General features: G+C 33.7%; 1 long non-coding RNA gene across 1 annotated transcript; it reads left to right on the top strand.

The window, feature by feature from the left end:
- Nucleotides 1–12,404: 12,404 nt before the first annotated feature.
- LOC128551412 (uncharacterized) lies at nt 12,405–30,000 on the top strand. The gene is made up of 3 exons (XR_008368779.1): nt 12,405–12,542; nt 27,700–27,801; nt 28,562–30,000. It is a non-coding gene; the product is annotated as an uncharacterized LOC128551412 (long non-coding RNA).
- Nucleotides 30,001–72,089: the final 42,089 nt, after the last annotated feature.

Here is a 72,089-nt window from a genome sequence, read left to right as displayed (position 1 = left end):
TAGAAAATATGAAAAATCCAGTGGCGCAATATCTGGAGTATATGCCGGGTGTTCAACTCGTTGATATCCCATTTGCTAATTCAAGTTCTGTATCCGATGCGTAATGGGGAGGAGCATTGTCATGATGATAAATCACATTTTCTAAATCGTCTGCCATCGCTGGACGCTATTTCCGTATTGCATGCATCAGGTTACGCCTTATCACCTACATTGAAAATAACCAATATATAATTAGTAACTCATACATTACATGTACATTCAATATATGTTCTGACTGTGATGGGTTATTTTATACTAACTGGTGAAATACTGAAAAATGTTAGTGAGATATTTCTCTATATTACTCACAGTACCGAACTTTTTTTTCAGATAAAATTATCTCCCTTGAAATATATTCTATTTTTTATTATAATGTTTATTATTATTATTATTATCATTATCATCACCATTAATTGTTACTATTACTTTTATTATAAAAATAATTATTACTAATAAATTACCTTCGAATAATACTCGGAATTGACTGTTTTCCCCTTCGGCACAGCATGGCTCAAAATAACACGCCTTCTATCTATGAACACCATGTACATCACTTTACCAATGGACTTCGACGCTTTAGCTTTCTTGGGTGGTGGGGTCCCGGGAGTTTTCCACACGCTCGATTCTCGCTTTGATTCCGGCTCATATAATTCCTCGTCAATCAAATTTGGTACAAATAACAAAATGGAGTACATATCACTGACGTTCACACAAACCACCCAATGATCATTTCTGTTTGCTTTAAGTCTGCCCAGTGAAGAAGAAGAAGATTTTCGAGGTTTACAATATAGCCATCTAACTAAAATACGCCCTGCCACCTTGCGGTCATAAAACGGCTGGAGCAATTTTGGTAGATGGTCATCTAGAGATCATTTCTGTAAACTATTTTTAAGATCCGGCTAATAATTTCTGAGGTGAACTTTTTTAAGATTTTCCTTTCGGATGTCATGGCAACCAAAGTTCTGCATGGATTTCAATTCTTTGTAAAATTTTGAAAGGGGGAACCCCATGATCATTCTTGTGAAGTCTGGTGTAAATCTACCCAATGGTTTTGAAGAAGATTTTCTTAATTGTTTACACACGACCGACGATTGACATCGAGCGGTCACAAAAGATACCCTTGAGCCTTTGGCTCAGGTGAATTAAATACAAAAACGTAGGTCAGCAGGTCAAGGTCACAGTCAAGTGAGGTAACCAGTTAATTATAATTAAACAATGTAGAAAATATGATCTGATATTTTTTTAAGTACTTTTCCTATATAACTCGTATAAGACTTAAGGACTATTAATCATGATTTGAACAATCTTAGTAAAGGACCACTACATAATGTCACGTGTAAAACATCTAAGCTGTCTGCCTCTCAGTTCTTTTATGTTTTTCCTGCAGAACTCTATGAAAATTCAAGGGACCATGGGTTAGGTCCTATATCGGCCCTTGGTCAATCACGATTGAAGTCCACTAGACATTGCCACATACCAAATAACTAAGCCATAGGTCTTGAGGTTTCAGAGAAGAAAATTTTTGAAATGTACAATATAACCATATATGAAAAATAAGCCCCGCCCCCTGGCAGCCAAGGTTTTTACCGAAATAGAACGGCTTAAGCAATCCAGCTGATAGTTTCTGACAAGAAAATAGTTATAATTTTCCTCTCGGGTGACATGCCTCCACAGTTCTACATGGATTTTAATGTTCTAATGTTGTAATCTGCCCAGTGGTTTTGAAGAAGATTTTTTTTAGAAATAGTTACACACGGCGCACGACGCATGATGCCCGACGCACGACGGACGACCGCCTTTGGCTCAGGTGAGCTAAAAATAGATTAGAAGTGTTTCTGGCGGCCGGATGGTGATCTGCCAAACTATAGGAATTTAGCATAGGATGCCAGATCACTGTCCGGGTGCCAGATACTCTCCAGAAATCTATTTTAGTTATCTTCTTACAGATGTAATCAAACTATCGTTTCTATTTTTGGAATGAATAGGGTAGATGCTTCCATCTTGCTGTTTAAGTTTTGAAGAAGGAATGCTGACTACACTGAACAGTCCACAGATATTTTCTCAATCACTTGCCATACGTAATTTTACATGTGTTTATATCTCCTTTTAAATAAGGCCCAATGCCCTACCTTGAGTATTGCTATGGTAGATCATTCAGTCTTCTACTAACGTCTTCTTGGAGATCGTCGGTCGTAGCTCTTTTGAAGATCCCGCAGACCCTCTTTTAGGGAATGTGACACCACTTAGCAAATATCAGTTTAGAGGTATTTACATTGTCTTTCGGTCAAATTTAGGCTCATTTTTATACGCCCGAAGGGACGTATTATGGTACACCCCCGGTGTCCGTCCGTCTGTCCGTTAGCAATTTCGTGCCCGCTCTGTTACTCTTGAACCCCTTAAAGGATTTCAAATAAAACTTCACACAAATGTTCACCACACCAATACGAAATGCAGATCGCATGTTCTGGATGACTCCCTTCAAGGTCAAGGTCACACTTAGGTCATATCAGATTGTTTCGTGTCCGCTCTGTTACTCTTGAACTACGTGAAGGATTTCAAAGAAACTTGGCAAAAATTTTCAACACACCAAGACAACATGCAGAGCGTATGTTTTGGATGACTCGCTTCAAGGTCAAGGTCACACTTAGGAGTCAAAGGTTATATATGACTTTGCTTTGTGTATATTGCTCTGAATTGCAGTGTCTTGTTTTTATTTAGCAGATCCCTTTTTTGTTCACTTAAAATAAAAATGTTTGAATTACAACCATTTTTTTGTTACTATAAATACCGGTAGCTTATTTTGAAACTTTTTTATCATTGGCCGTAGGGAAAAACCGAGATTATTTTTCTGTGATACAACATGGATAGTACCTCCACTTTTAAATGTATTTTGATATACCTGTACCTGGTAAGGATGTTTTGGAAATATTTCCCCTTTTGTTCCTGTCCTTTGGGCTTCAACAGTCAAGTTCTTTAAATTTTGTTCACAACCTCTAACGTTACCCTTCGGGCGGAGCTCTTTTTTATCTTGGGGATAAAATTGGTTTTTCATTTAATCTTTTGCCTTAAGTCTTCTTAGAATACGCCGTTTGGAGCGCTATTGAACATCCTACAGACGAGCTTTCAGAGCATATGACGACGCATGTTATACATCATTTTAAAGGTATCAATACTGTCTTTCAAATGTACTAAGTACAGCCGTGTACGTATATATTTACGCGCATACTGGTAAATATAAATGTGCACGTGTATAGAAACGAACATCCAGAAATATACGTTCACGCGTAGAATTATACCTCTACGTATAAATTTACGCGTAAACTTGTAAATATATATGTGCACACGTTTATTTAAGTCCGCATATGGAATCTGCTTTGAGTGAAAATTGTTTTTACTAATTTTAAGTATATTAAGTGCTTTTTATACCATTTTAATCTTATCAATATATAAAACTGACATGTTTTGCTGTCCCAAGGTAATTTTGTAGGTGTTTGAAGTAAAATTAAAAAAAGAGTTCAATAGCTAAAAAGTACCATCAATATTTATTTGACACTTGGTCTGAGTGCTACATATAGTCGAAAATAAGGGAAAAGTTCATCACTTGATTTAAGAAATAATTTATAGCAAAACAGTGCTTTATCACTATTTATACACGATGGGCGGTTATACGTCGAGCGTAATAATTTCACGAGGGCGCATTAAATTATTATTTCGATTCTAATATGTTCATTATTGTAAATTTTATATTAAATATGATGGAACTGTTTCTTCGCGCAAGCATGGCGCCAATAGTAGGTATTTGTTAAAACACTCCATGACCGGAAACGGTAATACGTCTTGCGGCAGAATTCAGTTCGGGCAAAAATTATTGCGAATCATTCAGCAAAGCGAATAACCAATTTAGTAGGTGTATAAATTAATCAAAACATTTGTGCACTGTGAATTTTCGTTTAAAACATGTTATAAAGTAAAATATTTCATGAAATTTGAAAGCGCTATTTCTTGATGCGTACATGGCGCTAAATATCATGTTGACGTGACGTCAGCATAACATCGTTGTGATGATTAAAGCATTGTTAGTCATATTAGAATTAATATTATAAAGTTTGTACCCAACTTTTATGTCCCTCGTGTAACAAGCTCTTCAATAAAAGTAGCAGCTGATCCTTCAGTTATATCATCAATGCATCGCCGCTATTTGAAGAGTATCATTTTTCAAGATAACGTTTGAGGTGACACGGAGGACATTCGTTTTTCTTTATCGAGGAAATACCATTTGAAAGTTGGTAAGTGAAATGGCATAGTTTCCTGTTTCTATTTGTAATGCAATTATGCTCATAGATATAAAAGAAACAAGAAAACTACAAAAATCTTTACAACGATGACATTGAACAGTATGGGAGGAGAATGATGTTAAGCATTTCCAACATACCGGGTGACACAGGAGACGTGCATGAAGACATAGAAAATAAGATCTTGAATTTTGCTAATAAAAAACTTAACATTGTACTCAGTTCTAGTGACATCGACAAAACACATAGAATTGGCAGATTCGATAACGAGATCTCCAGGAATAGGCGTGTCATTGTTAAATTTACAAACTCCAAAGCACGCCAGCGTGTGTACAACGCAAGAAAATCCAGTGCGGATGGCATTTTCATTCAAGAGTCACTCACCAGGAAACGGGAGCAACTTGCCTATGAACCAAGAAAGCTAAAACGTGACAATAAACTATTGAAAACATGGATTGCCGGAGGTAATGTGTACGGATTGATGTGTATTGACACTATGGAAACTAAAATCACCACAAAGAGTATGGAAGCAATCCAGGAAATTAGAGACGGGATTAAACCCAAATATCTCCCGCCAGCATATCCTTAAAATAGTGTATGACTGAAATGCAAATATGTGTTTGAACTGACTGATCATAACGCAATGTCACTTTTCTCTGTTTATTTACATTATGGACACAATTTATTTATAGCTATGTATTTTTAGATACCTGATTTCAATCTAAGAATAGTAACATTCAGCTATATATAGTTATATATATTTAAAAGTCTGGTTTCCCAAACTATTATTAGTAACAAGTTTGTAAATTCATGTTCTAAATATAGAGATAATAAATTTAAATACCTGAATTCGATACAGTAAATCCAATAGAATACTAGGCTCACATTTTAGTTTAGTAATCCGATTATTTTTTATCCCAACCCTAAATGTTACAATAATGTTTGAACAAATGTTCATTTTGCATGACTTCAGCCTGACAAATTTAAGATTACAGTTCGAATAAAAAAATAACAGTTCGGTTTTTTTGACATTTCATGTATATATTAAAAAAAAGTGTAACAGGCTAGAAAACATGATGCTTTTTTTAAAAAAACAAATTATCACAAGGCTACCTGAATGTTATCTTTTTCATCATAAAGATGATTAGATATAACAGACTTTTATGCAAACGCAATGTTTGCTAGATGGTAAAGGTAATAAACTAACGTAAAACTTACATGGCCTAATATCAATTATCTATTTTCATCGCTTGAATGACTGAATGCGGTAAGTGCATATAACCAGGTAGCAATACATTTTTTTTTCGCCTATACGATAGTTGTTTATGAAAATGACGGTATTTTCATTATCTTATAAGGAGATGGTACATTATTAGATTTAGTTGCATTATTTTATATAAAGAAAATGTCAGTAACTGTACATTATTATAAAAATTTTATAGGCCTAATTTGTGGTCTTAAATATATTGATTAAGAGATTTATATAATACGACAAGAATGTTCTCACAGGACGGAGTGTGAGTGTAGTTTGAGTCCTTTTCTATATCTAAATGAATTGGTCTAACTTTTTTTCTGTCAATCCGCTTTTGTTTTTTACGTTTTCTTTCTTTTTTGTATGCAGTTTTATGTTTTGTGATCTGTTAAAATGTGATAAGAGAAATGTATAATACTTTCCCTACATCATTGGTATCTTTCCCTTAAGAAATCATTTTATCATGTTTCAAAACATTAGTACTTTAGTTTTTGTTTTGTTTTTGATACACATTGCCGCTTTTATTTTGTTTTGTCGCCGCTGTCTCCTGTCCTTTGTGTTGTTTTCCTTGTCAACCCCGTGCTTGCTCGCCATGTATATGTCTCCTATTAATTTATTACCTCATGGGTAATGATCTAGTATCATGGCGGGCATCAGTGGGGTCATTTTATAACGGTCAGCAGTTGGTCCGTGGCCATGAGAGATATACTATAAATCTGATTTTTTTCCTGACGGAAATTGTATCATTTTTCTATTCTTTTGAATGTAAACTGTTGTTTCAACTTACAAACTTGGTAAGAAGAGCAACTTTGAATATGACATTTATAACTGGAATGATACTGTCTGTCAGCCTTTTTCACGGTTCACCAAACAAGCATAATCAGCCGAAATGTATGAATAATCAGCTGTACGAATCGATCGATTACCTAAATACCGGTTTTAACTCTTTATTATACATAACGTATTTACTACTTTGGTAGGTGACGTCGAACTAAACCCAGGTCTTATGATTAGTCACGAAAACTGTTTATCGATACTGCACCAAAATATTCGTAGTAAAAGAAATAAATTGGACTATATAAAAGATCAATATTTAGATATGGATATTTTGTGTTTTACAGAAACCAAGTTAGATGCAGATATTCAAGATAGTACATTACAACTACCGGGCTTTGATTACATGTTCAGAAAGGATATTACATGTCATTCTGGGGTTTTCTAGTTTACATTTCCGCCTTTTTAAGACCTACAAGACTAATTAATCTAGAAAATATACTTCCCGAATCACTTTGGGTAGAGATTAAAGATAAAAAACATTCATATCTTTTATGTACAATTTATAGACCACCTCATTATACGGTTGAATTTTGGGACAAACTGAATACATGTTTAGAAATAGCTTTAGAGTCAAAACAGAACTTAATAATGGTAGGCGATATAAATGAAGATCAACTTAACATATCAAACCACAAGTTTCGTGACGTAATGCTATTAAACAATTTGATCAATTTTATAAACTCACCCACTCGAATTACATCTAACTCCAGAACATTACTTGATCCTATTGCTGTTACAAAGAAGTTAGTGACCATTTTGGAACATACATATTCCTTAAAATAGATTTTGACTCTAACAAACCGTTTAAAAGAAGAGTTTGGAACTATAAGAAAGCTGATTTTATTAAATTAAATGACTTAATTCAAAACACAGATTGGTCCGATATAAATAACGGAAGTATAGATAATGCTTGTGATTTCTTTACTACTAAATTTTTAGAACCCGCAAAACAATGTATCCCTACATATATGGCGTTGATTCGACCAAAAGATAAACCCTTGTTCAATTCTGAAATTCGAAGAAATTTGCGACAAAGAGATAGGCAGTTTCATAAAGCACTGAATTCTAACACAACTTCAGACTGGCGTTTATATAAACAACTAAGAAGTCGCGTAAATAACATGAAAAAACACGCAAAAGAAGTTTTCTATAATAATCTGGAATTTTCATTAAATGATTTAAGTACTTCGAATCCGCGTAAATACTGGCATACAGTTTAAATGATTGTTAAGGATAACTCTTCGAATAATGAGAGTATACCACCTCTGAAAATCCAAAATAATAGCTATTCATTGTCAGATGTTTATAAAGCAAATACTCTTAACGATTATTTCGTGTCTATTTCAAATGTGGATGATTCAAATACTGAACTTCCTATCTTCTCACTAAGAACACCAACAAGTCTTGAAAATTTTGTAATACAGGAACAAGAAATTACAGACATTTTTATAAATTTAGTTGTTAACAAAGCTTCCGGTCCTGACGAAATTAGTCATAAAATGTTAAAAGAAACTTCTTAAACATTATGCAAACCTCTTTGTCTACTTTATAATCGTTCATTGTCCGAAAAAATATATCCGTCTAGTTGGAAATTAGCGCACGTTATGCCTCTTTTTAAAAAGGGCAACAAAGATGAACCGTCGAATTACAGACCAATCTCTCTTATTAGTTGTGTTGGAAAAGTTATGGAACGTATTATATTTAAACATATGTTTAACTATCTACATGACAATTCACTAATATTTCAAAATCAATCAGGCTTTTTACCAGGGCATTCTACAATTTATCAACGGATTGACATCTATAATCAAACATGCAAAGCTTTAGACAATAACGAATCCACGTGTATTGTTTTTTGTGATATATCCAAAGCGTTTGATAGAGTTTGGCATAAAGGACTAATTTTCAAAATACGACAATATGGAATCACTGGAAATTTGTTAGACTGGTTAGAAAATTATATGATGAATAGAACTCAAAAAGTTTTCGTCGGAACTTCTTTTTCAGGCTCACAATGTCTACATGGTGGGGTTCCTCAAGGCTCAGTCCTTGGACCTCTTTTATTTCTTATCTATGTAAATGATATAGCTGATTCACTTTTAAGTATTACTAGACTTTTTGAAGATGATAGTCCTCTAGCCGTATCAACAAGTAACATAGATACGATGGAAGAAACTCTTAATCATGACCTCCACAAAAATTAAGTTATGGTCCAATCAATGGTTAGTGAATTTTAACCCTTCTAAAACAGAAGTTATGTTTTTTTCCTATTGTAATAGAAACCGCCCAAACTTATATTTTGATAATGTACGTCATCTAACATTTGTTGAACATCATAAACATCTCGGTGTTACATTTAGTCAGGACGGGTCATGGCATGAACATATCGCCACTATAGTCTCATCTGCCTCGAAAATTTTAGGGTCAATGAAAATGTTGAAATTTCAAATTCAACGAAAAACCCTCAATCAAATATATATATCTTATTTACGTCCACGTCTGGAATATGCCTCTTTGTTATGGGATAATTGTACTAATTATGAGAAAGAAATATTAGAAAAAATACGATACGAAGCTGCAAGAGTTGTAACAGGTTTAACAAGATCAGTATCTATTCAAAAACTATTAAAAGAAATCGGATGGGTATCTCTTGCGGACAGAAGAAAGATTCAGAAATTAATATTAGTACACAAAGAAAAACATCATTTATTGCCATTGTACTTATCTCAGTTATTCCCCCCTTTAGTCGAAAATGCATATGAAAATCAATACTGGTTGAGAAATAATGTTAATTATGTATCAATGGCGAGGAGAACAGAAATTTATTCTAAGTCCGTCATCCCTTCAGCAATACAACTTTGGAATGAATTATCTTTAGATATTAGAGAATCAGACTCATTAGCAAGTTTCGAAAGAAAACTCAAGGATTTATACAAACCACCAATTGTTCCATTATATTTTACAAATGGCGATCGCTCACCATCCGTTCATCAAGCACGCATTAGAAACAATTGTAGCAACCTTAATTCAGATTTGTATAACAATCACCCTATCGCAAATCCTGCATGTAACTGTGGTGTTTTAGTAGAAGATGCCGAACACTTTCTATTTAAATGTCCAAAATACAACAATCAAAGGATAAATCTTTTTATAAATACACGTCAGTTCCACCCTCTTAGCGAGAATAAATTACTATTTGGTATTGATATCCTGAGCGATGCTCAAAATAGGCTCTTATTTCATCAAGTACATCATTTCTTAAAGGAAACTAAGAGATTTTGATAACTATTGTACTATTTTACTGTTTAGTTTTCTGTATTTTAATGATGTACATCAAGTTAGAATGGACCACTGCTAAAATATTACATACATGAAATGCATTGGACTGGGAAGGTGGCGTCTATATTGGATCTGCGGTAATTGTATTGTTTTTTTTTTCTCGCTTTTTTTGTAATATATAAATGCTGTTTTTTTTGTTGCTGTTTTTTTTTTTTTTTTTTTTGCAGTACCATTCTATATTTTCTTTTTTTTGTTTTTCAATTCCTGATTTGATTGTTCACATATATCACAGTATTTCTAAATAACATATAGTCTGCTTTGTCTGGGAAGGGCCCCCGATAATGTTGTTATAACTTCTGGCCCAACCCTTTTGTATATTTACATTGATGTATTTATGTATGCTTGTTGTATGTGTTTGTATTAAATATGTATATATATACAATAAAATATGATTAAACTAAAAATCTTTAATGTTTTCCTTCAAAGTACCCCACCAACTTTAATACAAGTTTCCAGGCGTTTAATCCAGTTCTGAAATGACTTTTGATAGTAACGTTCGGGTACACTTTTTAGGAACTAATGCACTGCAGACCCGACGGCATTCCTGGAATTATAGTGACGACTAATAACAAACTTTTTCAGACGTGGAAACAGGAAAATGTCACACAGTGCCAGATCGGAGGAAGCACTTTGACCTTTTTCGTTTCCAAAACTGCGTAGCAACGTGGGCCTGGCGTGCTGGAGGCAAACATTACGATAACCTGTTACTGGGCGACTTTTATTATAAAACTTCTCAACTTTGCGCAATATCCTTGCCTTATAGTAGTGTCCAGTGACCGTTCGACCTTTCCGTAACGGAATAGCTGCTACAACACCCTGCGAGCTATAGAAAATAGCATACATAATCTTCTTTGCACTCTGAGTTCTCTTTACAATACATGGCATACGATCATGTTTTGTTGCCCATGATTTTATTGTTTACTTTGCGGTGAGGCTCCAAGTAATTTACCCACGTTTCGGCACCAGCACAGATGTCAGCAAATTTCCTCGAGTTGCATTTGGGGTACATTTTCAGAGGTTGTCTAGCACTTTATACACGCTGGCGTTTTCTTTGTCGGTCAGCGAATGGGGGGCAGCGAGCTGAAATCCGTCGTACTTAAAGATGCCTACTCAGAATTACATTAACTGACCCAGTTAATCCCTGTCATTCTAGCTATGTCCTCAGCCGTATACCGGTCATCAAGTTTCACAATTTCATTGACTTTAGATATGTTCCTTTCTGTCACTACTGAACATGGCCGTCCACATTTCTTGGCATCTTCAATTGACTCTAGTCCGTTTTTAATTCTTTAATCCACCTAGTTGTTGTGGAATAGGAAACATCATTATGTCCATAAGCAGCGCACAATTCATTGAAAATATCCTTCGGACATAAACCCTGTTTATAGCGCAGTTGAATGTAGCTTCGAATTTGAACACTTTTCAGTGAACGCTTTCTTACCAATTTGTACAAAGTTTATACGAGTGGGACTTTTTAAATATAAAAAAATGCGTATTAAAATGAATCCTAATGGAGTAGACGAGTGTAATTGATTGTAAACCCATAAAGTTAAAAGATGAACCAGTTAAAACTAATGATAAAGCAGTACATGAAAATAAATAAAGTAAATAAAGGACCTAGAAAGAGATCGTGTATATATGTGGTGGAGACACATAAACAAGATTTTCCCAAAGGGTTGACAGATGAATGAGAAGTATCACACGAGTCAGTAGAGCTTCAAGAGCAAACCCCATAGATATTACAGGTCAAACAATAGTTGCAGAAGTATAAGAAGATACAGTACCCGTGGTTATGGACAAAACTAAAGCGATGCATAAACAAATAATGATTTACGATCAAAATTAGAGAATATCAACAGACAAGTCAGTCAGAGCACACAAAGTAGTTCCTGAAATTCAAGAATCCTCAGAGGTTACAGATAAACAGGTAAAAATCCCTGCAGATCACCATGTGATAGGATGGTCGAACCGGGCACACAAAAACTATACGAACAATTTTCAGTAATAAATATTTACAATGAAAAGAAAAGAAAAATGAAGAAAGAAACAGTTGAGTTCAATGCCTTCAATGGTTTATGTAAAAACGATTTTGGAATCCGAGATTTGTAATAGATTTTCATAGTGACGTTTCACAGATGTTTCAGTTCCTCGTTAAAGATTTATACTAGATGACCCATCCTGGCTCTCCATATCCGATGGTATCTCTGAGCTGTCTCCTATCTCAGTCGTTTACGAAGATCAACAGCTTGGCGGTTAAGGCACAACCATAGTATTTATTTGTCAGGATTTGACACGGATGACAACTTATTCTATTATCTTACGATTTGATTTGATTTTGTAATAAGCCTGAACATGTGAAATTTTACAGTCATAGACCGTCTATGCTTACAGTTTAAAAAGGCAAACATTCTATTAGTTATAATACAATGTCAAAATACTTCTGAATACTTAAGGACACTTTACCGAGGTGTATAACACTGCAGTGTATAACACTGTAATTTGTCTCGCATAATACTGAAATCTTTCTTAGATCTACCAGATCAATAATTGCAAGCTGTTTGCAGATACACTCAACAATAATGGAATACAATCATTATATAAATAGAACAAACGCAAATCAATCGGTAAGATTGACCCTGGTTTGCATTCTTGTCCTTGTAACCGATAAGACAAACATAAATTGATTATGATTCACCCTGAAATCTTTTTAGAAAAAAAACTTTAACTGGGATTATAAAAACAAGCCTGTGAAAAATGGCACAGAAAGGAAAAACTAGTTTAAGGTATATTTTATAAAATCACTTATTTATTTAACGCTTATTATTACGAATTTATCTGACTTGCACTTTGTATTCCTTATCACCGATAAACATGTTCGCTCAAATATAAATAAGGAAGGGTCAGGCAACTTTGTTTCTAGAAATGCTTCTCATTTTTCTTACTTCAACTAGTACGTCTGTAATAAAGTATTTCTAGATCCATGTATGCTACCATAGATATTTTACGTTATTGTTTCTGTCATTCAAATCAAATAGAATTAGTTTTTAAAGATATTTGCACACAATGAAATTAACGGAATAGACACATAGAGGATATTTGTTTGTTTTGAGTTTATATGGAATATATCTCACTTAGAAGTGAGAAAATGTAAACACTTTCTCACTTCGAGGTGAGATATATTCCATATTCACGAAAAACAAACAAATTTTCTTTTTATTTTACTCAATTACGTTGAGATGTGAATTTTGCAACAATTTTTAATCTCATTGCGGGAAAAAGACACGCGTAAACAGACATGACGTCAGACGTGTTGTGACGTTATAAAGACGCACACAACATAAAGTTCCATTTCATTTTATTTTTTGCTGCATAACGTTATGAAATTCTTACTAAGTAAAATGATTAGAATCGAGAAATACACTATAAAGAACAAAGTGCGACTACAATTTTCATCCTGTTTTAAGCAAATAATTTACAATTCATACACAATGTATGACGGGGCGGAGCCATATCTCTCACAGTGTGAAAATATAGATTTCATATTTTCACAGTGTGAGTGATGACATATGAAACTATTTAACTGATAGAATACAGCTGTGTATAAAACATCTGAATGACCTGATGTAGACAAACAAAATCCCTCGGCCAAATTAGACCATATGAGATAAGAGCTTGTACTGTAAACCTAGAATTGTTTTCGCGCTTTTTAAATTAGCGCCTTTCGCGGGTAGTATATTTCCGTGAAATTAAATAGCCGCGAAAAACTCTGTTCTAACAAAAACGCGAAAGATTCAAGATTCAGCTTATATAAATCGCTATAAAATGGTTCTGTGCTTACACATACCTGGATATTAATATTCATATTCTAGTACCGTAATTGTATAACATGAGTGCACAAATCCACATTATTTCAATTGATTTACAATTTACTTATTTATGAAGCAACAGCATTTTCAATACCGATCCGTAAGGCAAACAGGGGATAAAAACAAAAACGATATGCATCTATCGAACGACATATACATGCAATTTGTAGTCGGCAGCCAATACGATATATTATTTGAAAGTAAAATATTGTGTCTATTTCTGCTAAGTATGGATTAAACGCCTATCTAAATGGCAAACAAATGACAGTGTAAAAACAGCAATTTACTGACTGTCAATAATTGGAGGTGTGAATAATCGTTGATATGGATAAAAAAGATTAGGGTGCATTTATAATTGAAGGGTACAATAAAACTGAATGTTTTCGAGAATATTATTAATGCAATTATGCAGTGATACTTACCTTATTGTACTAAATATGTCATTTGCGACTTCATATTCGCGGGATTCGCAATGGATATGTTTCCGCGAAGATTTGTATCCGCGAAAATGTTCATGTTTTGAAAAACGCGAAATATAGTATCCGCGAACATTTCTAGGTTTACAGTATATGGTGTACAATTTAGGTCGACGGTTTGCTTTGCGTTTGCGCACATTTCAAAATATACGTGCACGTAAAAAATATGCGTGCACGCGTAAATATATATACGTCTACCTGTACATTTTATAGGCGTGCGCGTAAAAATGTAAATTCATGCTTACATGTACGTACGCATGTATATATACGTGCACTTGTAATTACACGTGCACCTATAAACTAACGGTGTACCTCAATATATGTGTTCACGCGTATATATATTTAGCGTGCATGCGTAAAATGATACGTCCACGTCTATATTTACGCGCACACTGGTAAATATAAAGGTGCACGCGTATATTTACAAACATCCAGAACTATGCGTCCAAGCGAAGAATTATACGCCCACTTACATTATGAAGCGTGTGCGAATAAAAATATACACGTACGTATATATTTAAGCGTGTACGCATATTGTAATACGTGCACTTTCCGCCAAAATGAAATGTATACGAACTACTTCAATATAAGGCCTAAACATTCTTTGTTTCCGGTAACATGCTCAAAACAAGAGGGCCATGAAGGCCTTGTATCGCTCACCTGACCTATTGACCTAAAGATCACCAAGATTAACAGTCTGACCAAGTTTCATTAAGATATGATCATAAATGAGGTCTCTAAAGTGTTGAATAACTATTCCCTTAATTTGACCCTGTGACCTAGTTTTTGACCCCACATGACTCAGATTCGAACTTGACGTAGAGATCATCATGATTAATATTCTGACTAAGACTCATGAAGATACAGTCGTCAATGTGGCCTCTAGAGTGTTAACAACCTTTTCCTTTGATTTTATCCGGTGACCTAGTTTTTGACCCCACATGACCAAGATTCGAACTTGACCTAAAGATCATCAAGATTAACATTCTAAGTTCATAAAGATACAGTAATAAATGTGGCCTCTAGAGTGTTTACAAGCTTTTCCTTTGATTTGACCCGGTGACCTAGTTCTTAATCCCACATAACCTTGAATCGAACTTGACCTTAAGATCATCAAGACTACCATTCTGACTAAGTTTCATAAAGATACAGTCATAAATGTGACCTCTAGAGAGTTAACAAGCTTTCCTTTTGATTTGACCCGGTGACCTAGTTTTTAACCCCACCTAAACATGACCTATAAATTATCAAGATTAACATTCTGACAAAGTTTCATTAAGTTAAGGTCATAAATTTAACCTCTAGAGTATTAACTAGCTTTTCTTTTGATTTGACCTGGTAACCTAGTTTTTGTACCTGCAAGACCCAGATTGGACTTTGAGATTATTATGAGTAACATTCTGACTAAGTTTCATGAAGATTCTGTCATAAATGTGGCCTCTACAGGGTTAACAAGCTTTTCCTTTGATTTGGCCCGGTGACCTAGTTTTTGACCCCACACAACCCAGATTCACACTTAATCTAAAGATCATTAAGATTAACATTTTGGCTAAGTTTCATAAAGATAAAGACATAATTGTGGCCTCTAGAATGTTAACAAGCTTTTTCTTTGATTTCACCCGGTGACCTAGTTTTTGACCCTACATAGCCCAGATTCAAACTGAATTTGAGATCATCATGAGTAATATTCTGACCGAGTTTCATGAAGAAACAGATTTGTTAATGACCTATAGATCATGAAGACTAACATTCTGACCAAGTTTCATTAAGATATGGTCATAAATGTGGCCTCTAGAGTGTTAACTAGCTTTTCCTTTCATTTGACCTGGTAATCTAGTTTTTGGCCCTACATGACCAAGATTCAAACTGAACTTTGAGATAATCATGAGTAACATTCTTACCAAGAATCATGATGAAACATTATAAATGTGGCATCTACAGTGTTAACTAGCTTTTCCTATGATTTGACCTGTTGGCCTAGTTTTTGACCCCAGATGACCCAGTATCAAACTCTTCCACGATTTTATTAAGAGTAACATTCTGACCAAGTTTCATTAAGATTGGGCTAAAATTGTGACCTCTAAAGTGTTAACAGGTTTTCCCTTTGATTTGACCTGGTGACCTAGTTCTAAAACCCAGATAACCCAATATAAAACTTTTCCAAGATTTTATTAAGGATGACATGCTGACAAAGTTTCATTAAGATTAGGCCAAAACCTCTAGAATGTTAACAAGCTTTTCCTTTGATTTGACCTGGTGACCTAGTTTTTGACCCCAGATGACCCACTATCAACTCGTCCAAGACTTTTTTAGGGTAACATTCTGACCAAGTTTCATTAAGATTCGGCCAAAATTGTGACCTCTCGAGTGTTAACAGTCAAATTGTTGACGACGACGGACGACGACGGACGACGGACGCAAGGCGATCACAAAAGCTCACTTCGTGCTCACGTGAGCTAAAAATTAGCGTAGATAGGTCGGATTTTTTTTAATAATATTAAGGGAGTCTTTTCGGAAATTATTTTTTGTGTCAAAAAAATGAATACAAGTAGGGGGTTATGCCTTTAAAGCATCAGTAAGTTGATTTCTAACTTCACTGACCATGTTTAAAGCATGAAAAGTTCAGTTTTGCAACTTTTTGTCAAAATTATTCTCTAAGGCCATGAAAACATTTAGGGTCGGGCCAAAAATTTAGGTTAGGTCGGAATACCGGAAACAAACAATTTTTTTACGCCTAATACATACATAAAACTGACTTAAAAGGAAAAAAACGCCGATAGCTGATTGATTGCACTACTATAATATTTTTTTTCTGCACTGCGTTAAACAAATGAATGTATATGAAATTATCCTTCGAGCTAGAAAGACTTTGAACGACAGTTCATGTTGTGTAACAAAAATATCTCTAAAAAGATATTCGTTAGTGGGGATGTTATGCATTGCAAATGTAAATACATATCTGCCTTTTTAGTTCCAAACAGGAACACATAAGTTACCACAAGTGATCTTAATTTATGAGTTGATAGTTTAGAGATAGATTCTAACATTTTCATTGATAGAAATACATTAAATAAAGTCTAGAAATTGATTTCCAAGTCCTTGAAATTAACAAAAATGATTTCACAAATGTGCAATATATGATAGTTTTGCTAATATCAATAACAGAAATTTTAATATATAATTCAAAGTTGTGATCCGCAAAGAATGTCAACTCTTGCCTTGGGCTAGTACTTTAAAGCAGAGATATCTATTAGTTTACTTCCCTTGCAATTACACAATAGAGTAGAAAACGAAAACGGTTTAAGACACAATATTATACATTTTTACACAAAAAAATCGTTTAGGATTTATTAATATGTGTTTGATTTACCCCTGAATCACTGGTTCCTATGATTTTGTCAACTTACTTATGGTAAAAATTAACTTTTAACAAGCCGATAATAAAATGAAATACCAGTAAGTATTTTATAGTGCAGATAATACAGTTTTGCTTGTATCAAAATGTCACAATAGAAGCACTTTTGTAATACAGAACACCTGGTAGGATTAGTAAAGGTGCAATTATATTGATCTCTTTTTCCTATGCCTATATAGTTCACAGCAGAAACAAATATATTTCAAGTAACACTTAGTTCCTGTATTTAGTAAGTACTGTTAGTTCCCGGTGTTCCTATCTGGAACTAACAAGGACAGTTATATGTATGATGTAACTTTTGTGCTTGTTTGAAACAGTCTGTTTGTTCCCATTTGAAACTTGCAGTGTCTGTTCCTTCCATGAACTTATAGTGGCTTACTGAGTGTAACTGGTATATGTTCCTACCTGGAACTAACAATACCTAAACTGCTGTATGTTCCTGCCTTGCAGCAAGTGTAGATAATGTGTTTGTTTCTTCCTGTAACTTACTTGATGGATTCCTTCTTGGCACTAACAGTGTCAAAGTACAAAATGTAATGCAATTACATTTATAAGTATTTGTTCCTTTGTAAAACAATATTACTTGAAGCTTGGCGCAGTTTTATGTTTCTGCCTTGGAATTAATGACGAATATGTACATGCAGGTAAATGACCACTGACAACAGTGCCTGTACTATATAATTTATGCAGCTATTGATAAACCAGGTAGAAAATTAAAACTACCTGCACTAAGGCTACCTGAAAGAGACTGTCTAAGCTACCAGTTAGAAGACCTATATGCATGTATATTCTAAAACACACTGAAATTGCAAATGCAGAAAATTTATCTAATTTAAACAACTTCCCTCAAAATATACTGCCCCAGACAATTTTTTGTTTAAAATGCTTTGAGCTTTCCATGTCATGTTCAAGGTCCATGTTTTTCATGACACACATGTATATAGTAGACAAATACTTGTTAAAGTTTATCACCCAAGGCTGTTTTTAATAAAATTTAGAGAGTAGTAGACAAGCTGAGGTTATTTCTTAACAACTCTACAAATTATATTCCTGTAATAGTGTCGCTTCGAATGTTTATTTACCCAACCCACCTTTTCCCAGTTTGAGAGTGTACCACTCTTCGAATATTAATCAGAGTGTACTGATATGCCGTCATTGTAATGCTTATTTAGTTCACAAAATCTGCTGAAAATAACACTTGCATATCTCAACTAATATAAAATACTTTAGCTTTTTGGTGAAGTTCGTCCATTGAATATCAGTAAACTGAATCAGGCCACATTGTGGCTCTGATGAAAAAAGTATTCAAGACAATTTAAAATGCAACGTGTTGTGTAAATGTCCATTGCATAGTTTTTTTATCATGAAAGTTTCAGGTAAACAGTTTGAACCATTTTTATGGTCAGATACCTATATTCATTAAGTTTCCTTAACTAGTGTTACTGTTGCCAGTTTTCACATACTGTTATAGATATTCACATTTAAAATAGGTGGTGTAATTTGACGTGTAATCAGCCAGGAAGGAACACAATTTCCGTTGTTTTTATTGGTTCCTGGAGACAGATATGCCGTAAAAACACGTACTATACTAAGGTTTTTACTTTGTTGCATTATCGTGTTAACCTTGACAATTTTGCGTTATTGCATTTACCTTTTACATACATTCAACAAATATTGACAGCTTGTTGAATGTTATTCATAACAGACCACGGATTCTACTTTTTCATAACAATCAATAGTATATTACAGGTGTATTCGCATTTCAACGGATTTAACTGGACATTTGTTTGAGTGGCAAATGAATATCGGAAAAATGGTTAAAATGTAAATTTTGGGTTTCTTATTCCTGGGAAGAGGCAAAATAGCTGCATATTTCTCTCATCAGATATTGAAATTTTATTGGGGTTGTAATTCGTTAAAACACGCTTTATTCGAAAACAACACACATATTACTTTAATGTTTATATACGTACTTCAGGTACACGAAAGTCAAGTCTTACGGGGTAACGGCGCGTTAAAATCTTAGTATTTCGTCTTTTCGCCTTTAGATTTTTCGCTCGTGTTCTCAACCTTGACTTTTCACCCTGTCCCCGCGACAAAGCGAAAAGCGGACAATGCCCAAACATCGCCTTTTCGCCTTGTCGCGGGCAGAAGTTGGCAAAAATCAGCCGCCATCTCATCCATTTAAATACAATAAAAAACATATAAACAGTAAAAATCACAAATGTAAATGGCCACTCTCTAAGAGTTTATGAGACTATAGATAATCGTTCATATGAAAGTATTACATATATATACAACTATAGCAGTAGGAATGTTCTATTAGGTCATAAGAAGCTCTTCAAGTTACTGATTGTGACTAAGTATATGGATGAGTGGGCAAATGACCCTGGACAGAGTGAGTGAGAGAGTGAAACGCTAGATTGATGGGTGCGTGAGCGGATGAATGAATGCATGCATGTGTGTCTAATTGTGTGGGCGGATGAATGAGCATGTTAGCAGAGTTGCTTTTATAGAAATGCCTTTTATGACTCTGATACCTAAATTTACATTTATGCAGGTAAAAGTAAAATGTATTTACTAATAACTGCCATAAGAAAATGAAATTAGACACTGATTTTGTATAATGGTACTAATGCACGACAGTTAAAAAATGGTCTTAAGATAAAGAATCTACATGTGATTAGATCATCTATAGTTTGATTAGCAAACATATTTTACGGGTGTTATAAAAAAATCAGTGTTTGTATTAGTGGTTTGAATAACTTAAGCCACTTTAATTTTTTTATTATATCTTTAATATATTAATGTTTATTTTTTCTTTTTTTAAATGATTGTATAAAACACCTCTACCTACCACGATATTTTTTTTTTGTGGGGGGGGGGGGGGGGGGGGGGGTTGTTTGTTAAACAGACAAACTGAACTTGAATAATTCTTCTTTTTTTTTTGCGTTTTGATTGTTAAAAGCACATAAACTGTCTGCACAAAGAATAAAAAATTTCTAGTTTTTGCACACAATGAAATAAGTTTCATCATTTATTCCTAATACTGTTGGTTTAAAAGACGTTATCAAAGTGTTCTCACTCTGATTAAAAACTATGAAAAGCAATACATGTATTTTGTATTTATATGTGGACAGATTTATACGTTGATTCCACTATTAAAATTGGCACTGGCCTCACTGAGCAAATGAGAATTATGTATTGAGAAGTAGAAAGAAAGGAAAGATAATTAGTTGTTGTTTTTGTTTTTTTATTAAAATTGGCACTGGCCTCACTCACTGCAAACCACTCACAGTAGGCCTAAAGTATAGATTTGCCGATCTGCCTGTCCACTGTGTATAAATTTCAAATTATTAGCTTAAAACAGGATGAAAATTGTAGCCGCACTTTGTTCTTTATATTTCTAGATTCAAATTATTTTAATTATTATTATACCAGATTTATACAGCGCCATTTTCATGATAAACACGTTCAAAGACGCTTTACATATAGAAACGCAGCTACACAAATTCATCCTCTACTAGTACAGACTCAGAGCAACAATGTAAATAACCTTTTTATGACTTCTTCTAATGAAATCTTGCATATAATTTCACTTAATGTGCAAGGCCTAAGAGACAGGTTAAAGCGTGCTAGACTTCACCAATGGTTAATGCAACAAAGAGCTAATATTGTATTATTGCAGGAAACGCATTTTACGAAAGACTTAAAATAAAGAATTCAGTGACTGGGAAATGCTTCATTCTTTTGGAGAAACTAATAGTAAAGGGTGCTCTATCTTAATAAGTAAACAGATAAATTCTAATGTAATTGATACTTCAAGTGATGAAAATGGAAAATATGTTCTTATTGATATAGAAGCAAATAATATTTTTTTTTCTTTATTAAACATTTACGCACCAAACGATAAAAAGACAAGAAATCTATTTGTTTTGAGACTATCTTAACAGTCTTAAAAGATCATTCTTCTGGTATAAAGGTAATTGGCGGAGAGTTTAATGAAGTTCTTGAGCTTCAAGATAGAATTACAAAGTCTGCGAATACAAATAACCAGAGCATAGTTTCTAGTAGTAACCTTAACAAACTAATTAAGAGTAATAACCTTTCTGATATTTGGAGGGAGTTTAATAAAGACAAAAAGCAATACACTTGGCGGAGAAAAAACAGTATTGAAAAGAGTCGTATTGATTTTTGGCTAATTGATAAAAATATAACCCTTTTGGTTTACTCTACAGACATTAGACCTGCAATAATTCAAAGTACTGACCATTTAGCAATATCCATCAAATTAAAAACTCCATTAAAACGAGGCCCAGGCTATTGGAAACTTAACAATACTTATCTTGAAGATGAAGAATATTGTAAACTTGTTCATGACATTATTGACAGATGTAATAACTTAACACTAGATAACAAAGTTAAATGGGAAATTTGTAAGTATGAAATAAAGGAATGCTCCATTAAATATGCAAGAAAGAAATCAAGAGAAAGGCACAATAGACTGTATCATTTAGAAAAGGAATTAAATTTATTGTATACAGAACAAGTGGATAATAAGCGAATTGCTGAGGTTGAAAGCGAAATAAAAAAGTCTATGATTATAAATTATTTGGAGCCCAAATTAGATCTAGAGTACAAATTTTAAATGAAGGAGAAAAAAAAACAAAATATTTCCTAAACCTTGAAAAATCTAGACAAAATAGAAAAACTATTACTTCATTGATAACAAATAATAAACGTGTTTCAAGTATTAAAGACATTCTGTCCGAAGAAGTTGATTTTTACGAAAACTTATATAAATCGTCTATACCTGCTAGTGACCATGACGTATATCTCAATCAATTAAATCTAGAAAATAAACTAACCCTTGCTGAAGCTGATATTTGTGAAGGCGCAATATCCCTGGAGGAATGCACCCAGGCTATTAACAGTATGAAACAAAATTAAAGCCCAGGACTTGATGGCCTAACAGTGGAATTTCATCAAAAGTTTTGGACTAAATTGTCACCTCTGATACTAAAATCTTATGAAACTTCTTTCAAGGAAAAAGAGCTTTCAAGAAGTCAGAAACAATGTATATTCTCTTTATTGTATAAAAAGGGTGACCCTGAAAACTTAGAAAATTGGAGACCGATTTCTCTTCTTAATATAGATTATAAAATTATTGCCAGAGTATTAGCGCAGAGGTTACAAAAGATACTACCAAAAATTATATGTCTGGACCAACAAGGTTTTATTAAAAACAGATTCATTAGTTACAACATAAGACAAATACAAGACATCATCGATTACGCAGAACTGATCGGTATTGATGGGGTAATCTTATTTCTTGATTTAAAAAAAAAAAAAATTTTGATAGAATCGAATGGAACTTCATGATAGATACTTTGGTAAAATTTGGATTCAAACAAGAGTTTATGAATTGGGTAAAAGTGCTTTACAATAATATATGTTCTTCGGTCATAAATAATGGTTGGAAATCACGTTTATTCCCAGTACATCGTGGAATTAGACAGGGATGTCCCCTTTCTGCTCTTATATTTATCATTGTTGCTGAAATGTTATCTACCAAAATAAGACCATCTGACAATATTAATGGAATATCCATAAAAGTAGACTCAGAAAACGTAAAAAATATCAAAATAACACAGTTAGCTGACGACACTACTCTGTTCTTGAAAAATACAGATGAAATATTAGGAGCGTTAAAAATAATTGAAGAAGTTGGATGTCATTCAGGACTTAAATTAAATAAATTTAAAACAGAAGGCCTTCTAATTGGGAAATCAAAAAAATGCTCACCAATTGCCATTGCACAGCATTAAGTTCAATAAAAATGTTAAAGCTCTAGGAACGTACTTTGGAACAAATACTATTGAATGTGAACAGTTAAACTGGAACGATAAAATGGAAACTTGTCAAAGTTTGTTTAATAGATGGAGTAATCGATATCTAACTTTCTTTGGAAAACTGACGGTTATAAAGTCTTTAATCCTACCAAAACTTGCCTACTTAATCCAATCAATACCAACACCCAAGTTTGTTATAGATAAAATTAATTCTATGATATTCAAATTTTTGTGGAGTAACAAAAAAGAAAAAATTAAAAGATCAATTTTGATTGGAAATAAAAGTGATGGTGGAATAGAAGTACCTGACTTAATCTCATATATAAAAACGTTAAAGATGAAATGGGTTAGATCTTTATGTATAAAAGATGGTGCAAATTGGAAAATTATCCTGACTTTGTTTTTAAACCAGTATGGCAGAGATCTTTTAATTTTTAAGATGAATATTGATTCCTTTAAATCCCTCCCTGCGAAAAGAACTATAACACGGTTTTATCGAGAGGTAGTTATGGATTACATAGAATTATGCAATGTAAATAAAAGTTGTAATCCAAAATCATTTAATGACATAAGAACGCAGGTAAAATGGGGCAATCAGTTTATAAAATATAAAGGAAAATGTTTAATATATAATAATTGGATAGAATCCAATATACTCTTTATTGATCAAATAATTAAAGATGGTGAAATTAAAGAAGAAGTTATCTTAAGTCAACTAAAAAACAAATCTAACTGGATTTCAGAATATTTTAGGATTGTTAAAGCTTTTCCTTCAATTTGGAAAAATACTTTCAAACAGTCAGCGTCGAAGCAAACTAAAGTTAAAACTTGTTTAAAGACACGTATTGATTTACACAATTTAGATAATAAACAAGTAAAAAGCATGTTTTTTTTATTTCAAAAAAGAGTGAAAAACCATATATTCATAGATATTGGGAACAGTCATTTAAAAGGTATATACACTGGAATTCCGTATATTTTATGTTGAATAGGATTATCATAGACAATAGGGTGAAACAATTTAAATTAAAACTTTTACATAGAATAATTGCAACAAAAGAAAATCTTTTTACTTGGAAAATATCTAACTCCCCTTGTTGTAATCACTGTCAGAACGTTGAAACAATTGAACACTTTCTTTTTAGATTTCCATACGTCACCCCACTTTGGGATGTAATTCATTCCATTTTCCAAAAGCTTAAAATATGTAGACGTTTTGATGATCTAGAATACTTTGTCGTTGGATATAAAACAGAGCTCACAGCTTATCAAGATGTTAATATTATTCTAAGTCATATTGGCTTTAGTATTTATAAATCTTAAAAAATAAGTGATAGCAGGGCAAGAATTTTTAATATGATGAAAGTACTGTATAATGAACTTTTAGTATTGGAAAATTATTATTAGAATAAGAAGTACAATCATCCTATTCTGAATAAATTTTTCAAGTATTTGAAAGAAGCACATACTCATTAGAAATAAAGTATATTTTAAGTACTGACACACAGTAATTGTGCACATCTTGTTACTCTATTATTTCGATTTCGACAATAGATAACTTAATCTGATGTCCTTACTGTCTGTAAGAAGGAACATAACTTTGCGTCGTGAATGTCTTTAAAGTAAAGACTTTCTGTAACAGTCGCATTAATGTGTTGTTGTTTTTTCAGTACCTCCACTTGTATTTTAAATTCTAATAGAATCTGTAATAATGTTTTAGTCTAACGTCTGATTACTTTTACTTGAAATTTCTGTTCCTTATACTTGTTAGTCAATTATAGACTACATCAAGTTATAATAATGTAGTAAATAAACACTTCTTGTACACCAATTTATTGACGACACATGTACATCAATTAATTGACGTCACACATGTCGTCATGTATATTTGTCACATACGCAGTCAGCTATAAACCTAAATATCTTGGAAGCATGGATTGTAATCTCTACCGCTTTCATTTCATGATTGTTTGGGGTCAGGAGAATTCCCGGTGCCCTTGCGGTTGATTAAGTTCCCAATAGGGAGGTGCTCCTGGTTGATTTCAGGGATATCTATGGTAGATATTATCAATTCATGTTTTCAAGAAATAAAATATGTACTATATATATTTTTGTTGCTTTTTATTTATTGTTTATAATATATTCTGTACAATTAGGTTACAAATATGTTCCATATCTGACAAAAGTTTAATTTTCTATGTATATTTTTATCCAAATATCGGAAATTGTAGTGCCTTAGTACAGCCTGTATATTCTAATCACTATATTTCATTTAAAACAAAATATTAATATCGTACACACATTTGAAAACTGTAAGATTAATTGCTACCTTCGAAGATGAATATTAATTGATTATTAGTTTTAAAGACTTTAATTTTCTACATTCTGTTCTGTCTGGAAATGTTATAACACTCTACAAGACATCAAATTTTTTTATTCAGAATGAAATATCTCGTTAATCCAAGTACTGTACATTATATATAAAAACAAGTTCGAATTGAAAATTGAAAATAGAACTATATATTTTAGTTGGATTTTTTCAGTTAATAAGTGAGATCATGTAGTACAAACATTATACTTTATGTTTGTTTCTGTATGTATATATGTATGTGTGTGTTTTAAAAAAATAAACGGGCCATATCTTATGGTTCCAAAGAGAAAAAAAAGGTACAGACTCAGAGCAATCTGACCAGAGGGACAGAGAGAGATAAAGCCCCTAGAACAGATAGAGAGAACAGATTTATATACAGGTCTGTATTAAATACATTTAAAATGAGAATTTCATAACGTTAGTTTAAAAGAAAACAGAAAAAAATCTTAAGTCATTTATGCAGCTAGTCAACAAGAATAAAGGAGAGTAGTATTTTAAACTAAACAATGTTCACATTTCATAGAAAGTCTTTTATATTTTATGATGGCCTTTGTAGTGGCACGTCTTCTTTCTTCCTCCAATACTTTTTCTTTAACAAAGATTTTATTCAGCATTTTAATCTTACTTTTGAATATTTTGATATTTGACTACAGATCTTGAATAAATAGTAAAATCGACATGTAATGACCAAAATATATGAATTATGTATTGAGAAGTAGAAAGAAAGGAAAGATAATTAGTTGTTGTTTTTGTTTTTGTTTTAGTGTTCTACAATTCTCCAGCTTGACCATCTTCGTATTGTTTTTATTACCTCCCTTTATGGCTCTAACTATAACAATTCATCTACAATATTAAAAGTAATGCTTTTCTAACCATGTAAGTACGCATAACACCTATTTGGAGACTTGTTTCATTTGTTTAAATTTAAAGGTTTAACAACAATAGATCTTCGATTCCATGATTATTCGGTCAGATCCAATCATAAGTTCTAGAGTTACGGCCCAAAAGGTGTTAATATTTACCTTGTGAACAAAATAGAAGTAATATTTTACAAACAAACTTCTTATCACACAACGTTAAGATATACTGGTGGAGGCTGACCTAACCGCCACATGTCGAGAATTTGGAACAACGTGGAAAATTCTTGACAACCGCCACCAGTGCCTCCACCAGTATATCTTAACGTTGTGTAATAAGAAGTTTGTTTGTTTCAAGTATACTGTATTAGGCCTCTGTTCACAGGGCCTCCACATCTGCATTTTAAACATATACTTTATATCATATGTATTTGTATATTGACATTTATGTGAAGCTGTGACCAATTTCTGCCAACCATTAATTTAAACGAAATTAGATTCTAATTGCTTGCTATAGTAAAATTGTTAATAGTAAAAGTAATGTATTCATACAACTGTCTTGGGTTGTTCTTCTATAGTATTATTATTTCTGTGCCAAGCTATCTTCAGTAATGGATTACTAAGACTGTTTATTTTGTGTATATGTATTAATAATTATTTTGACAAACTAATTCCCCTTGTATAATTTTTTAATAGAACAACACAAATCAGAATTTTACTGAGACATCGTCTAAACACCAACACTTACAATATATACATATATATATATTCACGTTCATACAAATTTAAAGAAAGTAACAAATATGTTATGAACAATATAGAAAAGAGAACACATAACGTAGCCATTATAAAACTAATTATAATAGGACAAAGTTGCAACTTTTTGCCTACGTGCATTTTTACAAAGGTGTTATGCAATCATTGCCTTACTCTTGTGTCAGATAAGAAGGGTGTGTAATTCTTTTGCAAACAAAACTGTATATAACTTGTCTAATGACAGAAATGTTATTATTACCTTACGGCAAAAAATATCTAAGAACTATCTATGCAACTAGTATTATTTTTCGTATATTAAAACTCTTGATTGTTTTGTTATTCTGCAGATACTATAAAACTGCAGTCGTGTTTGGTTAAGTGGTGATTATGAAATCCTAAAAGATACAATAACATATAGACTGGAAAAAGGTTGTCCAAAACATTTTTAGGTAAGTATTTTTATAATTCAGAGTTGATTGAATTGTGTGTAGTGAGAAATTATAGCAAACAATAGAACATAATTTTGCCGATCTATTTTGACATTGAAAATAAACATTTCATGTCTTAGTGATTGAAAGGCCGGTTTTTGCACAAACATACTGAAAATATATGGTAATATAGACATATGAAATAGTATGCATGCTGAATTGCATTCGACGAATAAGGAGTTCCTTTAACCATGTCATAAAGAATATCAATAAACTTGTTCCAGAATTCAATAATTGATCCTTGTAAAAACTTGTATTTATGGACAATTTCAGCATTCACCATGACCTAAATGACCAAATTTACATTGCATTGCGCATTTTACATTGAAGGCGGTGAAAACAGACCGAGTCAGTTACAGAAAAAAAGTATTATCTGGGCAATATAAACTGTTTTGATAAAACGAGGGCTAAAAGGACTGCGTCAAAGACGTTTTCAGACTTGAAACAGACATTGAAAATCTCCGATGATATGTCTGTACCTCTCTTAAACGACTGTTGGAATTGCACATTAGTGCAGTTTGAATCAGTGTTAAAGTACCTTTATTCCATATGCTATACTAAACGATTAAGGATATAGTAGAAACATATTTTGCATGCTCTTATATACGGCAACTATTTTCATACACATACTCGTATATCAGGTCACCGTTATTACTAGTAATCGAATGACAAATGTTCAACATGCTATATTTTAACTTTAGTTTTGCTCTTTTACTTTTAGAGACATAACGTCTTTTGTGAAAATCCTTCGTATACCTCACATTTATTTCTGTTTCTACGTGGAAATATTGAAATTACACAAGTATTCTTACATCATAGCTCAGAGAAAACAGTAACTTAAAAATGCCTCCCTTACGGCAACCGAAGTACTGTCATTTGATATCTGTCGTTCGTCATTGTGGCTTAAAAATAACAAAGGCATTGTTTCTGAAAAAAGTACAGGAAATTACACCCGTGGGCCACGACCCTTTTCCGTGGACTGTTGACGACTTTTTGATTGAAAATAGAGGAAAGATTAAGCATAGGAGATTTCTGAATGAACTTTTTGCCAAACCGACAAACTTAAATGAATGGGATATAAGCACGTTTTGCTTTCTTCTTATCAACTGCTGCAACCTTGAGGGAAAAGTCAAGCAAGACATATATGATTTTCAAACCGTTTGGAACGATCTGTTTCAATTTGGAGAAGGCGACATCAGCGACCAGATGTATCAAAAGTACCTAGAACTAATCAAGGATATAGTAGACAGATGTTCAGAAGAGATAGGTAATCCTGCGCTTAAGAAAGAACTAAAAGCTGTTGTAAAAGAAATGGAGGCTGTAGAAACGACCGACATTGGAGAAAGACAGAAGTTGAGAGTATGGTACACTGATGAAATAACAAGGCAAGGTAAAACAAATTAGACAGAAGTAAGGTTTTATGTATGGTTTAAAAGTTCTCGTTACGCATGATGCTAATTATTGATGTGACGATATTAACTTATTATGGGTATTTTAACAGTAGCTTGATATGTGATGTTGTATTCATTTTGAAGGCGTCTGGCAAAACCTTCGTGAGCAGAACACAACATGGGAGACTTCGGTCAGTTATCTCCCTTTCATACTATATTAAAGCAAGTAGGTACAGTAACTTCTATTTGGATTACTCTGTAATTGTTGCTATATTATTTGTAACAATATGATGTAAATGAAGCTTAGTTATTGATCATCATGACTGTTGATTTAAAAAATGCCTTCAACTACATATTCTATAAACACTCAAGTTTCTAATTTTGACATTCCAGACATTTAATTTAACAAAAATGCAAGATATCTTAGAACTGATATATCTCGCAAACCAACGATATAGTCACAGATTTCCAAATGATGGTACCTACTTCCAATTTTATTATTTTGGACATTATCCAATAAGGGAGACAATTTGAAACTCACCAAAGTCCATCATTGGAACACTACCATTTAGTACGAAATTGAAATAGCATGGCGCCATTCATATTCACACACATTGTGTTACCACGCTTCGTTACCAGCCTAATAAAATGTCGCACGAAGAATTTTCATTTTTTTTATGTTTAAGCTTTTTTTTCAACTTTATTAGTGAGAAAGTATCATTTGAATGCACAATTATTTAAGTAAAATGTTTAATCTTCCTTTTCTCAAATGGCTTTATCTATGAAATGCACACTGTTCTATAACAGTATATTTTCCACTAAAATATATTTTAAACGTGGCGATTGATCTCGTAAGGACAGTTTTCATAGGCAAACTTCCTTCGACTGCAATTGATGCGGTTACATTACATTCAGTAATACGAATTAAGGCTCTGGCTAAATTGGGAACTGATCTGCCTTCAACCCATCCAAATTGAAATTGAAAATGCATGTTTTATGAACAATGTCTTCCTTAGAGCGTGTAACATATTTCTGAAAGATACTTTTTGTATTACGACGCAAAATTCCCCTACTTGGTCGTTACTGCCTGATATTTCCCCTCCTAATGGGCCCTAAAACCATTCCCCAAGAAGTAAATAAATAAGTAATAAGTAATCATAAGAACTCATTATTCTGATCTTTCTGAGACATTGAAGTAAACCACTGCACCACGAGAAATATGTTTTTCAAACGCCGGATGGGATTAATCAGCATTTGAACTTTATATCTTAATTATCTCACTCACGAAACGTCAGCATAGTCATCATGCATTTAATCTGACATAGGTTATATGCCATAATCAGTCTACATCTTCGGAATTTCTCAGTTGGAAAATTGTCCATTTATAATTGTCCATTTATAATAAGTGTAACTGCTTGGTCGCTAAATATCTTAAGTTCGTTATGTACTTGACCCTCTCTAGATGGAAAATAACTTGTGTTTACCCTTCGCTCGTTTGTTCTTATTCAGTTGCCGTGGATCACTTTCCAATATCATCCAGCTACTCGTAACAGATGCAAACTGATTTTAAGCTACTTTATATGCTTTTTATTTAAAGCAGAATGAAATGAACAGTAGGTATTTCCTGATGTCTACTTACGCAATATTAGAGTCTTTATCCAGGGTTTCAGAAATCTGCAAATTTATTGGTAGCCCATTGGGCTACCAAAATTTTAATCTGGTAGCCCGAACATTTAAGTTTATTTGGCAAAAGTTTATCACATGTTTCAGTCAGGTTATCATGGTTTCATTGTATTATGGTCCCCAATTATTGGTTACATTTTAGATAGGAATGACAGAAATTGATGATGTCTGAGTGTTGATAGATGTTTCTTGTAAATAAATAGTAAAATTAAGAAAACTATGGCCGTATAACACTATATTTAATGACAAAAGCACCACACTGCGGCTTAATACACGCTCGAATGTATGACTGTTGCCCCTAAGTGTGACCTTGACCTTGTAGCTAGCAATCCGGAACATGCGCTCTGCACATCGTCTTTTCATGATGATATTCTTAATATGGACAATCCGTTTTTTGGTTAATTGATGGGTATTATTTATTCTAGGGAGCTTCAGTTAATTAAAACCAACAAGTCGGATACTGATGCTTCATTTTTAGATTTACATCTCTCTATCTATGACGATATTAAACATACCAAAAAGAGGGATGACTTTAATTTCAGTATTGTAATTTTTCCCCATTTGGATGGGGATGTACTTCAGGCTACATCTTATGGGGTATATATTTCTCAATTAATTCGGTTTGCTAGAGCGTATAGTCATGTCAAGGATTTCAATGAACGCAATCAATATATTACAAATAAACTTCTTCAGCCGGGCTACCGTTATTACAAATTGCGTAAATACTTTGTTCAATCGTAATTCTGATTTAGTTTTAAAATTCAATAATTATTTAAAGACACTTCTGTGAGAAGATATTTCTAAACCCGTTTTTTATGGGGATGTGGTTTACAAACTTCGTAAGATATTGGGTCATGGTAATTTTCCAACTATATTTGGTAAAATTATAAAATGTTTTATAAAAAGAGGTTACGACCCAACTGTTTTGAGACAAACTGCATGTTTAGTGTTCAACCCGTTTATAGTTGGACACTTCGCTTCCCTCTTTGATTGTGTCTGACAGAAGAGGGGGAGGACTCTATGATAAGCAGTTTTTAAATCCTACCCGGACTGAACTGTTTTGATATCTGTCCTCTGACCTGTTTTGTCGGGTTCTTACGGGTGTTTCTCTTGTTGCTCTGAAAAGACATTGAGTACATACGTTTTTGGTTCTTAAGGTTTGCTTTATATATAATATACGATCATTTTTGTGTTTTACATGCCATGCCTTTTTGTCTCATTTACGTGTGTTAGAGATTCACCTGGCGGAGATAACTTTTATTTACACTGTCCTGTATCTTTCGAACATGGTGAGGGTAAGAGTGAGGTTGGGTGCGCATCATAAACTGGTTTAAGCTCCCCAGTGGTGTTTTTGCCACTGACCGTTCCAAGGCAGTGCCCCACTGTGTTCCTTTTTTGGTTCGTTTTGTCCTGTGTACGAGTGTGTGTTTGCGCGTCTCCGTGCTGTGGGTTTCGTTTTGTGGAGGCTGCGTTTTTGGTACGTGGCATTCTCTGTTTGATATTTGGTTTTTTTTTTTTTTTTTTTTTTTTTTTTTTTTTTTTTTGATTTGGTGAACACTTGTGTCAAGTTTCTTTAGTTTACACATAACTTATTTTAGGTCGACTGTAAAGGTGTTCTACAACTTATATCAATCACTCTCGACACCTCATTCCTGATTGAATCCACCACTACGTGGATATGAGAGAAGAGGCCAGTTTCTCTTTTAATGCTTTGTGCCAAGCAAGGGAGCTACTGGTACCATTTTCAACGTCTTTGGTATGACGCGGCCGGAGATCGAACCAATGACCTCCCGCACTCGAAGCGGACGCTCTACCACTAGGATCTCGAGGCGGTTAAAGATATTTCTTTGAAATCCTTCAAGGGGTTCAAGAGTTACAGAGCAAACAAAAAGTTGCTAACGGATGGACGAATAGACGAACGCACGGACGTCCAGACGGTCCGGACACCGGCAGTATAGCATAATAGGTCCCTTTGGGCGGATGAAAAGTTGGCATATTCTTTGAATTTGACACGTTTATTTGCATGTTTGGGCAACTTATCTTAAAGGAGCATAATTCCGACAAAAGATATTCAGACTGGAAGCTGGCAAAATTGTTGATAGTTGTGTGATGTAATTTATTTCTTGACTCACATTGAATGAAGCAAAATTTTAAAACAGTTCATACATTTATTTCAATAGCTACAATACAACAAAGAAGAAACGACTATTTGTTGTAACATAACTAGTATCAAATGATAATCATCGTAGTAATGTGCAGATATATGGCTGCTTTATGGTTCACTGAGTTACCAACGGTGGCTACAGTTGAACCGACTTGAAAATTCTACCGGTCTGGAAGGTCGAACACGCCTGTCTTGAATAGAAGAACCTACCTAATACTTGTGCTATAATATATTGACGTTATCGTATTAGCCACTGTACAACACTCCAAAGCACTAAAATAACACATCGCCACACCATTTCAACGGTCTCAAAAAAAAACTGCATGCGGACACGTGCATTTCAACCACTACTGCATACGGACACGTGCATTTCAACCACTAATGCATGCTGACAAGTGCATTTCGACCACGACTGCATACGAACACGTGCAGTTTTATCACTACTGCATATAGACACGAGCATTTAAGACACGTGCATTTCAACCACTACTTGAACAAACATAACACCAAAATAACAATCATGTATGCAAAACTTTAGGGGATACACAGGATACGCCAAGTGCAATGACTATGCGAGCGAAATCCCTAGCTCCTAAATCGAACTTTGATGAACTTGAATTTTGAAAAAGAAACATTGTAATTTACTTTGTTGTAAATGAGAATGTTACACACTATTTGGTAATATAACTGCAACCAAAGTATGCATGTATGTTTTCGATATGAAGAGAGTAAGAGAGTAACTTCTGTGTATCTCTCGCCCTAGGTGTTCAGTAACTTAGGACTTTCGTAGTAAAAGGTACAGTATGCAGAAGAACCAAACCGCCAGAATTTCCGCCACAATAAATTAACATACGTGAAATTTATCCTCTAAGTTATAGCCCATATAATAAATTAAGCCGTCTCTTAGAGAAAGAAAAATTTTAGGTTGGCTGTCTGTTGAACGAATCTATCAGAAAAGGCGATGACGTCACAATGCAAACGTCATATTCGCTACACTCGACAATTTCCATAAAACGATCTTACGGTTATGATCAAGGTGAGTAAATAAATCTACATGCCTTCCATGAATCAGCTAAGCCCATCTGGATTACAAGCCTTGTTTGCAAAATAATATTCGTATATACGCCATAACGATAAATAATTGATTGCTGCAGCATGATTTAGAATATTTTGAAATTTCTTATACTTACGAATACCACGGATATGTTCTCGTGGTCAACTCGAATTAGTCCATATCAGAACAAAACGCCATTTTACCGCATGGTAATTTACAAAAGGCAATTTCCATGCCATATATAAGCTTTGGTTGTGATTGACTGTAAAGCGGAATATATATATATGAAATCCTGAACAATATGGGGCGTTCATACAAGTACAAATATCAAACCAATACAATACGAGCATATGTAGTGAAACATATAATTAGTATATATGCCACATAAAAAGGTCTTATTTAGTTTTTGCATTTAGGTTTCACTTTTAAATAAAAATATTATTAATCATACTAAATTAAAAAATTTGAAAGAATGAAATAATGATAAGACATTTTCTGTTTCTCGTATAATATTGAAAAATCCAATGATACATGAATAAACTGACATGTTTCCGCGGGCGAATGCAAAAAAAAAGAGTTCAATGACTGAACGTGTGGGAGATCTGGGATGACGTCCACATCACAATCAACGTGTCGAAACAACGTCATTGACCAACCATGGTTGTTGACCTTACATATCAATGCGAGGAATAAAATTCTTACTATCGACATTATGCAGGGTATATCATTCATTGGAGTAAAGGTATAGGTTTGCATTTAATTGATAGAATTCAGTACATGTATTTCATCGGAAAGAATAATAATAATTATAATGATAATGATGATGATGATGATGATGATGATTTATTTAAGAGAGTACAGAACCAACATTGACACTTTTACTTTTTGTTGCATACATATTGAAATAGGTATTGCATAAGGGATATTCATCTTGAAGTTTACCTTTATTGATTGATACAAAAAGTTTTAAGCTTGCATAGCACATGAACATATTACAAATAACATGTAATTTTCCAGGAAAATCCGTCCTGCTAAGTTATCTTGGTACTTCTTTTACCAATGTTATTTTCTAACAAGTATCTTTCATACTTTTAACAATTTTATTATCACAAATTGGAGCCTGCTTTAGTCTAGTCTACCTTACGTTTTTTACGTTTATCCATTTGGGTGAATATATCTTAAAGGGGGATGCTCATTCCCCAGGGAAACATATTAGCTCTTCAGCATGTCAGTAATTAATAGTCATCAACAAATTGAATACTCAATTATTGGTCAGCCATGTAGACCGACAGGGATATATTTATCTTGCATATTAATTGCCATCACATGTGTTTTATGGTCCGGCTTGGTGTTATCAGTACTTTAATTTTTCAAGATGAAAAAGAGATTGTGGAAAGATGCTTTTTGCTGCTGTAGTATTATTTTCTTTGCAATGCCATTCTAGCTATTAATATTCTTTGAGGTCGTGTAATCATGGTCAGTAAAATTTAATTCGTCAATAATAGATAACAATATAATAATACTGAAACAAATTGCAAGCACCAAGTTGGTTATAGTTTAGTTTAATACATTTATTAATTACTTTGGTCTGTTTAAATCAAACTAACCAGTTACTGCAAAATAAACATAATAAAGTCAACCTACTTGTTATATGTTGGTATGAAACATAGCCCTGGGATTACAACAAATCCTTTCACTTAACACTCAAATTTCAAATAAACAAAATGCGCTATTATTTGTCTAAGATTTCAAATCTAGATAAGAAAGACCTGTGGAAATGTTATAAGTGTATTGAAAATAAAATTTGGTATCTTCTTTGGCCTGGTGTACTAGTGATGAGGTATCTAGATGTAATTATTTAAACTGAGAGCCACATTCCACACTCTGACTCTGATAAATTACAATTATACTACATTATTACGATGTACTGCACTAAACTTGAAAATGTAAAAGACCAATGTAACAATCACATATTCTTGCTCTCAAAAAAGTGTCATTATGTACCTCAAAAGCGGAAATTTCATTTTATTCTTTGCTTGTCCTTTGTCTAATGCTTGACATGACTACACGCTCTGACAAACCGAATTAATTGAGAAATATATACCTCATAAGATGTATCCTGAGGTACATTCCCATCCAAATGGGGAAAATTTACAATACTAAAGTTAAAATCATCCCTCTGGTCATAAATTTTGGTATGTAATCCTTTCTACAGAAAATGTTGGGTGTTATATAGTTTTCCGCCCAGCAAGTAGGTTTCACATTTGAAAACAACCCGCAATGAAATATATCTTAATAGAATCCTAGATATATACAAAACAAATTTTAGGGTTATATCTTTGTGGAATTTGCCCATGTCGGATTAAGATCATATTTGGTATAAACGTTCAATAACTCCAAATTTGGCAAAATACTGTACCCTGGTATTATACTTTTTTGGTACAAATGGGTATAAAATCATATTCATAACCGAACTAGCAAATAAACAAGAGGGCCAAGATGGCCGAAGGTCGCTTACCTGAAAAACACACTATAACAGTATAAACATGTTGGACCTAGTGATTTCATGGAAACAAATATTCTGGCCAATTTTCATTAGAAGTGACCAAAGATATGGTCTCCTGAGTTTAAACTTGTATTTTCTTTGAAATTATTTAGTGACCTAGTTTTAGACTCCAGATGACACATATTCAAACTCAACCTAGACTTTATCAAGGCAATTATTTTGTCCAAATTTCATGAAGATCAACCGAAAATACAGCCTCTATCGCATACACAAGTCTTTCCTTTGAGTGGATATAGTGACCTAGTTTCTATCAAGGAAACCATTTTGACCAAATTTCATGAAGATCAATTAAAAAATACAGCTTCTGTCGCATACACAATGTTTTTTCTTTGCTTTGATCCAGTGACCTACTTTTTAATCCCAGTTGACCCATATTCAAACTCAACCAAGATTTCATCAAGGCAATCATTCTTCTGACCAAAGTTCATGAATATCAATTGAAAAAATACCGCATACACAATGTTTTTCTTTGATTTGACATATTGACCTAGTTTTTGACCCCAGATGACCCATATTCAAATTCAACCTAGACTTTATCAAGGCAATTATTTTGTCCAAATTTCATGAAGATCAACTGAAAATACAGCCTCTATCGCATACACAAGTCTTTCCTTTGAGTGGATATAGTGACCTACTTTTAAACCCCAGATAACCCATATTTAATCACAGCCTAGATGTTATCAAGGTAATCATTCTGAGCATAATTCATAAAGATCTATTGACAAATTCAGCCTCTATCGCATACATAAAGTTTTTATTTGATTTGACCTAGTGACCTAGTTTTTGATCCTAGATAACTTATTTTCAAACTTTGCCTAGATTTTACCAAGGTTAACATTCTGACAAAATTTCATGAAGGTCAGTTGAAAACTACATCCTCTATCGCGTACATCGTGACCTAGTATTTTACCTCAGATAATTCATTTTCAAACTTGGCCTAGATTTTATCAAGATTATTATTCTGACTAAAATTTATGAAGATCAAATGAAAAGCACAGCCTCTGTCGCTTACACTAAGTTTTTCTTTGATTTGGCCTAGTGATCTAGTTTTTGATGTTAGATGACCCATTTTCAAACTTGCCCTGGATTTCATCAAGGTTATTATTCTGACCAAATGTCATGAAGATCAGTTGAAAAAAAGCCTCTATTGCATACACAAGCTAAATGTTGACGGACAACGGACGCCGGACACCGAGCGATCATAATAACTGCTCAGGTGAGCTGAAAAAAAAAAAAAAAAAACAGAAAGCAAATGTTTTTGCACATTCGTAAAACAAATGCCTTAATTGTATACTTTAAAATTTTCGAAATGAGAAAGAGTGAAAATAAAATAGAAAGTATCTGTTTCTTATTTCATGCAAGAAAAACGTTGCAGTGGGAAAACTTTCCTAGAAATCAGCTGAACTTTATCAACAAGAATACGATTTCAACAGAAAACATTGTAATAATTCAAAATCATTCAATAATATACTCTGTTTATATGACGTAAAAACTAACACGTTATATATCTCACAGAGTTTTTAGTGCCGTGTCTGCGGCGGTAAAAGTCTCCCTTAACTTGGACTCAGTGTTGTTATATTTTCTAGTCCTTTGGAATCATGGCGTCTATTCAATATATGTGTATTAGAGTTCAGCTTAAGCGTGAGAGGTGTTGCATATTTCATTACCTCTCAAGCAGTCCTATGCACAAGGTACACTATTCCTGAAAATATCCCTTTTCCAGCATTAACTCATGATTTCACGGTACTGACAAGATTATAATAAATCTAATTAATAAGGGTCATCCGTTAATTGGTACCACATGGGCCATACAGTAGATTATAGACATCAGTTCAAATCTAATTTCATATCTATATAGCATATAGCCTACTGGAGAAATAATACATCTGCGGGACATGTTAGAAAGTAATGTATAATGAAGAAAAAATGTAATAATGATTAATATTTTTGCAACCTGAATACTAATAAATATACTTTTAAAATGTGAAAAGATGTGCAAATAGATTATAATTTGGAGTAGTAACAAGTTATAATTTATGTAACAAAAATAACCCTAAACCATAGAGGGCATGGACGATAGCATGCGGCATTTCCACTACCGTCCATGAACAGGCTCATTTTTGTTATGTTAAGCGACCTGTGGAGTTTCCACATTTTCTATTTCTTTCTATGAACTAATAATAGTTAGTTATCTTGTAAAAAGTAATGAAACCTGGTAACTTTACTCATGTTTTACACTATTTAGTTATAATTAAGAAATTAAACCAGTATAAATACGTTGATGTGTCGAAATAAAGTATTTGAATGTTTCTATGTCGTTTATATTTTTAGTAACATGACTGTCACTGTACCTCTGCAAAAATTGAATATATGATTCTGCCAGCAATAAAAAAATCATATTTTGTAAATAAAAGCCTCTCAAAACACATAAATACATTAACATTTATTCATATATAATATTGAATAAGGCACCAAACATGTGTTGACAGATAGGGTCTACACAATTATACAGATACCGTTTTTTGATTGATTTATTTCAGTATATAAAACAAATAGAATGGTACAACACAAAATTAAAACAAATTTCAAATATCACATATACAATGACTAGGAATTAAAACATACTGAAAGACAATTAAGAAACATTTCTAATTTAAAATACCAAAAACTGCAGAAAAAAAATGTACCAGGACATGTATTCATATACCCAGGATGACACAAAAAAGGGGAATGTGAAACCCCTTATTTCCATTGTGGTCCTGATCTATCGTTACCGTGAAAATCCCCACCTACAAACATGAACCGATAAAACAAAGGCCATACATGGTCCAATTAAATAACAGAAAGGTCATAACTGATGTCATTGATGAAATGTTGCATGCTAACGTAATCCGACCGTCTCAGCCCTTATGCAAGCCCAGCTGTACTTGTCAAAAAGAGAAACGACGACTGTCGGAGGTTCTGCGTAGATTTTAGGAAGTTAAACTGATGACGAAACCTACATCATAATTAGAACTCGCGTCTACCGAAAAAATACCATTCAGTCTGTGTAAAAACAAAAACAAAACAATAATAATAGGGTCTGGCTTTAAGTTAATTAATATTGGCATATACAGCTATCTCACATTGTTACATTTTATCTTTTTAAATGATCAATTTAAACCATAGTTAAAAACATGTGCAATTCAAATTTTAAAATAATACCAGTTTCGAAACTTCAAATACAACCGACCCTTATAAAATAGGCCTTATTCTTCCAGTCAAAAAGGTCACTCTATCCGTGATCAATATTTTCGTACAGTTGTAAGTTACTGTGGAAAAAAAGTTCAGTGCTGTGAAAAAATAAAATGTTGACAAAAACGGGCGTGAAACCAAAAATGAAAAAAAAAAGCGATATTTATTATATTCCTGGCTAATTTGGCTAATTCTGACTTTTAATGTTGTCCCAATATGTGCAGTCAAAACGACATGAAATTAACGACAAACGTTAAGTGTACGAACATGACTATAAATAAGATATTGCACTTATGCATTTGATAACCATTAATTGTGTTGAGTTTACGCCGTTTCTTAACAAACTTCCAATTATGTCACTGCGGTCAGCTTACACGACCTGTCTATATAGTTTCTAATCAGTAGGCACTCTTCTTAAGAGATTGTCATTTATCCCACTTTATTGAGCGCTGTAGCTAGTCAAGCTCAAACTAATATCTTCGGATTCCAGGGAAAATTATATTTGACTTTTTACAAAACAGTTGAAACGGGTTTAAACCAAATACGAATAATTTAATAATGCAGCAATGCCATTAAATAAAGGTTGCAAAAAACAGATAATGCTAACTTGTTTGAAAAACGCGGGAAAAAGACGTGGTGTTTTAACTGTGCTTAAATTTCCGAATTTTTATAGCACCGTAGCGTAACAATTAATCCGTTAGTCAAGGAATTTTGTAATCTTATTTTATTCAAAAACATTTCAGGAACATTTTCAGAAAATTAAAAAAGATATGGAGAAAAGAACGAGCAGTAAAATGTTTAATAAGAAGTATCACTTTTTCGTTACGCTTTTATGAATGTAACATGCATTCAGATATACAAGTGTGACATTTAAAATCAGAAAGGAATTGGAAAATGGCTTAAAATTAGAATACGCTTATAATGAAATTGATGTTGTTGTAAACTTATTTTTGTAATGAACTTATTTTTTCGTTAAAATACAGTTTCTGCGCATTTTCGCTCATTTTCAGAAAAACATATTTTAAACTGATAATTTAAGTTTATTTCTTTAAAATTCTATGAAACTGTTTTTACACACTGCATTAGTCATTCCGCTCGAAAACAATAACTTCTTAGAAAGATTTTGGCATGATTTTGTTATAAAAAAAAGCATTCATTCGGCGAATAGTCGGAGTGTATACTTAAAAATTACAACAATGTGTAGGTTTCCACGAGCCTGTTATATTAAAAAAAACTTTTTGAATTAAATGGACGCCCCGAAAGTAAATTAATCGCCGTAAAATCGGCAACGTCACAACTATTTGAAGCAAGACTTAAATGTGATTGTTCGACACCATTGCGTAAAAAGTGTACTTTTGACCTTTTCATTAATTATACATCGGGTGAAGATCAACTTTTGCTTTTAAACATGTTTTCAAGGATGTAACTTGTTTTTGAAATTCCCGCTCATTACACCTTCTTTACCGTAAACGTAAATTTAAAAGAATTATTGAAAAAGAGCCAATTATTTTGGCTTAAAACTGAGTAATTATACTTATGTTTTGTCATAAACAGTGATGCAGTTCACTACAAAAATTATCAAAGAAAAAACAAACTCGTGGACCGTTGGAAATCACACTACAGAATAGTAAAACAATAATGCCCAGAAACATACCCGATTAATGGTCAGCGTGATAGTCGTGTGCTACAGATACATGCTGATCAAGTATGACATGCAAATATCTCAGAATTGCCTGAACGGAAAGCGCCTTAAGGCTACCAAAAAAGGAGGGCAAACTTTGTAGTGCATCTGGATGCCTCGTCCAGTAGTTATGATGCATCAGATGCAAAAAAGACAAATAAAATTAAAACAGTTAAATTGCATGAACAGATAAATAGGGTCAAACTCCAAAGAGAAAAGTCTTCCGCAGAAGGTAACATTATTTTAGGTCAATTAAGGAAACACTTAAGAGAACAGAGTAAAGAACAAATTTAGTCTGATAGTTATTCTGAGAATGGACAAGCTGCAATCAAATGTTTCTGCATGTAGAGAATCAATCAGAGATCGAGATTACCTTAATAAGTTGTCCCAGCCTGAGACGGCTGATTCGCAGTCGTCTAAATCCATGGAGACAGACGACAATGGAACAGACCCCTTTTCCAATAAGTTAATCAAAGTAACATGAATAGATAATCAAAGTATCGTAAATGCATTGTATATTAATATTGATAATATTAGAACAGCTGGACCCATTAATTAGGGTAGCACGACACCTGTACCTGTACAAAGACCTAAATTACTAACGAACGCCCCGACGACTGTTTCAGTGTTAGAGACATGAAAAGCAGAAGTATCTACTAATTTTAGAAAGCAACAGTAATCTTACACAAAGTCTAATGCAAAAGATATTCTAGTTATTAGAAGTTTTTAAGCATAAATGCAAGATTTAGACATTACCTTGATACTGTTAGCTCTATATTATGATGTTGATTAACAACATAAAGGCTTCATGTTGATGTATACATGTAGAGTATATGTAATTACATTTTTATGCCCCCGAAGGAAATATTTAAATCGAACTGTCCATCCGTAAGTCCGTCCATTCGTTCGTCCTTCCATTCGTTCGTCCTTATAAATTTTCTTCCGGGCTGTAACTCGGCCATCCAAAAAAGAAATTTTTAAATAACTTTGCATAAATGTTCATCATAATGAGACGACATGTCATGCGCAAGACTCAGACCTCTAGTTTCGTTTCTGGTCCATAACTCTGCCATCCATGAAGGGATTTGGAAATAACTTAGCATACATGTTCACCATAATGAGATGACTCGTTTCCGGTTCATAACTTTGCCATTCATTAAGGGATTTTGAAATTACTTTGCATAAATTGTCCCCATAATGAGACAGCGTGTCGTGTGCAAGATCCAGACCCCTAGCTCTAAGGTCAATGTCACACTTAGAGGTTAAATTTTAACATGGTCTGTTGCTTGTCCAGTCCATAACTCTGGCATCGATGAAGAGGTTTTAAAGTTACCTGGCATATGCGCTCGGGGTCATTAGTCACTAATAGTGACAGCTCTTGATTTTGTCTGTTTTTTCCCTGTATATAGATTTTCCGATACTTAGGTAGATTATGCCAGTGCTGTTTAAGATTAAAATTTGTGCAATGTTTTTCCAAGTTTTGGATATTTCATTCCGTTGCAATCAAAATACACATGCTGTCTAAAGTGTGTTTTGTCATGTATTTCAGACACGTACAGTCGTGCGGCATTTTATTTCGCTTTGTCTGGTTGGCATTATCAGTTATTTAGAAGTATACGAATATTTAATTTTTGAAAAAGGGGAATGAAATAACTACCAAAAATACCAATAGAAACTTGCATAGATTATGGATATTTCTGTTTTTCAAAAAAACTTTGAATAAAATAGAAACTGACATATATTCGGCTGAAAATATTTCCACTCAGATATTGGACACTTGCTTGTTAAATGGTATAAATGAAACTAAGAAACAAAATCAGAAAGTTAACTCGCCCAGCTCTAGTTTTTAGATTTCCTCGGAAGTTTAAAGAATGAGATTTGGTTCATCAAAGCTACACATCAATAAATTTTGAGAAGTTACATAGGTTATCAGCCCGTACTTCATCGCAAGGAAAGGTCTTTGTTTCCACTATCCGTACTATTTCAGTTTGATTTCGGTACTGCTAATGATTCCGATGTTACTGCTTTGAAACAAAGTGTAAAAATATTAGCTGTCACCGAAGGTGATGAATGTACCCTCGCACGCACTGACATAGTGCATTGCAATTTGACGCACACAAGATTCCTTAATTATGTATACTGTATTTTATGTATCTAGTATAGAAACGAAAAAGTCCATAACTCTGCAGAATATTTTTTCTGAAAGAATTTGACGTGCACCGTGTACAGGTAAAGCTGGTACTGATCACTTGTGTGAAGTTTTATGAAATTGTGTGCAATGGTTCGGGAGATTATGCGCGCACAAGTTGCAACATAGTCACAAAAAAGTCCCATAACTGTAAAAAAATCTGAAAGAACATAGCATGCACCATGCATAACTAGGGTTGCTATTGATCACTTGTGTTAAGTTTCATAAATTGTGTGCATGGGTTCAAGAGATTAGACTGCAGACTCTATGTAAATAGTATAGTAAGTCCCGTAACTCTGCAAATTTTGTTCTGAAAGAACCTGGCATCCACCATGCACAACTACTGTTTTAACTGATTACCTGTGTGAAGTTTCAGTACATTGTGCCAAGGGGATGAGGAGAGTTGGTGCGCACAAGATTGTGTCTACGGACAGACAGACGGACGGACAAACAGATGGACAGACATCCTGAAACCAGTATACTCCCCCACCCCACCCCCGCCCGAAGAACGAATTGGCAAATACCCCAAAACCTATACTACATGTTTTAGAATCAAATTGTCCATATTAATTATGACATTTCACAAAACCATAAATATATCAACACTGAGAGAAGACGATCAAAACTAAGTCATATGACTGGAAAAAAAATTGAAAAGCAAATTGATAACTTACAAAAGTACGCTCTTACGTATAACAACTTAGAATTAATCACTGATGAGGTAAAAACATTATCTCGCTATGCGCAGTTTTACTTAGAACATTTTAAACGAGTATTAAATATGCTGTCGTTATCAAGGTTTCCCCATCTACCATTACACTCGCAAATCTCGGAGCTTTGTTAAATGAAATAAAGACCCAAGTACCCCCGTCTTACATCCTCACAGCAGATTTTGACTCCAATTTATGGGACTTTCAAGGTCTCAAGTGTGACACTTTTCTTTACGATAACAACATTGCAATAAATATTCTTATACCCCTTTTGGACTTAGATGGTAAAATGTCTACAAAATTCAAGATTTGGAGATATCTTATACCATTTCCGATGCTAATACCAGCTGACATTATACAAGCATGGCCATGACTATTAAATATGATTTTACAACAACTGCCTTGATGATAAATACAGAAAAAAATCAAAATTTGCTACTCTAACACCTGTTGAATTAGAAATATGTAGCGACCGAGTACAAAAATTCTGCGAGACTCGTCCACCATAATATCAAATATCCTTTCCCAGCGCTGTTCTGTGGTTCTTTTACTAAAAGTGAAACGAAAATTTCTTTCTGTAAAACCATCGTAAAGCTTAATACAAAATTGAAATTTGCAAAATATCTATACATAGGTCACTGCGTTATTGCAACAAATATTCACCTAAGGTTTGTTGTTATCTGTTACACACATGGTAAGCAAACATCTATTAAGTGGTTACACCTCATATGGGTTGCTATTTTTGTTCGTAAATCATTTAAGTACACTAGAGCTGTAATTTGGAACAACATTCGTAAACATATTATTATATTATTATTATACCAGATTTATATAGCGCCCTTTTCATGATCAATTTTACGTTCAAAGGCGCTTTACATAGTTCAAATGCAGCCAAACAGGGCGCATAATTCATCCTCTACTAGTACAGACACAGACCGATCTGACCAGAGGGACAGAGTGAGACAAATCTCCCATGACAGAGAGATCAGAAATCAGATACAGACTTGTCCGACTAACTTAGCCTAGCTCGTTGCGAATAGACATATACAGGAGACTTACTCTAAGCCCTCTTTACACAAGGGAAACAATCTGTTTGTATAGTGAAATTGTTAAGTGAACACCGTTTGTTAATCCTTATATGATAAGACAGTCATGCATTGAACAGTCCTGAAATTAATTTCTTTGATTTTCTTATATTTCTAGATGTTTTTCCCATACTTTTGACACATATGTATTGATAGAGGAGATTGTTCTCCTTCCAGCAGTAACCTTTTCAGTATATTTTACCTTGTGAAATTCTATGGGTTTTGACTTTTTCAAAATAATCGTGTTTGTTGACAAATTTCACCACAGAAAAAAATCACACATTCCCCAGGACATTAAGTTATTTGATCTTTACATAGTTTTCTATTCAGATTGTCAATCCTTAGGGCAATATGCATAATTAAGCATTTTTTTTCCTGCGCAGAGGTAAAAAGTGCATGGTTTGCATGGGGTACTAGGTCAAAAGCCACCTAAGCCTACAGTAAATTGATAGAGGTGTTGTCTCCAGTTTTTCCAAATATTTTACACGGGATCATTTTTCTTCAGCTCAAATAACTCTATTTCCGTAAATGATATCTGAAATATATTTTCAGTCTACATACTTTGATGCAGTTAGCTATACATATATCTAAAATAAATTGTTCCTACTTGAAGTTTGTATTTTTAGTTACAGTGTCTACATATAGGCTCATTAGATACAGTGAAAACTCCGAAAGCCGGACCCTCCAAAAAACGGAAATCCTCTGAAAATCGCACAATTTTCAAAGTCCCAGATTTTTACCTGATAAAGTTTATTTAAAAAGCACTCTGAATACCGGAAACTCTGAATTATTAACACCACAAAGGAATATGATACATATAAAATCCTCTGAAAACCTGACTATTGTCAAACGTTTGTGTATTGTCACTTCAATTGATTTTGAAAACATAATTTTAAACAGGTGACAATGCTTTGTTTAAAAACTTACAACCACAAATGTTACATTAGTAGGTGCGGAAACATTTTTCTGTTTGTTGGTAATTTGTATATTAGCTTTAAAGTGCAACATACCTTAATCTAAGAGGGAGAATTTAATTAATCTATTTGGTCCGAGTGCTCACGGACTTTTATTGCAACAATTGAGGCCAAAAGAAGTTTATATATTTTTGGAAACAATATTTCATATCCTCCATGAAAACCCTTTTCTTAAGTGTCAAAGCCGTGCCTATCTATATTTTGTTCACTTATGTTTGTGATAGGGGAGGTAAAACTCACTTGTAAAAAATTAGGGGGTAGGGTGAAGTTTACGACTACCAGTTTTTTCACTGTTTAATTACAGTAACTATCTTATTGTCAGTTAAATGTATATATGTCAACCAATGTCAGCTTAAAGAAATTCATCAAAAAGGAATGAAGGGCAAACTTGATATTTAAGGTCAAATGTCAAATTTATGTACAAATCACAAAAATTGGCATATTTGAAATTTATTTTTATTCTTAAAAATTAGTTTGTTATCATAAGTCACTCAGTTTTACTTATGTAATGTGTATATATCAGCCAAAGTCAGAAAAGCAACCTTATTGCAAAACGTCAAAGTCAACCCTGATAATTGAAGGTCAAAGTTCATTTTCATGCAAAAATGTGAAAAATGTTACCTTTACTTTTTTCATCTGTTTTATATGTATTCACATTATTAGTCACCGAAGTTAATTTGTTTTAATGTCTGTATGCCAGGAAAAGTCAGCAGTGCAGATGTAACCCCAAAACTGTCAAGGGTAAAGCTTATATCAAAGGCCAAAGGTCAAATTTGTGTGAAAAAATTGCATGAATAGCTTCCTGTTTGAAATATAAATGCTATTTCTAATCATTGTTAGTAATTGCTCGTGATTTTTTTAAATGTATATATGTCCCACAATGTCAGTAATAAAGATATCGTCTGAAATCAGAAAAGTTCAAATGTGACATTAGGGGTCAAAGGTCATTTATATGTAAAAGAATGAAGAAATGGCTCTTTTACTTCTTCTTGTTGATAATATTTTGTCGATATTAGTCAACGATATCAGTTCAGTTTAATGGTTAAATGTTAGGCGATGTCTAGTATGCACATATAATTTCAAAACATTCAGGGTCAACCATAATATTAAAGGTCAAAGGTCAAAAAAGTGAGTAAAATGTTGTAAAAATATCACCTGTTTGTAATAATTTTTATTGTTTAAAAGTATTTGTTTTGTCATTTTAGTAACTGATCGTTGTTCATTTTACTGTATATATGTCAGACGATGTCATGAAAGAGAAAATAAGTCAAGGTCAAAACTGGTATTGGAGGTCAGGGGTCAATTTTGTATAAAAATATCACAACCTTTACCATACTAACTCATTACTTTGATCAAAAATAGCTTGTTGTTATAATCCACTGTTAGCAATTTACTTTAATGTATACATGTCAAGCAAGGTCAGCTATGTAGGTCTTATCCTTATAAGTCAAAGGCAAAGTTTAACCTATTATCAAAGGTCAAAGGTCAAATTTGTGTAAGAATTCGCAAAATAACAAGAATTTTGCAATGATTTTTGGTTGTGGGTTTCCCGCTACCAAAGTTAAAGTGTATTTCTGACAATCATAGCATCTTTATTTTATTCCGAATCACATCCAAAAGATGTTCATGTGCTACAGAAAATAGTCCCATTCATGAACAGTGCGGATGAATTATCAATGAACAAGCAGTTCTTATTCAACCTGTATCCACTCAGACTGACCATTTAGACTATATAAGATCTATCAATGATAAGGTATTCCAGCCCATGGTTACATCACAAGCTGGGTCAGGCAGAGTTCATCTTAGATATGAGGCACATTAAATTTGTATTTGTTTCTCATTCATGTATATTCATAGACTGGCATTTAAACAGAAAATAAATCTACCAAAAAACCCACAACCATCAGACATTTCAAGGCTTTAATTCTTTATTGTGTAGGTTATTTCTAGTCACTACTAGTAAAACTGATCAGTATTCATTTTTAAGTATATACAACTGACACTATCACTGTTGAAATAATAATGAAAAATAAGTCAAGGTCAAATCTGACATTAAAGGTCAAAGGTCATTGTCATGTAAAAATTCAAAATACAGCATTTTTAATTTCTTCTTCGTTACAAATTATCTTGTCATTTTGTTCATTGAAAATAATTATGTCTGATGCTTATTTGTAAATCAATGTCAGCAATGCAGATCTAATTTCAAAAACAGTGATTGGTAAAGCTTATGTCAAAGGTAAAAGGTGAAATTTGCGTGAAAGATCGCAAAAAAATAGCATTTTTGCAATACCTTTCATTGTTTAAAGGTATTTTGTCATTATAAATAACTTATTGTTATTCCTTGAAATTTCATACATGTATATATATGGGTCAATGTCAACAATCGAGATATCATAAGACATGAGTCTAGATCAGCCCTGATGTTAAAGTTTAAAATTCATTTTCGGGTAATAAATTCAAAAGCTAGCACTGTTATTTTATTTCTTTGTTCAAACATATCTTGTTATAACATGATGTTAATTCATTTTTGTGTTAGCCTTCACTTACTTACTTCCTTACTGCCTTCCATCTTCTTACGGCCGTTTTATATTTTATCATTAGATGCGGCAATGAACTGCACTGATATCTCAAATGGGATGTCTGTTGGCCAAACTTTCTGGCGTGCTTCTTCCAGATAGGAACAGCTCTGCAGAATGTGAAACGGCGTTTGTTCCTCTGATCCGCACTGACATTAAGCTTTCTCTGCAACTCCCAGCTTCTTCATATGTTTTCTCAGGCCACAGTCTTCAGTGAGCAGACGGAAGACAGTTAATTGGCTGTTTAGCTTGTGTAGACAGTCCTGATTTGGCAGGTAACCTCCATTTATGTTCTTCCAGTCTGACGCAAAGCTGTTCTTCCACATATCCTGAGCTTCTCTGTATGAAGTTGAAGGTTGGGGCTGTATTTGCCTGGTTGCTATCTTTGCAAGTTTGTACGCAGCTTCATTTCCAGCTATGCCCACATGTGCAGAAATCTATCGAAATCCTACCTTGTTGTTCTCAGGCAGGAGATTGATGTTTTTCAACAGCTGTCTTATTAAGTTGTCTGATGGACCTGCTGAGAGAGCCTGAAGAGCTCACTTGGGGTTTGTTAGGAATATATTGTCCTTTTTCTCCTCGCTTATACTGTTCAAGTGTCGCCGATGTGAGGGCTTGCATCTGGATCTGTAGTTGGAGCATCTCTTGCCGACTGTATGAGAGAGTGTGAAGGAGGAACTGTCTGAAAATTTGATGTAGGCACCACCCTAAGCTTTCTGAACTGCCTTTTCCACTGATCCATTGGTATATTCTTGGATCCAAGAGTGTGCTGGATAGCGGTTATTGATCATTCTAGCGTAAGAGATTGTTGGTAAGCCTGATGTTGCTTTCCCTTTTCTCCTACTCCTGGCACCTCCAATCTGATCTTGGGAGCACATTGTCTGGAAACCCATTCATTGGGCTCGAGCGGCTTTGCCAGTGCTGCTGCTTTCCCTTTTTGCAGTTTTTTGACGATGTGGTTAAGGCTTTCGAATTTTGAGTGGACTGGGTGGGATGGTAGTCTCTTTGCCTTCTCTGCATGGACAAAAGCTTTGTACTCTCGTCTTGTCTCTAATGGTTCAAGGTTGGCTGTCTTTTCGATTTATTTTATTTGAGTTCTTTTCATTGCCCCGGGATTTTCCTGACCTGACCTTGCTTGACATGTATACATTAAAATAAACTGCTAACAGAAAATTCTAACAAGCAATTATTTTTGAACAAAGTAATGAGTAAGTATGCTACAATTTGATCTTTTACACAAAAATGACCCCTGACCTTTAATACCAGATTCGACCTTGACTCATTTTCTCGACCATGACGTCGTCTGACATATATAAAGTAAAATGAAAAACGATCAGTTACTAAAATGACAAAACAAATACTTTTAAACAATAAAAATTATTACAAACAGGTAATATTATTGCAACATTTTATTTACTTTTTTGACCTTTGACCTTTGAAATTATGGTTGACCTTGAATGTTTTGAAATAATATGTGCATACCTGACATCGCCTACTTTTTATACATTAAAATGAACTGATATTGTTGATTAATATTGACAAAATATCATTAACAAGAAGAAAAGTTAAAGGGCTATTTTTTCATTCTTTTACTTGAAAATGACCTTTGACCCTTAATATCACATTTGAACTTGTCTGATTTCAGACGATATCTTTATTACTGACATTGTCGGACATATATACATTAAAATAAATTACGAGCAATTACTAATAATGATCAAAAATAGCTGTTATATTTCAAACAGGAAACTATTCATGCAATTTTTCACACAAATTTGACCTTTGACCTATGATATAAGCTTTACCCTTTGCAGTTTTGGGGTTACCTTTGCACTGCTGACTACCTGGCATACAGACATTAAAACGAATTAACTTCAGTGACTAACAAAGTGAATACATATTAAAAACGTTAGAAAAAGGAAATGTAACATTTTTCATATTTTTGCATGAAAATGAATTTTGACCTTCAGTTATCAGGGTTGACCTTGACGTTTTTGCAATAAGATTTGCATTTCTGACCTTGGCTGATATATAAACATTACATATATAAAGCTGAGTGACTTATGATAACAAACTAATTTTTAAGAATAAAAATAAATTTCAAATATGCCAATTTTTGTGATTTGTACATAAATTTGACATTTGACCTCAAATATCAAGTTTGCCCTTCATTCCTTTTTGATGAACTTCTTTTTGCTGACATTGGTTGGCATATATACATTTACTGACAATCATATAGCTACTGTAATTAAACAGTGAAAAAACTGGTAGACGTAAACTTTACCTACCCCCTAAATTTTTACAAGTGACTTTTACCTCCCCTTTCACAAACATAAGTGAACAAAATATAGATAGGCACGTCTTTGACACTTAAGAAATAGGTTTTCATGAAGGATATGAAATATTGTTTCCAAAAATGTATAAACTTCTTTTGGCCTCAATTGTTGCAATAAAAGTCCGTGAGCTCTCGGACCAATTGTTGTACATATGATTTTTTAAATTATAATTTTCTCGGATTATAAAGAAGATAAGTATTCATACAAATTAATATATATCTATATTCTCATGTTGCATGTTCTATGATTTATATTCCCTAGACTATTTATATCTACATGATCTACATTTTCATTATAAAGTATCATTTTAAGTTAAAAATGATTCAGTTTAATATGCAACAGAGAGAACCAATGCGAATTTTGAAAAAAAATCCTAAAATACATCGAACATAATACGGTCAGATGAAGTAAATAAGAATGTGCATATGTCAATCCTCTGAGAAATGTGTGCATACTCCACTAAAAACCGGAATCCTCTGAACTTTTGACTTCGTTCGGACAGGGTCCGGTTTTTACTATACGATAGAAAAATTCAAAAAATCTTATCTTAAGTGGCGCTCCTCTAATACATATAAAATTAGAAGTAAGAATATACTACCTATCAGTACTATTTGATCCTCATTTTCTATAGGAATATTATTGTGGCATGTTGTCATATTTTGAGTTTTTTCTTGACTTGGTATATTTTTAATATTTATGTTAAACATATTTACATAAAATTGATTCATTGTCATTGTTTTTGCTTTTGTCCATATCATAATGTTCTCCTTTCAGGTTTGTTATATCTGTTTATAGTTTATTACATGTATGTTTGATGCTCTGTGCATAAGTATCCATTGTACACAGTGGACCATACTGTTAATCGGTTTTGAAAATGTATCAAGTGCTAATGCATGGTTTTCTACATCTAATAAAAAGAACAATTTTTTTAAAAAAAACGACCTTTCCTCTTTCCCAAATATTGCCAATCTCATGTTTATGGTCATCCGTGTATGAAAACTTTAACAAAGATTTCAAAATTTCTATTCCAAAACAACTAGAGCATATTAAATAAATTCATATTGATCAACTGAAAAATTTACAAACGTACGTCATATACTAGTTAATGATGTCCAGAACAGCTGGCTTATTTAATACTATGTTTGTTTTAATAGGAATCGCTATATTAAGTATCCTTTCTGCGATGGTATTTTATCTTACAATTAAACAATGCTTTCAAAAGAAAGAAAAGACAACAATCAAAATAAAACAGCGGTTTCACCACCTCGTTACGCCAGCTGAAGTCCAGTGACCATGAGGAATACATCACCTCTTTCGAGATGGATAAATACACGCAAGTCATTCAGCAAGAACAAAGGTTTAGCTTCCAGTAGATTGTATACACAGGTCCCATCAAATTGACCGGAAGATCAATAAAAGATCTGCAAGAACAGTCGACACTGACAATTTTGTAACCTTTCACTGCAAAACCAGTCACTTAACCAGAAAAAGATACAAAATATCACTAAAATGGTTTCATCTTGCGAAAAGTGCTAAATAACTTATGCATAATTTTGCAAATCCGTGAATTTATATGACATATTCCACAGGAAGAGACAACTTTTAAGGCTTCCAATATGAAGTTTCCGCCTATGTGTACAGATTCAAAATTAGTCATTACCAACTTTTAGTAGCATCGATCTATTGGAAAATCGATAAATTTGCCTATATAAACAAAGAAGGAAAAAATACTTAAACCTAAATAAAAAAAATCTATTTGAAAATCAAAAATTCGATACCCCACAAATTAAAGTTTAATTTATTCCGGATATTATGAATATTTTTTTAAAAAAATATTTTAATATTTGGTTGGTCCTTTTTGACTTTAAATAGACCCACCCCAGTTCATATAGACTCTGTAGGAAACGGGTAAAAAAACTGACTTTTTCAAATATAACAGATAAAATGAGATATTTTCGCAAAAAATCAAAAAATTGATACCCCTAAAATGTAGAAAAATTATTCAGTTTTCGTTATTTGTAATTTGTTTTAAATTTTATAATGATTTGTTTGGTCCTTTTTGCATTTTAGTGTGTAGAGTGAACATTTGTAAGTACACGGAAGCTGTTACGGAAAATATTGTCGTCTGCTAGTCTGACTTTGTCGGTACAAATTGTTATAGCTCAAAGCCTATGAATTGTAGGCAACTTCACATTGACAAAAAAAAAAAAAAAAAAAAAAAAAAAACAAGAAAAAAAAAAGAAAAAAAACAACAGACTGTAATAAGACAAATTAAAACAAATTAATTGTTGAACTCAGAAACGCCGAAACCTAGATCCGCTGTCGTTTAAAATAGCGCTATGGAGGATTTAGTGTTCAATTCGCATTCAATATACTAATGCTTTTAATTTTCATCGCAAAATATACTTAAAGCAACTAATTCTCATGTGTTTCCGTAAATTATAGTCTGTCAGTAATTGAGTTTCAAAGCATTCTTAAGAAATATAGCGATGATTAATTTATTAATTTCCAGATACCTATATTATTTTTTGCCGAACGATCTGGAGACTTTTTTATTGCCGCGGCGGTCCGGGTCCGATCTCCGACGCGGTCATCTTTTTTTCTTCATATGGGATTTTTAATAATTTTTAAACAAAAAAAATAATTTTCTATTATTCATAATACGACCAAACCTTAATTTAAAAGAGAGCCTTGATGAACTGATAATTCTGCTTTTTTTCCGAACCTCCTTTGTATATATTATTCAGTATTCTTAAATTAATGCATGTTTTTTTTTTTTTGGTACATTCTTTAATCATTCGTTTTAAAAAATGCGATATCTATTATTTGTTTTAGTCTCATGATTGCACACAATCACATTAAGCATAAAATGATTTAATTGTAACAAATATCTTAAAATTACCCTTTGACTTTTATTGTGTATTACAATATTGCATAGGGGTAAACAATATCCGGTCAGTGTTGTTTCAAGGCGGGTCATAAAAGAGTTGTTACCCCACTTACTATAAGTGATAGGTATTTTTATGGTTTTATGGTTTTTGCGTTGTAATATATGTCTTTCACTTTCTTCTGTCTTTATTTAGTCTTTACCCTTTCTTTCAGGAAACTTGTTTTTACGATTTTTACCCTTATTTCATGAATCGAAAAATCTTAAGTTATTACTTAGTTAAGTCCGCTATTCTAAAATTGAGATATTGATGAAGTTATTGTTATTTAATGTTGTTGTTTTTTCCTGTAACAATATATTTATAGTTAAAGTATACTATGGTAGTAGTATTTGTCAGCAGTACTTATTCAACTCACGCAAATATGATATTTCTATTTAGGCACGATATAAGAAACTTGATCCTTACCATGCTAAATTACAATAATGAACTTGTCTATCTTTCAATTTGGACAGTACTATTAATTATGAAAAGGGGTGCATACCAAAATGTTACTGGCTGAATGGCAGACAGTGCAGATCATGATCAGTCTGCACGGATGTGCAGGCTGATCATGACCTACACTGATTGCAAAGGAAGATCCAATCGTGTCCAGTATGGTAAGGGTTAAGTATTTCCTTTTAAAAGTATAAGTCTTATTTCTATACTTCTTTTTCTTTAAAGCGACCGGCCTCCAGATCGTTCGACAACAAAAATACCTTTTAGATATCTTGAAAAAAAATGCTACATTTCTTATGAAGGCTTCAAAACTTAATTACTGACAAACTTCATGTTATGGAAATACATGAGAATTTGCTGTTTTTACTACCTTTTACGATGAAAATCGAAAAACGTTAGTGATTTAGAATTTTGAAAATATTTCAGAATCACTAAAGAAAAAGCTCATATTCTAATGTTCATAATATGTGAAAGAAAGCGCGTATAGAGGATGTATATACGCTTTCTAAATATTTTGGATAACATATTCATATTCTTGAATATTTATTTTATTTACAGACAGTTTCTTGTGCGTAAATATTTCTTTTCTGTTCATAGATATACGTTAGCATGATGTTTCATGTATTAAAAAGGAAGTAAATCTATGTGTTCGATGTATAAAATGTAACGATTTCTAAATATTTTAGATAACATATTCATATTCTTAAATATTACTTTTATTTGACAATTTATAAAGTATTATGTAGATTTTCGACTTGATCTGATTTTCACTTTTATAATTATCAAAACTTCATTCAAGTATATCGTTTAGCAAACCGCCCGCCTGTAAATGCATCAGATAATGACCAAAGATGTTAATCATCGATTTTTCCCCCGTGTTACTACAACAACAACAATTATTACGGAAATCAACGAATCCGTCCGGTAGCGATGATATTGGATTATTGGTTTTATTGATTTTTATGATAGGTAGATCTGTCCTGCTTTATCGGTTTCGAGATGTTACTAAAAGTTGGTAATGATTTAACAGCCTACACATCTACATTCATCCCATTTAATTCTACAACTATTTGCATAAAAGAAACTGATAAAAGAAACATCCTGCTACGTTTTCAAGCATGGTGACACCGTTCCTGCAGAGGGCGACGAAAGGTTTACTAGGATCTCCCATACGCCGCTAAGAATGCTTTTCGGTCGAAGATCTACACTCGGTGATGGCACAACAGCGCCTGGAACGTCTAATGGGAGAAGTAAGGATACTGGAGGCAGTCTCAGTGACAAAGGAAGAACGAGAGGACCCAAGCTTCTGGGACTGGTGTGAGGGTCTTTCAGACGCCTGCCACCATGAGGATTGTTGGCCCTGAAAATGTCAGGGATTTTTGTTTGTTTGTTTTTTAAAAAAAGTTTATTATTTTGCAATATATATATGAAGGGTTCTTTAAAATTAAATACTTGTTTTCAATTTCCGTTTTATGTAACAAATCATTCAACAATTCTTTTCCTATACAAACTTTATTATTTCGAATTTTTAACATTGATTTTTTTTTTCTTGTATACATGAGAAAGTTTTGTTTATAATTAGTCTCACATCTCGTTGTATGTATCAAACTGTTCATGCTACCGGTTTCTTTAATTGACTGTCTGATATTTGTGCAAAATTACTTCTATACGGTTCAGTTATCTCAAATTATAAAATTATTGTAATTACTGGACGATGTGTCGCGCCGTGCCATATTCTTAATCAACCTTAAGATATTTGAGCAATCTGGTAAGCTCTAGAGCGTAATTTTAATAATTAGATTTATTTTCGAGTTTTCGTCATTAGTAGATATGTTTCATTATTATTACTTATTCAAATATTAGGTTGTTTCAGGTTCTGTTTTAAAATTATAGACATTAGCTGTTTTATTAAAAAATTCACGGTTGTATGTTAAAGACATGCATTTATATTTTTAAGATTAAATTATGTCGTGCGCACGACATTTTATCGCGAGCGAATGACATCTTATCTCGTGCGCACGATATCTTATCTCGAGCGCACGAGATCTTGCATCCAGCGCTCGACATAACATTTCGTGCACACAACATCTTATCTCGAGCACACGATATCTCATCTCGAGCGCTCGGCATCTTATCTCTTGTGAACGACATCTTATCTCGAACGCACGACATCTTTTCTCGTGCGCAAGACATCTTATCTCGAGGGCACGACATTTTATCTTATGGGCACGACATTTTATTTTGAGCGCACGTCATCTTATATTGAGCGCGCGACATCTTAGCTCGTGCGCACGCATTACATCTTACCTCGAGTGCACGACATCTCATCTTTGTATATTAAGGCCTTTTGTGTGTATTCAGGTCATCAGTAAAAACATACGACAGTCGCCGTTTTTGCTTTGATTCGTTTATACTAATAACCGTTTAACGGAATTTAAATATACAAACTGATAAAAAAGACAGCAAACTTTCAATGATGACGCAAAGAAATATATTTAAGTCCTTGGCAAAATAAAGATTTAGAATGTAGGCTTTGTCCATATATCAAAGTATTTCCCCGTTTGCCCTTAATTAATACATCTAATTTTATAACTTTTCTGACGATGTGCGAATTGATACTATAAGTTATACTAACTAACAGTCTAACTGTGATTTGTTCTGCTCTGACATGCAGTATGCTCCATTATGTTCGTTCAATTTTGAAGATAGGATGACCAGTTATGTGCACTGGTCTCCAAAATGTTGTGAACAACTTGTCCTTGTAGGAAGTTTAGATAACATCTGAATAGGTGGGACCCTAATTATCTACCACTATGAACATGTTTAATTTAGGTAGTTGCGTTATATAATATGAATATTTATTTACATCAACATAATCATATCTTATCTTTAGATGATGGAGTTGAGAAGGAATATCAACCAGAAGAAAGTACAACAGGCAAGTATTACTATTCCTAATGGTTGTTGATTTTATTCTTTATTGCTATTTTTATAACATCAATACGAGTCTGTAAACAACAGTATCATTGCATTGAACATCCAATTGTCTCTTATTTCAATAACGTTGAGATACCATTTCAAGAAATATAACTATACATTTGTTTCGTGTTCCATCACCGAATAACTTTAAGATGAATTGCAAACGTGGGTTATCTAAGGATGTAACTGCTCTCTCTCTCTCTCTACTCTCCATCTCTCTCTCTCTGTTATATATATATAGACAGAGAGAGAGAGAGAGAGAGAGAGAGAGAGAGAGAGAGAGAGAGAGAGAGAGAGAGAGAGAGAGAGAGAGAGATCAGTTACTCCCTAAAAAATAAAGTTTATATAGAATTACATGTATTCATTTTCTCCATTGAAAGTGTTTTGAAACTGCCCCTCGGGTGATTTTTTGTTTCATGTTTTAATGCTTCATATGCCTTTATTTTTCATAAAATGTATACCACACTGTTCAGAATAGGAAAAGTGTCTTTCAAGAGAATTTGTTATGTTTGGAATAATAATCTTATATCACATGTACTTTGCTCCTCCACAATCTGTTTCGCAGAAAATATCATATACCGGTATATATTTTCAAAAGTATTTTGACATTATGTCTAAAGTTATTATGTGCCTAATATATTTTTCCAGGTACTCCTAATGTTAAAAAATACTACAAAACATGTATATTTTAAAACGTTGCCAAAATTGCAAAATAAAAGTGAAAGTAGAGCTGTCAAGATGACAAAATACTTTATATTATGTTCCAGAATATATATAGGTTAACCATATTTCGTTAGTGGGAGTACTTAGATAAATATGTTGCACACACAAACAAAGCAAAGTTAAAGAAAAATACTTTTCAAAAAATGAGTTTGATATTTTCTTTCAATTAAACGTTTACACTCGAATTACATGTGATATTAAACAAAATACATATTCAAAAGAAGCTTACCTTTGAATAAAGTATTTACTACTTCCTCAGAACAATTCAGTATAAATATTATTAATGATTTTGGTCTATGAGGTATAAATTTCTAAAATTAAAATACACCTGAGGAATGGTCTCCAAACACATTTGATTAACCTTAAGTCTGCTCGAAAGTATCACCCGTTTAAAGACGTTTGAGTCTTTTCATAAGAGAACGCTTACGCACCCCCCCCCCCCCCCACAAAGTACCACAGACAGAACTCTTATTACAATGACTCCCAATCGCAACAGACCAAAAATATTAACGACATTCAAAATGCCGATAGCTATAACTTAAAGATATACTTGTATCTATGACAACATCTTCACATTTTATGTTTAATAGTTTAAAGGCCTTGTTTTTAAACTTCAGACGTATAGATTTAGCAAGATAAAAGTTACGACCTCCAAATAAGAAAATTTAGATTCTCATTTATATTATGTTTGTACGTTAGTAATCATAGCGATAGATCGTAGTTAAATTGTTGTTTGTTTGGTTTTTTCTTTCTTTTTTTGTTGGTTGTTGTTGTTTTTAATGAAGAAATAAGTTGTATACGGTTAAAGCAGTTTCAGCATTTTATTTTATTGAATACAAGAAGATAAGACTAATATCAATTCGGGATCTTGGTGCTATTTTAGCGCTTCCAAGAGGAAATACCCAGAGACCAGACTGATAAATAACCTTTATACATTTCATTAAAATGTTGCTTTCTATATATTCAATATCCATTAAGTTAACAGTTTGAAAAGGACAGGTGCTTTTCATGTCTTTAATTATACATAATAAACTATTAAGATAATATTTGAAAAGTAAAATCGCGGGAGAAAAAGCTAAATGAACAGTGATCTAGTAGTATTTGAACACCCGGTCAGAAAATCTGAAAATATTTTTAGTCAAAAGCTTTTACCACAGGGCTAAATTGTCATTAGAGGGTTCCTGTGAAGTAGTTAAATCGTTACCATTTTTGAAGTAAAGGTATAAAACCTGTTTTATAAATCCAGTGTCCACTCGTAAAACTGTACTTGTGGTTTGAAGTATTAGTATCTATTCACAAATACATAATCATTTTATGTTTAGATGATGGTGATGAGGACAATGATCAAAAGTTAGAAAATATTCCAGGCAAGAGTATTGATATTTACACTGGTATGCTTTTATTTATTTCCTTTTTGCTACCTTTTACAACATGACTCCGAAATTCTTACTCTATTAATGACCCATTTACAACGGCATTAAGACGGTAAGCATCAAAACGTCTTTCATTTTAGTAACATTGACGTGTAATAAGACAATTATTGTATGCCTGTTTTAAAACTTTACAACGTTACAAATGTACTAACAACTTTTTTGAATTCAAAAAGATGATATAAAAAAAATATCAATACAAGAAACATAACCATACATTATTTTTTTGTGTTAAACAGCTGAATTATTAGAGAGAGAGAGAGAGAAAGAGAGAGAGAGAGAGAGAGAGAGGGGGGGGGCGGGGAAGAGGGAGAGGGAGAGAGCTCTATATCGAAAACAGACAGTAAATCTGAAAATTAGGTTTGTTTGGGAAAAGTATGTAGTATGTTCTAATATCAAAAAATGATTACATACGAATATATGTTCACTAAGAACTACATGCATGGATTAAAGACAAATCTATCCTTGAAACATATTTGACTTGTGATTGATACATGAAGCCAGACCAGTTTTAGATAACAGATATTTGCCTCTTTGCCTCATATTAAAGAATAATCTTAAAATTAACGAGACATTGGGAAAATAAATTTTCTTTATTATTATTAGTGAAAAGTTAAGGTTTTATATACTAACTTTTATTATTTATAGGTTATGCGCATGCGTCGAGAGCAGTTCACATTCTGTTTTTCTAAAGTGCACAAACAATAAATTCTCCTTTATTCCAAACATTATCTTTACTGTTCTTGCATTTATGGTGGTAAGCTAACTAACCTGTAGTAATCTGTGTAGGTATTCCCTTGATTTTCCCACCGTGCTTAGTGTTCCAGACTTGCATTTGAACTTGTGATCATTTCGGATACAATAGAAGTTTCGGATAAAAGCGACGACATTGTTGTTGCAGTCAGAGCTAGGGAGTACGGATTTTAGGATTCACCTGGTTTGCATTTTAGTACTGGTATTAGTATGTAATGTAAGTTCACAAGTAGTTAACCTCAAAACATCAGATTGCTGGTGCTTCTATCATGAATGCTTTCAAACACATTATAGCACGTAAGAAGCATAAAGAAATGTCCAATAAATCAACACTGATTTATATGTTCTACCTACTAGCCAGTCAAATTTCAGACATCGAACAAAATCCAGGTCCTTGCAGCGACACCAAGTATCCTTGTAGTAAATGCTCAGAAAATGTCTCCTGGTCCCAGAAAGGTATATTATGTGATGACTGTGAAACATGGTATCATGCAGCTTGTGAAGGTGTAGGTAATTACACTTACAACAGGTTATCAGACTCTAAGTTTAGTTGGTATTGTGGTCAATGCGGCTCTCCTAATTATTCTATTTCATTGACTGATTCCCTTAATAGTCTTAGTGATAATTCATATTAATCACCCCTCTCTATTGATAATGATAATATCAGTACAAATGTTTGTTTGTTTGTTTGTTTATTTTGGGTTTAACGCCGTTTTTCAACAGTATTTCAGTCATGTAACGGCGGGCAGTTAACCTAACCAGTGTTCCTGGATTCTGTACCAGTACAAACCTGTTCTCCGCAAGTAACTGCCAACTTTCCCACATGAATCAGAGGTGGAGGACTAATGATTTCAGACACAATGTCGTTTATCAAATAGTCACGGAGAACATACGCTCCGCCCGAGGATCGAACTCACGACCCCGCGATCCGTAGACCAACGCTCTACCTACTGAGCTAAGCGGGCGGGCTCAGTACAAATGTAGACCACTCCTTTTTTTAAAAAAAACGCTCCTTCAGCCCCAAAAGCAACATCCACACAATCTCAAAATTAAGTCAAGGCCACCTAAGATTAAACTCAATAATTCAGAGCGTCTCACTATTCTCAACATCAATTGTAGGTCTGTAAATAATAAAATATCTGACTTATACCTGATGGTTGACCATGTCAAACCTGATATTATCTGTCTCACTGAAACCTGGTTAAAACCTGACGTCAGTTTTTCTGAAATTTTTCCAGATACCCTAAACTAATCTATAGTGTCTGTAGGGACGATAGGTGTAATGGACAAGGCAGGGGAGTAAGGATTGCCATCTCTAAGGCGTTACTCAGCAAAGAACAACCTGACCTTAAAACTAATTGTAACATAACCTTGTCAAAAGAAACTCTAACTGGTATACAAAACATTTCTATTGGAGCATAATAATAACTTGACGATCTATCATTGTCCAAACTATGGTCATCCTTAAGTAAAATCCCAAAGGATAGAATAATATGGCTCCTCAAAGACTTCAACCTGCCTGACATCAACTGGGTCAATGAAACACAAAAAACCAAATTGTAAAAACAGAAGTCTCTATGAAGATTTTATGAAAAGAATATCCCATCTAAAATTGGAACAGATGGTAAAAGTTCCAACCAGGTTGTCCAATACCCTTGACCTCTTCCTGACCACCCACCCATCCCATATCCACCTCGTCAAAACATTTTTTGGCCTAGCAACCTCTGACCGTGACATAGTATATCATGAGGTTAAAATAAAGAGAGGGCGACCATCCAGCCAAAGGGACTAATAAAAAATTATCGGAAAACTGGGGTAGGATCAGATCAGACATGCGATCATTTAGCAGTAGTTTTATTTGTAAGGCCCACACAAACCCTGATGAGGCTTGGTACTCATTTAAGGACATCTAAAATGAGTTTTGTACCAAGCATATCTCTACTAGAATATCCAAACCCCGTGCGGACTTGCCTTGGTTAACCACCCAGAATTATCAGGCTTACCCACAAGCGTGATAAACTCTGACACAAACTTAGCAAATCCCAAAATCAAGCACAACACCAGAAACTCAAGTCCCTAAAAGCTTCTATACAAAGGCAAATAAGAGCCTCATACTGGTCATACATGGAAAATGTCATCTTTAGCCATGATTCCCAACCTGGCAGGACTAAGAAATTTTTTAGTTACATTAAACACAAAAAAAATGAAAAAATCGGCATCGCCTCTCTCAAATAAGATGGCATCACCGGCACTGATCCAGTCACCAAAGAAATATCCTTAATAAACAATTTGAGTCAGTCTTCTCCCCACCTAAGCCTCTAAACCTTAAACATTTATGCTCCAAACTGTTAACATCCCCTTTTTCCATAATGGATCAAATAAATGTAACTCCAGAGGGTGTTGACAAAATTCTTCTTAGCCTATCTCCACATAAAGCGTCGGGGCCAGATGAAATATCCTCCGTGTTCTGAAGGAACTTCACCAGGAAATCGCTCTCGTCATTTGTCACATCTTCAATTGATACCTAAATACATGCATTGTCCATAAAAACTGGAAAAAGGCAACAGTTGAACCAGATTTTTAAAAAAGGTCTCAAATGAAAACTCAGCAACTATCGATCAATTTCTCTGACCTTTATTGCGTCCAACTCCTTGAGCACATCGTGGTCTCAAATCTTATGTCCTTTGTTGATAAACACAACATTATCAACCAGTTTCAACATGGTTTTAGGTCGGGTCATAGTTGCGAAACTCAACTTATTAATTTTTACCCAGGAACTTTGTAGTAACTTAAAACGAGGCCAACAAACTGACGTCATCTTAATGGATTTTTCTAAGGCATTTGACAAAGTCGACCATCTGAGGTTAATCTACAAGTTACAATCTCAAGGTGTTAGTTCCCAAATAACTAATTGGGTCAAATCCTTCCTCTCTGATTGTACTCAGAAGGCCGCAGTTGAAGGTATGGTGTTCAACAGGAGTCTGTCCTTAGGCCCTGCCTTTTCTTAGTATATATTAACGACTTGCCAGACTCAGTCAAATGTAAAACCCAAATGTTTGCAGATGACACCATTGTTTACCTTACAGTCAATTCAAATAGTAATAGCCTATCCTTTCAAAAAGATCTCCATAAGTTAGAAACATGGGAAAGAGTCTGGCAAATGAAATTTTACCCTGCCAAATGTGAAGTCCTTAGAGTAAGTAGGAAGAGAAAACCCTATAGTCTCTATAGTCTGTATTCTTACCACGTACAGAACTGAGACACATGCAAATAAAATTTAAAATAAACTACATAAAAGTAATCATGAGCGCACATGGGTATACTATATAATTTCTTTCTCTTCTTTAATTTTTATATAGTGTTTTGCTCACTTTTAGCGTCTTATCATGCAAAGTGGATACATTTTTTTGACATACAAAACAATTTTATAAACAGAATTGAACAGGAAATAATGCAATTGCTTTATATCTATGTATTTCTATAAACAGAACTGAACGGGAAATAATGCAATTGTTTTATATCTATGTATTTCAAAAGTATTATTTCTGTTTTGTTATTATTTGATAGGTCTGTAGAATTATACAAAAATAAGTGTAACATGTTTGTATGTATGACATAAAAGAGAAAATAAAAATAGATAATAAAAAAAGGAAGAGGTCCCATTATTTATCCATACATGCTACATAACACAGAGTTTAAGTCCACGTCATCAGCGAAGTATCTAGGAATAACTATCACCAATGACTTGAACTGGCACAACATTATAGAGAACATAACCTCTAACGCAACCTTGTCCCCTTGTCGATTTATTCAGAGAACTGTCAAGACAGACAACATAAAGGTTAAACAAGCCTCCTACGCCAACTACGTCCGCCCCCAGTTAGAATACTGTTAAAGTGTGTGGCATCCCTGGCAGAAATCTCTCACCCATAAACTTGAACGGGTCTAAAGGTCAGCAGCTAGGTATGTAATGAATGATTACAACTACACAAGTAGTTTAACTGAACTGTTGAAATCCCTAGAATGGAAAATTATCCAGTATCACAGGTTAAACTGTTCACTACTTCTGTTTTACAAAATAAGGACCGAGACCGTCGCTTCTGACCAAGGTTACCTGACCCCCATTAGACATTTTATTTACTTGATCCCTCATTCCACTCAGTACTTTGCTAACTTATTTCTCTAGAACCATGCGACTCTGGAACGCCCTCCCCACATCAGCCAAAGCTAGCCCCAGCCTCAGTATCTTTACAGAGAGGCTGGCGGTGGTCACTATTTAAGTCTTCTACTCTGTCCCATTTTAACTGTAGCATACTGTCCCTTTATCTTTTACTTTTAATACTGTAGAATACTAAACTTCTCTAACAACTGTTTCTCTGACAGCGCCGACCTGTCATAATCGGAAATCGATTGTTGGTTGTACAGATGTAGATGTATCTTTGAGATATTGTTTATGCTGTGATCTAGATAAATATGTTGTACAATATGTTGTGATCTAGACAAATATGCTGGCTGCCTGAATCCTTAGACGGTGCCCGGTTGTTGTTTATTCCTACTTATATGTGTGCTTGTGCGTCTGTTTATCGTGGGCGTTGCCCTAGAGTGTTGTTAATCTTACTTGTCTGTCTGTTTATATATGCGCGTGTGTTTTTGTGTGTTTGTGCGTGCGTGCGTGCGCGCGGGTGTGTGTGAGACAGACAGCGTGTGTGGGGGGGGGGGAGTTGATGTATGTGTGTGCGTGCGTGCGTGTGTGTGTCTTTGTACGTGAGTTTCTGCGATGCTTTGGTTTACGTTGTAGTGTAACTGCAATTAAGGAACGTAGCATTCCCTTTTGAATATTCATCCTTGTTTCACTTTCCCCTTCACCGCACCCCCATCCCCTCAATATTTTTCCGTTACAGCTTCGTTTTATTGTCGGCCTACTTTGAAAATGAGTGGGTCATGGGATGTGTTTGTGGTGCTCTGTGCTTCCGAGAAATCTACCCTTACTTTTTATGTGGTACTACTAGGGGCCTACGTGGCCGAGTGGTTAAGGTCTCTGACTTCAAATCACTTGCTCCTCATCGATGTGGGTTCGAGCCTCACTCGCGGCGTTGAATTCTTCATGAGAGGAAGCTATCAATGTCGGTGGTTCTGCCCAGGTATCCGCCCCTGATGAAATAATGAACGGAGGGGCACCTGGGGTCTTCCTCCACCATCAAAGCTGGAACGTCGCCATATGACTTATAACTGTGTCGGTACTACGTAAAACCCAACAATAACATAACTGAAATTGCTTTAACACATGCAATCTCCAACTTTGTCAACAGAACAGTCAAATGTAAATGAAACCTTCTTTTGGCAACTTACGTGAAAAAAAGTGTTCTATAAACTGGCTGCCATTTTGTAATACATCAAATTTCTCCGCGCTCTATCATTACTATCGTAACATCAGTATTCCACAGGCTAGGTGTATATGACATAAAAAGTATAAAATCTGTTTTATGAATTCAGTTTCTACTAGGGTCATGTTTAATTTAGGTATGTTTGCGTTATGTAACATAATCATATCTTATTTCAGGTGATGGAGTTGAGGAGAAGTATCAGCAAGCTGAAAGTACAATAGGAAAAAGTGTTACTTTTCCTACTGGTATGTTTAATTAGTTGTTATTAGTTCAGCTTGTTAATACTAGAATAAAGTCGAATGTTGCAAACTTTAGGAGAGACTTAAGATAAAATATTCCTTAAAGAACAATGCAAGAAATTATTTAATGGATATGGAACAGTCGAATCAGTCAATCATGAAAGCCAAGGTAGACTAAATAATTATATAGTGTATAGCTACTCGAAGACTGAAAGTTGTTTTATGAATAATTTAAATTGGAAAAGGTTAAATTATCTAAAACTAAGTATCATTAATCATTAACTTTACAATATGGTTTCAAATAAAGACAAACTATTTTATAAAATTGTGTCACGGAAATGAGAAAGCACGTGTTTATAATCAAATTATATCCATTCAAAATTCTTGCAGTTATAAATGTCTTTTTGGCTCACATTAAGTTTGTACAATACAAACTTGAGAGATGCCTCATTGTTTGCACATTTCAAAATTTGTATATTTCTTTCTTGTGCAAATGGACAACAGCTTTAACCGACACTACAATCAACACAGACAAAGATCTTAATTCAAGCTTTCAAAATTCCGAATATTTCTGCTGATTCAAGTTAATGGAGAGCGATAGGGCATAGTAAATTTCATGACTTTTCCAGAACAAAGCTATAGCTAAAGGATGGCTTACTAAAATTTCCGAACTAGATCTTTTGAGTAGTTTACATAATTAAAAACAGTAAACAAAAATATTTCCCTAAAAGAAAACTTGTATGGATTTATTTGAGAGACTTTATTTGTACCGTGATGTTACATATAGCTGTAAACGGTATGCCAATAAGCACTTACCAAATCAAAATTAATACCTTGCAAATTACTACATGCACACTTTGTAATCTTAAACTCAAAAAGAAGTATATTGTTGATAAAATGTCAAAATTACAGCCTTTTTGGTACCTTAACAATATGAATACGACAGGCGACAGTATTACTAGTATCTGTTTACAACGGTATTGTGGCATTAAGTATCAACCTTTGCTTGTGTTGGTTGTAACGTCGCACCGACAAAATTATTGTTCATATAGCGACCTTGCAGCTTTGATGGCGAAGGAAGACCCCCAGATACCCCTCCATTCATTATTTCGTCACGAGTGGGCACCTGGGTAGAACGATATACCTTCCGTAAGCCAGCTGGATAGCTTCCTAATATGAAAAGTGAGACTCGAATACACATCGGTTAGGAGCAAGTTATTTGAAGTTAGCGACCTTACCCACTCGGCCACGGATGTCCCCAAGCATCAGCCTGCCTCTAAATTTAATAACGTTGACGTGTCATATCAAGACCATTATATTAGGCATGTCTTATATAGCTTTACAAATATTATTAGTTACACTGCTTGTTGGTGACAGGATACGGGATATACGCAGTCGAGGAAATCCATATCCAGGCGAGAGCGAAGCTCGAGCCTGATATGGATTTTCGAGACAGCGTATATCCCGTATCCTGTCACCAACAAGCAGGATATGGAATATATCCTGTCTCCACGTGACGTGTGTTGACCAATAGAAATGCAGGAATCTTGTAGGAGGCGAGATAAACTAAAATAATTTTGAATTCGAATAGATAATAATAAAATATAAAACACCGATGCAAGAAACATAACTAACTGCAAAATTGTTTGGTATGGTGGCATATTTCTGCTCATTTATGTAGACAGTTTTCTCTAAAAATGTCACATATCCAGTTATTATCTGACAAATGGCAAAATTGCGTGTTATCAAGATACGTATGTTAAGAGGACAAAACTGCCTGTTAGTGCCCACTTCTGCCATCCATGTATTCACGTAAAACAGTGGTTATTGTGAAGGTTTCCTTGACATCAAGTTAATATTCGTACACAAAATGGCGATTAACGGTCAGACTACGGAATTGTCAGGGTATAGAACTTGAATATTGACACTGGGAGAAAATGTAAACGTGGGTAGCTCAGTCGGTAGAAATTGGAATGATTTTCCGAGGCCCCGGGTTCGAGTCCCGGTCTGGCTGCATATTTTTCTCATCTTGAGACACTGGCACCAGACCAGAAAGAAAATGCCTCTGTACATGTTATACCCTACTCCTAGGTATTCTATGAGAACCATGGTCATGAACGGGAAAATACACTAACCTATTTCAATCGCAAATTTCTCAATTAAAATGTGCAGTTTGATAAATGTGTACTACGGATATTAAGCAAGCGGTAATTTATCTTCCATCGTGCACCAGTCACATTGTCTCAATATTCCATAATGCAGAGATGCTCCACATATTTTTTGCTTAAGTCAACGTTATAGCAAAAACTTGCGTGAACTCCCCTAATGAACATCCGGTCTAGAGGTCACGACAGTGTGCACATGTTAAGCGAAATGTAAACAAACAAAAACAGAATGCAATATATTCACAGTTTTACGATAAGACTCGAAATGATGAATGAAATTCATCTTGTATATGATTTTGAATTTGAAATCATACATTGGTATACATCTATTCTGTTTATCTAATTCATTTTACACATTTATGTTGCATATAAACATTTTAGCGTACACATAAAATGTATGACTGACATACATTTTCACATCAGCCAATCAGAGTGTGTCTGTAATCTAGACCGGAACTTCACCAGGGAAGTTCAAGCAAGTTTTTGTGTACCGTTGAAAAAACTATAAACACCACGTTGTTTTTCTAAGATAAAAAGTATTGAAGAAATGTGACCGGTACACAATGGAAGAAAAATTATCACTTGTTAAATATCAATAGTACACATTTACTGAACTGCGTGTTTTAGGTATGAAATACGCTATTGAAATGGGTGAGTATATTTTCCCCTTCACGACCATGGTTCTTATAGAATACCTAGGGGTAGGGTATAACATGTACAGTGGCATTTATTTCTGGTCTTGTGCCAGTGTCCTGAGACATTTGGCGCCCAACGTAAGGCCGTGACGGCATTACACTGGTTAGTATCCGACGTCTGTAATTGCTTAATTTATAAAGTACCAGCTGAAATTCGAGGACGAATTTCAAAATGGTGGGGAAATATGTCGCGGTATAGAATTATAGAATTTAAATATTGAAACGGGGAGAAAATGTGTATCAGAACGGCATTCCAAGGCCCCGGGTTCGAGTCTCAGTCTGGCTTCACATTTTTCTCACCATGTGACAGAATGTATATCCACCTCATCCCCTACCACCATCCGAAATGGCTTGTGCATATCGATAGAATTTGGAATGATAAATTTGCATACTTGTTATGCCCCTTAAAGGCTTTATGTATTTTCATTTATTCCATAATGATAGGGGACGATTATTGGATATTTCCAATCATAACTGAATAACTGACAAAAATCAAGATACCTAGTTAAAGTATGTGAATATGTGGATGGCAGTAGTGGGCACTAACCGGCAGTTTTATCCTTTTAATATATATTCTTAAGTGGATAACAAGCAGTTTTGTCATTTGCCAGATAATAACTGAATAAGTGGCATTTTTTACGAAAAATTTCGAGATAAATAAGTGGATATGTAGTTGGCAGAAATATGCCACTATAGTTTGGAGATAAATTGCTCGCTTCTGACATTTTCGAAGAGAGAGAGAGAGATAGAGAGAAAGAGCGAGCTCAAAATTGAGAACAGTTAATCTAAAAAGTTAAGTTTATGTAGAAAAAGTATTTATTATATTTTCATAATAAACTACTGGTAATTTGCTATTATAATTAAGTTTGCTCAAAAGTATGTATTTGGAAGCATGAACGCAACCGAATAACGCTCATACACACGTATGATTGTTGTTGATTTTTCGGATTAATAGTAAACCTATTTTCTCTTTTCCATATCTTTGTTATTATGCTTTTTGTAAGTATTTATTTACTTCTATTATATCTAATCTTGAATTATTACATGTCTAGTTATATAACGAAGAAAATTATAAAACAGAAACTCTCACCTTTTGAAACAGTGAAAGTTTCAAATAGAGCTATAATCTACCGAAATATTTCAATAAGAAGCAGTAAATAATGAAGTAAACAGTCAGTTTTAACGAATGCCAGATTACCAATTTCAATGTGTTGATACAGCAAACACTAAATTTTGTATTACTTACATGATAAGTAGTAGACGTTTGAAGAGTGGTGACAATATGCACGTTATTTCATCGTGCGTAGTTTTAGAAGCTTTCAGTTTAACTACTTAGCTATGCAACGTGTTATCCACGTAACCACTTTTACAACACCACAATCGAGTTTGGACTTTATCATGTGCGTATGTGTGTGTTTGTGCTGTCAGGTGCGATTTGGAGATGCTGCGTTTTTTGGAATGTAGCATTCGCTATAGGATATTTATCATTGTTTTGTAACTAAACTTCTGATGTATAACTTCAGTAGAAAAAAGGTACGATCCCCGAATAAGAACATTTTGATCTTCGATGCTATTATATTGGTACTTAAGTTATTAAAGCGACAGTTCATTGTTTAAATTATGTTTTTAAAAGAACCAATTGATTGTACCTGGTATAGGTTTCTCCAAGCATTTTCTTTTATTGCAAACTAAAACCGATACGAGATCATAGTGGTATTTTGGCGCTTTCCAGAGGAAATACACAGAGAACAAACTGATAACTACAAGTGGCTTAACTATAATAGCGGCGAGACTAAGTTAAAGGTCAACAATGGTTAATGCCACATTTGTATCTATCTGGCGTGGTAATGTTTATCATAAAAATTATGAATTGTTATTGTTTTTCTTAAATATACCCTATTAGGATATATTACATACTAGTACTGCTATTATGGTCTGAAGCTTGGTCAGCAGCTGACACATCATACTTTGGGATTTTGCTATATAACCCTGGTCTTTGTGGAAGACTGTGGGGAGCACCTTAGCTAGGCAGCACTTTAGCTGCAGAGCGCCTTAGCTTTCGGACAGTACTGTGAGATCATTAGTATCTCTGGACTGTGACATTTGCGATTATTATTTTTTTGAATGAAGTTTGCTGAATTATGGATAAATTAATTCATGAAAGATAGATTATTCATTTTAAATGTGCATCTAGAGAGAAAGTTTACGTATTAATTAATTCTGGATAATTTCGGGCTTTGGTATGAATAAATTATATTTAAAGAACAATGTATCTTAAGTTTTATATACTAAACAAAATCCACTATACGATCGACTAATGAACTTATAAACGGCGATAGGGGTACAATACTAGTTCCAAGGCGGGTACAAACGGATTCCTTAATTTGTTCGTTTAGTCCTCGTTGTCTTCCTGTTTTACTTTGTCTATATGTTTATCAAGTAACCAGTAATACGTATAGGGAATATTAGGTTACCGCTTTTCTTAAGTTTTACCGCAAGGTTGGAGAAATGTTATTTCAGAGACGGGCGGAAAAACTTAAGTTCAGAAGACAGTAACCTAATATTCTACTTATCTTGTAGTCAATAAACTCTGTATATAACATATATCTGTTTAAAAAAAATTTTCGATACAAAAATAATCGATATAGAATTTTTAATAATTTGATTTGTAAATTCCTACGCCCTGGCTTGATTCAATTACCCACGATTCCTTACAAAAACATTCATTCCTTACTTCATACTTTGCCTTCTATCATAAATCATAGGTGCTAAAAGGGCACTGGTGTACAAAACAATAAAACTGGTTTTGAATCAGATGAAGTACAGCCGAAAACTACTTTTGAGATGAATTCAAAT

The sequence above is a fragment of the Mercenaria mercenaria genome, unplaced genomic scaffold, assembly GCF_021730395.1.
Source record: "Mercenaria mercenaria strain notata unplaced genomic scaffold, MADL_Memer_1 contig_107, whole genome shotgun sequence".
Lineage (NCBI taxonomy): Eukaryota > Metazoa > Mollusca > Bivalvia > Venerida > Veneridae > Mercenaria > Mercenaria mercenaria.
The sequence above is the reverse complement of the archived record's forward strand: the minus strand, read 5'-3'. Positions and strand labels throughout refer to the sequence as shown.